Below are 54,813 nucleotides of genomic sequence, written 5' to 3' on the forward strand. Positions count from 1 at the left end.
CTTTGCTGGCACAGCCCTCATGGGCTTTCCTTCCCCCAGGAACAAAGTCTTGCGGCTCTCCGGGGGGCTGGAGGTTCCGGGGGCCCTCAACTGGGAGGTGACCCTGTGTCTGCTGGCCTGCTGGGTGCTGGTCTACTTCTGTGTCTGGAAGGGGGTCAAGTCAACAGGAAAGGTACAGCCGGGGTGACGGCAGGCCTGGGGGCAGCACTGCGTAGGGGGGTGTGGGTGTCTGCCAGCGACCACTGCTGCCACGGGAGGAGACTGCACCAGGGCCAGAGCCCGAGGAGGGGCAGGGACTTCAGTCCGGGCCACTTGATCCCCACCCCCTGGCTGGAGAGTCCTCCCCACCCTGCGCCTCCAGGCCCGGCAGCCTTCCCTCCTTTCCAGTTTCTCTGGGTTCTGGCTCTGAGTCAGTTTTTTGACCTTCTCGGTCTGTCTTCCTCACCTGCCTGTCTGCCCTGGGGCACCCAGCAGGGAGCCTGCACACATCCCTCCCTCAGGGGCTCCCTGTCAGGTTGCGGGGACAACTGTGTGAACAGACACAATAAGACAGCGTGCCGACGGTTGCGGGACACGCGGGACACAGCCAGGTCTCTGGAGGGCGGGAGCATTCCAGCAGGGTCCGCAGAGCAGCCGCTTGGCGCTGCTTGGGTGGGAGGCAGAGGCCTTTGCTGTGGTCTTGATCTTGCCTCTGTCTCTGGCTAGCTGAGTTCTAATCCCCGGCACCGAGGACCCCCGCCTCTCTGCAGACGAGGACCTGGAGTCGGCACGGGAGGCGTGGGACCTGCCTGCGGGCTGCGGCCTCGCTCCCTGCCTCTCCCTCCCTCTGCAGCTGACCTGTACTTCTTGCCGTGGGGCTGCTGGTGCCCCAGCCAAACACCCAGCTTCCTTTGGGAGGAGCCGTGGCTCTGATGAGTAGAAGGGGGTGCCGCTGGGTGGCCTCCCTCCTCAGCACTGAGCACACCGGCCAGCTGTGGGGGGGGGGTGCGGACGGGGACCGTGGCCTTCCTGGCAGCCCTGCGCAGGCTGAGGGCGCCTAAGGGGGAGGTGGGTGCCGCAGGACCCCTCTGAGGGGCCCCGCCCCCCAGGTCGTGTATTTCACCGCTACATTCCCCTACGTGGTCCTGGTTGTGCTGCTCGTGCGGGGAGTGCTGCTGCCTGGAGCCCTGGACGGCATCGTCTACTATCTCAAGCCCGACTGGTCGAAGCTGGCGTCCCCTCAGGTGAGGTAGAGGTCGGGTGGGGGGACACGGTGCGGGAGCAGGCCGGCCTAGCAGGGCTCCTCACACCTGCTCTCCCCTCGCTCACCTCCAGGTATGGATAGATGCCGGGACCCAGATTTTCTTTTCTTACGCCATTGGCCTGGGGGCCCTCACGGCCCTGGGCAGCTACAATCGCTTCAACAACAACTGCTACAAGTAGGCACTACGGCCCTGCCACCCCTGCCCTGCCTGCCCGTGGGCAGCAGGCAGTCTCACCAGCCCATATGGTCCCCTCTGCCCCCAGGGATGCCATCATCCTCGCACTTATCAACAGCGGGACCAGCTTCTTTGCTGGCTTCGTGGTCTTCTCCATCCTGGGCTTCATGGCCACAGAGCAGGGCGTGCACATCTCCAAGGTGGCGGAATCAGGTAAAGACCCCCCAAGCCCCAGCCCGGCCTCCGGAGCAGCAGCAGCCGCTGTCGTAACGTACCATGTACATGAACGCACACAGAATGACGTTCTGAGAAATGAGAACAATTCAAACTCAATTTGTCACATCACTCTGGGCCAGGAGGCCTGGCTGAACAGCTGCAAGGCACAGCTGTTCAGCCATCTCAGGCCAGGCCACGTGGAGCCCCGAGCCCCCATCCATCTGTATCCAGGGGCCTCGGGGTACGTCCTCACACTTGCCTGAGTGTTGTAGAGGGAAAGGTCGGCCTTTTCTGGGTCAGTGGTGATCTGCGACCACAGTAGCTGCTGGAACCCAGGTCCAGAAGGCTGAGCCAGACACGCCACTCCTATGGGTAGAGGTCTACCAAGGGCTTGTGGGAACCTTCCAGCCCCTGGTATGGCACGCAGGCACGCGCGCACGCACACACACACACACACGAGGGCTCAAGTGGCCCGGCAGTGTCTTGACACAAGTGGAAAGGCCCTTGGCCACAGGGTGCCCTGGCATCGTCCATTACTCTGGTACCGTGGTGCAGGGTGGAGGGGGACAGGATGTAGGTGAGGGGCTCCAGGTGTCCACACCCTGCCCCTTCCCCTTCCCCCTCAGGGCCTGGCCTGGCTTTCATCGCCTATCCCCGGGCCGTCACGCTGATGCCTGTGGCCCCGCTCTGGGCTGCCCTGTTCTTCTTCATGCTGCTGCTGCTTGGCCTTGACAGCCAGGTTTGCAAGGGGGGGGACAGAATAGAGGGGGCTGGGAGGTGGGGGGAGGGGGGCTGGCGAGCAGAGGGCACACTGGGCGATGGGAGATGGCAGGTGGGTGGGGAGGGGCACGGCCTGAGTTGCCTGGCCACAGTTTGTAGGTGTGGAAGGCTTCATCACCGGCCTCCTGGACCTCCTCCCGGCCTCCTACTACTTCCGTTTCCAAAGAGAGATCTCCGTGGCCCTCTGCTGCGCCCTCTGCTTTGTCATTGATCTCTCCATGGTGACCGATGTGAGTGGGGGCAGGGTGAGGGATGCCCCTGGCCTCAGGCTGCCGGCAGCCACCTTCCCTGACCTGGCTCCATCCCCAGGGCGGGATGTATGTCTTCCAGCTGTTTGACTACTACTCAGCCAGTGGCACCACCCTGCTCTGGCAGGCCTTCTGGGAGTGCGTGGTGATTGCCTGGGTGTACGGTAGGTCTGGGCCGACAGCAAGCCGGGGGTGCAGCGCGGTCAGGGGTGGTGCGTCTCTAGCTCTGGCCCTCCGGCCTCACGTTACCCCAGGAGCCGACCGCTTCATGGACGATGTGGCCTGCATGATCGGGTACCGACCTTGCCCCTGGATGAAATGGTGCTGGTCTTTCTTCACCCCGCTGGTGTGCATGGTAAGGGCCGGGAGAGGCTGGGCAGGGCAAGGGACACCAAGGGCCTGCAGCGGTGGCTGCTGGCTGAGCGCGAGGTTTCTCACCCGCAGGGCATCTTCATCTTCAACACGGTGTACTACAAGCCGCTGGTCTACAACAACACCTATGTGTACCCGTGGTGGGGCGAGGCCATGGGCTGGGGCTTCGCGCTCTCCTCCATGCTGTGTGTGCCCCTCCACCTCCTGGGCTGCCTCCTCAGGGCCAAGGGGACCGTGGCTGAGGTCAGTTCCCCGAGCCCCGTCTTCCGCACACCATCCCTCCCTCCCGTTGGGTCGAAACATGACCTCCATGACCTCCAGAGCGCCCTGCTCCTCCTCCCACCTGCCGGGACAGACCGTTGTGCCAGAGCCTGTGGGCCAGCTCCGAGGGGGGTGTACGGGAGGAGAGTTGGCCCTCCAGGGCCTCGCTCAGGTGGTGGCGGCAGAGGGGAGGCCTGTCCCTAGCCTCTGTTCTAGCAGCCATTCCGCCCTCCACTGAACCCTATTTCCCTAGCGTGGGAACGGGGCCTGGTCAGGAGGGGCGCGGCCCTGGGCCCCAAGTTGGTGGCAGGTGGCGGGAAGCAGAGAGAGGCCAGGGACAAGCAGGTGCCCCTCCTCAGGGACTCAACGTGTCCCCCTCTCCCGCAGCGCTGGCAGCACCTGACGCAGCCCGTCTGGGGCCTCCACCACTTGGAGTACAGAGCTCAGGACTCGGATGTCAGGGGCCTGACCACCCTGACCCCAGTGTCTGAGAGCAGCAAGGTGGTGGTGGTGGAGAGCGTCATGTGACAGGTGCCCCGGCTCACATCACCAGCTCACCCTCTCGTAGCCATAGCAGCCCCTGCTCTAGCCCCCCACCCCCCCAGGGGGCTTGCCTTTCCCTGACACCTACGGGGTCTGCCGGGGGGGGAGGGGAGGAAGCACCAGAGTGCTTATAACTAAAATAACGTTTTCCATTTTTAATAAAATGCCAAAAATATCACAACCCACCAAAAATAGATGCCTCCCCCACCCCCCTTAACCAAGCTGGTGCACACGCTGCTTCCCAAGCCCTGCCGCCCGCCCTCCAGTGCCCGCTACAGTCAGGTCTCACCTGACCCCACCAGGCCCTGCCTGCCTCTCTCCAGGCTCTGCCCAGCACACCCTTGGGTAGCCCCTCACCCCAGGGGCAGCAGTGGCAGCTCGGGGAACAGGGGGACTGGAGAGCAGAGGGGGCAGGCGAGGGAGGGGCAGCAGAACCAAGGTGAATATTTCAGCTGGGCTAGACCCCTCTCCCCCTCCCTACTCTAGAAGCTTAGAGAGCCAGCCAGCAAGGGAACCTTCAGTTCCTGAGCCAATTGCCACCAATATCAGTTGTGTGAGCTTGAGTGCATGTGTGCGTGAGTACGTAGGGTATAGACGTAGATCTCTATTTCTTAGCCAAGGTGAATACCAGGTGTAAATTGTGCCTGTGGGCAAGTGAGGCTTGTATTTTGCACATTTTATAAAAACTTGAGATTTCTGCTTGTATATTTCTAAGAGAAACACCCCAACGTCCGTCTCCTTGCCACGCCCCATCCCTTTCAGCCCCTCTTACACCTCTGCCCCAGCCAAGGAGTGTGAATTTATAGATCTCATTTTCATAGGCAAAACAGAAGCTTCAAGCTGTCGAGTGTGTGAGTCTGTCGTGTGGGTATGCACGTGTAGTCCCTGGCCCCAGACTGGGGTGGGAAAAGTGCATGGTGGGGACCTCGGTAGGTGTCCGCACACTCCCCGCTCTGCCCACAGGTCGGCAGGGTGAGCCGACGCAGGGCTCTGGGGGGGGGGGTCCGGACCTGGGGTTGCTCACCCGGCATGCTCAGGCTGGCCCACACCCTGCACCCTGGGCCAGGCGCCCCTGCGGCAGGGATCTGACTGAGGTGGGCATCCGTCCCCCGCCCCAGGGATCCTGCACGCGGCTCCCACCTGCAAGCTTAAGGCTGACGCACTTTCCACGTCTCAAGTCCTCTGCGTAGCAGCTTCACTTAAACCCACGTCTGTGTCACGTCCAATCCTGAGACAGCCGAGGGGGCCCTAGAAAGGCTTCCCTCACACCCTGATGTGGGCTGGAGGGGTGGGGGGCGGGTGAGGGTGGCGGTCCAGCGGGGACACCCTTACTGTGCTCAAAAGCCACTGCGAACATAGCAATAAAAACATGTCACTTTCCAAAAGCTGGCTCCTGCCCACCTCTGTTTGTCAGGTGCCGGGGCTGCGGGTGGAGGCCTCCCCACCTCGAGCAGCTTCCTTGGGCAAGTATTCGCCCTGAGGGTCTCTGCACCCGGCACTGTTCTGGGAACTTGGAACGGAACAGGGAAGGAAGCCGGCAGGAAGCCTTTTCCCCACGGAGCTGACATACTTGGGGAGCAAGGATAACGGTGTGCTAAAGAGGAGCACGCCGAGTGGGGAAGGTGGGTGTGAAGTCCGGGCGCTGAGGTTTGCGAAGGCTGCCCAAATGCTGCACTGAACAGGTGCTCTTCCGAGGGCAGGCGAGGTAGAAGGCTGGGGAGGAGGCTCCGGCAGAGCCCCCGGAAGGTGGAGATCACTGGGTGGGACCAGGGCACTCGCAGTGCAGATGAGAAGTCTCTGGGTTAGGGACCTGTTTGCAAGGCAGAGCCAACAGGCTTTTGGATGGCTGGGATGCAAGGGACGATGGCAGTTGCCAGGCCCTGCACCAGGGAGACAAGGAGGTTTGGAGGGTGTCAACCTGAGTAGAAATGTCCAGTAGGCAGGTGGACAAGGAATTTGAAGTTCTGGAAAGAGTCTGGGCTGGAGACAGAATTTTGGAAGTTCTCATTACATAAAGATGGCCCCGAGAGCCCCGAGCCTGGATGACCTCCCCAAGGGGGGGGGGCCACGGGCAGCTGGAGAGGGAGACATGGCCCAAGCACTTGAGTGGCCCTGGGACACTCAAGAGGTGGCAGAGAAGAGGGGGGACCAGCTGCAGAGTCTGAGGAGGCTCGGGAGGGGCCCCCGAGTGCCAGACGGGTCCTGGAACACGTGTGAGGGCCCCCCCACCCCCGCCCTGGGCGTCAGGGAGGAGGGAGCGATGGGCTCTGTCGGGTGCTGCCCACGGTCACGGGAGGTGAGGCCCGAGATCGCGGAGACCTGGGTGAGAGAGGTCTGGGTGGGAGGAAGGGCCAAAGCGTGACTGGAGTGGTATTAGGAGAGTGGAAGCAACCCAAGTGTCCACCGACAGAGGAACAGATGAAAACAATGTGATCCATCCACACGATGGAACAATATTCAGCCTTAAAAAGGAAGGAAATTCTGACACCTGCTACAACACGGATGAACCTCAGACATTACGCTCAGTGGAAGGGAAGAAGCCAATCACAAAAAGACATAGTGTGTGACTCCACTTCTATGACGGCCCTAGAGGAGTCAAATTCAGAGACAGAAAGCAGAACGGTGGGTGCCAGCGGATGGGGGGAGAGGGAAGGGGAGTTAGTGTTTAATGGCGAGAGAGGCCACACACAGTGTAAGTGTACTTAATGTCACTCAACGGTAATCCTAAAAATGGTTAAAGCAGAAGTTTGAGATTACACACACTTTAGCCCAGTGTAAGAGAAGGGGTGGGGAAGACCTGGAGAAAGTGAACCCCTTCAGGTCCTTGGCTCCATCCCGAGTGATAGGAGGAGGGGCATGACGAGGCATGGACACGGGGTGGCCAGGACCAGCCCGGTCATCATCTGAGGCAGGCCTGGGGTGGGGGTCAAGGCTGGGAACCTGCTGCCGACTCTGAATGCCAGCCTGGGCAGAAGGGAGGGGGTGGCCCTTCAGAGAAAAGTGACAACTTGCTCCTCTTCAGTCCCTCCCAGGCCAGTCCCTCTCTTTAGCAAGGCACAGTCCCCTTAGAGAGGAAGGGGCTTTAGCCCTCAACCGTACAGCCGGAGATGGGCTCTGGCTTGTGACACGGCCATCAGCCCATGCTCTGACGATCACCAAGAGGAACCCGGACAGAGCGCAGGTCACCGCAGAGCTTGGGAAGGAACATCGGCCGAGCAGGCCCAACCCCAACTCGACCTGGGCCTTCAGAGCCTTTGCTGGCGCAGAGAGGCGCCTCGGTGGTGAGACGGCGGCCCAGGCCCTGCAGTGCCAACACCTGACGACCGTTCTTCCGACCCAACCGCTGTCCCACCCTTCTCTTAAAAGACTTTTCACCCTACAAACCTCTGCTCTCACCATGCCCACAACTCCAAGAACCCCGTGTGCGGGCAGCTCCCCAAACCTGCAGCCTGGCTCTCCTGAGCAGGCCCCTCACACTGTGCCCAGTGCCCACCCTGCATCCGCTCCTCCATCAACAGTCCCTGCCTCCCCTGCGACTGGGCCTGCTGTCACCCCCAAGCCCTCGCCACTCCCCACCCTGACTCATACCAACTCCTTAACATCTCTGTTCCCCCGACCACCGCCAAGCCTTGGCTCAGGTCCTCATCACCTCTTACCAAATGACCTCCAAGCCACCTGCCACAGGCCAAGACAGACTCAGAAAACATCAACAGCACAAAGGGAACTTAGGGAATTCCCTGGCGGTCCAATGGTTGGGACTCTGTGCTCCACCACAGGGGGGCTGGGTTCAACCCCTGGTCGGGGAACTAGGATCCCATAAGCCATGCGGTACAGCCAGATAAATTAATTTTAAAAAAATTTAAAAAAAACAAAAAAAGGAACTTGACAGAAGTCATGCTGCTTGGCCAGGGCTCTGAGAGCAGTGGGCTGGCCCCATTCACTTGGGAATCTGTCCGTCCAGTAAGGGCTGAGAACCCAGTGACCAGCAGCCTAGCGGGGGAGACCAGCAAGGAAATGGAACAGCCCAGACCCGTGGAGCCCACGGGGTTACCAGAGCTGGAGGCAAGACAGGGGATACTGTTGGGCACAGTCCCACTCAGAATGGAGGCTGCCGGAGGAAAACAGCCCTCAGGATGGGCCAGAGGGGGCCAGTTTCTGCAGGTGGCCCTCCAGTCTAGGCTGGGCGAGCACCTGGCTTTTCACCTGTAAGAGTCTGCTGCCCCTGCCACTGTCTCTTCCCGTCCCCAGCTAGATGGGGCGCTCCAAAAGTGGCCCTATGCAGCTTTTTCCCCTCTGCCCAGCCCGGGGCCTGATGCCAAGGGGGTTCAGGGACCACCTGGGACTGAACAGGGAAGAACCTAAAGGCACACTGTTTGGACTTTGGCCTGTAGAAGTTCAGAGAAGAGCGAGCTCAGGGAGGCCGAGGTAGTCAGGGAACACTTCCTGGAAAAGTGGGACTGGCCCTCAGCCTCGGCAGAGCAACCAGAGGGCGTCACCTGTGGGCTCCCTCCCCAGCAGACACCACCTAGAAGGCTGCCCAGAAAGGGGCAGCATTTCTCATGAGAACGTGGGGAAAGGACAGCCCTGAAGGGAGCCACCAGCCTGAGCCTGGCAGGAGGAGCAGGTGCGCGAGGCTGGGTGTCAGCACCAACATCTTCAGGGGCCCCTTAATTCCAAGAGAAAACACCTCCGACCTTACCCCAATTCCCCTCGCCCAGCCCTCAGGGCCAGCGGAGAATGAGCACTAGGGCCTGCCCAATGGCGGCCACCTGCCAAAGCCAGCCCAGGGGGCCGCCAAAGGGGAAGCCCGCTGCCAGAGCAGGCTGTCCGATCAGGGCGGTGCACCAACATGTTCATGGGCCGCAGGGGAGCACTTTACCCGCCCGGAGGCCCTCCCCACTGCCTTGCTCTGCCCTGGTCGCAGGTCACTGCCAAGGGCAAGTCTCCTCTCTCGCCAGCATTAGTCAGAGGTCATCCTGCAAACCTTTGGGAGGGGGTGGGGCAGGGAGTGACTGGTGGCACTCTGCCATGCTCTGTCCTAAATGTGATGAACAGGACCCAGAGGAGGCAGGCGAGTCTGCCACCCGGAAGCCCCAGCGGTTTACCTTGCCTCCCAAGCTTCCCCGGGCCCAGCAGCCAACCCCCAGGAAGACCGACAGGATGGACACGCTCCACGTGGCCATAAAGCAGGGCCTGGCCTGGGGAGCAGGAGGCAGAGGGGCAGAGAGGGCAAGTGTGAGCCTGCGCCCAGCCTGGGATGAGGGAGCCTTTAGGGGTTTGAACAAATGGAGACAAAATGTCTGGAAGGCCTCCAGGGCAAAGACTGGAGCGGGGGTCTCTGTCCACACTGCCTGCCGCCACCTTCCCAGCCACTCCAGGGAGAGGGATCAGAGCAGGTCTCCCTGCGGCCTCAGTTATACGCAGGCACCACGGACACAACACAACAACGTTTATTTTGCCCCAAGAAAAACCCTAGTCTTCCTGCTCCACCTGCCCTCCTGCAGGACCAGAGAAAAGGGGCCTTGGAGCCCAGAGCATCAACACGCAACATGAAGGGGCTTAACCAGCGGGAAGCAAAACCTGCCACAGCCTTACTCATCCTGGGTGGGAACTGAGTCCCCTACAGAATGCTGGGAGAGCGTGGAACTGGGAGAGCATGGAACTGGGAGAGCGTGGAACTAGGAGAGCGTGGAACTGCAAGCGGCGTGAGGGAACAGAAGCGGAAGGGAGCGAGCCGAAGTACCGAGGGAGGCTGGGCTCTCGGGAAGCAGCCAGCCACGGGCGGGGAGCAGGGGCCCTCACTCCTCCTTCTTGTCCTTGGGGCCATCTACCTCCGCCTGCAAAGGGGACAGAAATTGCAAAGCAGTGGGTTGGCAGGCACACTCCTCCCCTTCGCCTTCCAGCCCCTCCACCCCAGAGGCCCGGTGGGGTGCCCCTTTCCCCAGATGCCAGGCGGTCAGATGAGCAAGGGACCCCCCACCAGTAGCACCTCACAGTCTGCCAGGGTGGGAGTGGCCCCACTCCACGAGGGCTGTAACCCTAACTCCAGCCGGGCGGGGGCGTGGGGCGAGGGGGCGAGGGGAGACAAGCCTCTGCTGTCGCTCTTTTCTCAGAGCCCCAACCCCGCAGCACCACCTTCTCCGGGGCCTCACTCACACCCACCCTCGTGCCCACGGCAGCCTCCGAACTTGAGTCCCTTCCACGTCCCAATTCAGGCTCTTCCCAACTCTGCACACCTTCCACCGGTCCTGCCAGTGAGCCCGCCCTGCACTGAAGCTGTTGGTCCCCCTTTGGGGGCTGGGCCCTCCTTCTCCACCTTCCACGGTGCCCAAACTCAGGCCGCCAAGCACTGAATCAAATCATCAGAACTTAGGGGTGTTTACCTAGCCCTCATGCCCAATTTCCAGGCCACTTGAGCTTCCAGACACAGGTAGCCTGGGGACTCAGACGAGGCCTGCGGGCGGGGGTGGTAGCAGTGACTCGGACCTACTGGGTGGGGGCTGGCTGTGATGTCTCCAGCTCTCGGCCTCACATCACCCCGCAGCCCCTACAGAAGGCAGGCCAGCAGCCAGCAATGGAATTTCCCCTGCACATCTCTGGCCGGTACTTGATGCGGCCCTTCAGTAAACCTGGATGAGAGTCAGGGGCCCTACACCATGGACCAGGGGTACACGTAAGGGAAGCTCTTCTCAAGGGCACCGATGCTGGGCACGAGGCTGGGCAGGCCCACAGTGCAGAGGGCTGACCTGACTGCCAAAGGCGACCTTAGTTAAGTGGCTGCCATCTGCCAGGCCACACCCCTCCTGCTCCAGAAGTGGTTCCGGCTGTTGGGCCCACGCTGGCCCCAGACTCAGCAGCAACAAAGGAAAAAAGGGGGACTGGAAGAGAAAGCAGCCAGCTTGCTGCCGAGGCCTCTCGAAGGGGACACGTTGGCCCTGAGGCTAAGGCAGTGGGAGGCCTGCTCTGCGCCTGCGCGGGGTGGGGGGGGCTCGGTTCCAACAGAGCAAGCTGAGCATGCTGACCTGCAACTTCGCGTGCTCCTCCAACAGGCGGTCATACTCCTTGGTCAGGCCCTCAGACTGCTTCCGCATGGCCAGAGCCTCATTTTCAGCTTTTTCCAGTTCTGGGGATGATGCAAGTGGTGAAGGAAGGAAAATTAAAAGATGAGGATTAGGGAGAAAAACGCCATTTGCTGTAGACAGCAGATGCAGCTGCCCCAAATCTGTCCCCAGTGAGGATGTCTGGGAGACCACTCCTCTCAAAAAGCTCCTCTGCCAGCTGCCTCAAAAGCCTCCAAAAGTGGGGAAGGGCTGGCCAACAAAGTTGGGACAAGTAGAACACCAAGGATCGCCCCCCAGCCCCTTTAATGGAGGGACCCTGCATGGCTCTCAGCAGGGGTGACCGCAGGGAGGCTGACAGCATGGGACAAACATTTTGAAAAGGTTGGGGGTGAGAGCAGGAGGCAGGCAGCAGAACCCCAGCCTCAAAGCTGAGAATGAGAGGTGTGTCGAGAGAGGCCTTCAGGAAGGGAGCAAATGGGAACATCTCAAGCAACTCTGATGCAGCCTTTCCTTCCCCACCCACCAGGCCGCTGGTGACAAGGCACAGAGCGCCACTCCCCATGCCTGGCACTGGATGAGATGCTCTGGAGTTAGCCCATGGACCTCTGGGGTTCCTGGGCCCTCCTTGGTGGGACCCTGAGTGCACTGCTAAACCACTAAGCCCCACTGGCTGGGGCCGAGCCCGGCTGTGTTTGGGCTGGACGAGCAGGGAGCCATTTGTTTTCACGCAGCTCCTGAGCCTGTGTGTGCGTTTGTTATTAATACTTTGGCAAGAGAGGTGTGGCAGCCACCAGCAGAGGCTCCCGAGTTCTGGGGGCCGCGGGCAACCCGACGACAGTGCTCACTTTGCTTGTTGACAGCCAGCTCATCCTTCAGCCTCTGCAGATCAGCCTTCAGGCTCCTCTTCTCTTCCTCCACCTTCGCTTCAGCGTCCCCGCCATCCAACTTGACTCCACCGGCAGCTTCCTAGGAACAGTGCCAAGGGCCTGGGTTACTCAGGAGGGAGGAGGGAGGAGGGAGGGAGGGAAGGAGTCCAGCTCCGTCCTCCCCACTGAGCTGTGATTCCTCAAGCTGCCCTGGGCACTTGCCCCTTCGGAAATGTCAGCACAGAACTGGGCCACTGCTTGTTCCCAGCCACCAGGCAAAGCCCGGGCCAGCAGGGCCACCTGCTACAGCTCCCAGGCCACACGCCCTGCCTGCCCTGGCCCCCAGCCCTGCCTCCTTTCTCGGCAGCTCCTCCAAGTTGACCAGTCCATCCAACGACTCCATTTGCTGTCATCTGGGGATTGCTGCCAGTGACCCCTAACTGACCAATGCCATCGCTTCCTCTCTCCAAGCTCCACAGCTCACTCCAGCTGAGGAGCCCCCAGCTCACCCCTGCCCGTCCAACTCTATCCTGCCTATGAATCCAAGTCCATCCGTCTCCTTCCCAGCTTGGCTCACACCTCACCCCCTCTGACAAGCCTTCTAGGACTGCCCCGCCTCGTCCCCAGATGATAGCAATCCTCAGGGGACCAAGATTGGTCCTATCCTATCTTGTGTTCTTCTGTGCTAACTTGCCCAATGTTCACAGCACAGGGCTCGGCTCCTTAGGGAGTCAGTTTATCAGGGAAGTCTGGCCTGGATGCACAGCAGGTAGAGGCAAGAGAGCAGCAAGGGCGCTCCCCTTCCCATCGCATCCCCCAGACCCCTCCAGTACCCACCCCCTTCGTCCCTCCACCCAGCTCCTCCGCTTTTCACACAACAGCAGTGTCGCACGTTTCCCAGCCTGATAGGCTAAAGGCAGCTGCTGTGGCCCATAAAGAATGTCACATGGGGGGGGGGGGTCGGGAAGGCCGAACTCACCTTCTTTAGCTGCTCATTCTCTTCCATGTACTTCTTGGCCGCTTCACTAGCGCTCTCTGCCTGCTTTTTAAAGGCTTCATTGGAGGCCAGCAGCGTGGCCTGCTGGGAGATAAGAGTCACCAGGCGTCTAAGCAGGCTGTAATTGTTTACAAAAAGAAGGGAGAAGTGAGCAAAAGAAGGAGGGAAAGATGGCTAGCATGAACTTCTTTTGTTTGCTCCCACCCCACACCTGCCTGCAGCCTAGACCTGTCCTTCTGGATTGCCAGGGAGGCAAAGCAAAACACACCGGCAACGTGAGGGGAAAGACAGAGGCAGGAGCTGTCCTCTGCCACCAGAATGATTACTAGTGCCCCCAAAAGGCTGCTCACAGCCCTGGGGCTCTCCTCCAGCCCAGAAGGCACAGGAAGCAGGAGCCTGACAGGACACAAGGGGCCACACCTAGATACAGCCTAAAGGCCTAGAACCCGGCACTTTACAGGGCAGGGCCTAGATGTGCCAAAGCAGCCACGCTGCCACTTTCCTTGCTGCAAGGCTGGGCTCGCCTTGATAAACAAGAGCAGCCCAGGACTTCCCTGGTGGTCCAGTGGTTAAGACTCTGTGCTTCCAATGCAGGGGGCGTGGATTTGATCCCTGGTTGGGGAACTAAGATCCCACATGCCATGCAGCAAAACAAAACAAACAAACAAACACACCACACAAGAGCAGCCAGTGCTGCGGGGGCTTCCAAAGGGCCGGCCGAATCCTCCAGCCCACCTTGTGAGACAGTTGCTACTACTGCCCGTTTCACAGAGGGGATATGGAGGCTCAGCATACTGAAGCAATTGGTCAAGAGCCAGAAACGAAATGTGGCTGGAATCCGCACTCCTGCCTGTCTGACCCCAAGGCCTGAGCTGCCAACCAGTACATGTTCTCGATTTCCAGGGAACCACTAGCCGGGCCAAATGAGAGAGATGGAAACAACTCTTCTTTCCTCACCCCCTTCCCAAATGCAGTCTACAGGCAGCTGCCAGACCACACCTGTTAGAAAACATCACCACCTTGAGGTTTCCCCGGGCGAAGGGGACACAAAATGAAAAATCAGGGCCCAGGCACACATCTCAGGTTCAGACCAGCCACGAGAGGCAAGCACGTGGCAGCTGAGCACACGCTACTCTGTTTCCCGACAGCCACCCTGCCCTGAGATGTTAGCTGGCAGGAGAGAGGACGGGAAGACTCAGAGTCGGGGGCGGCGGGGGCACTTCCCACATGCCTGGGATGGGCGTGGCCAGCCACTGCCCCGAGGAGGGTGCAGAATGGGCAGGCCCCAGGGACGAGGGGAGGGGAGGACTTGGCATGTCCAGGGTGTTTCCACAACAAAGTGCTCGCTCAGAGCAGACAAAGCCGAAGCCGCCTGCTCTGAGCCATCTTCTCTGGCCTTTGCAGGGCTCTTGTGGACACCTGCTGCTTATCAGGCCCCTTGTGGACACCTGCTGCTCATCAGGCCCAAGGGGACGAGGGGACTAGGGAGGGATGGGAGAGCAAACAAGGCGCCCAGCTCTCCCTGGCCAGGCCCTGGCAGAGCCCCTGCTGGGAATGAGCCCTGAGGGGGAGCGGCTCGCAGGGGCTGTGAGGCACCCATCACGCTTCCTGGTTTAGGGAGCGGCTCCAGGGGCCCCTGTCAGGACGGGGAGAGCCAGGCTACTGGTTCCTGGCAGGAAGGGAGAGTTTCCAGTGACATGTGCTCTCTAAAATTAGCGACCGAGACCTCGTGGCCCAGGGCTCAGGTTTCCCTGTCTCAGCCACAACTGCCCACCATCCTGCCCCCCACCGGGCTGAAGCCATGGAGGTGGAGGGAGCTCCCGAGTGCCCCAGGAGCCAGAGAGAAGCAACATGCCTGAGTCACACAGGCAGAGTGGCAGTCACTGGGGGAGCCCAGAAAGAAAGGCAAGTCTGACTAAGCCCCAAGCTCGCAAGCACAGGGCGCTCAGGCAGCTCTGAGCAGATCCTGGTTACATGGAGGAGGCTGCTCCTCCCAGCCGGAGACTGGGTTGGGGGGGAGGGCACATGTGCCACCTGGCAGACCCAGCCAGCAAAGATGGATGGAGCAGGCAAGCCCAAAGGTGACGCTCCCCCTTCGCCTGCCCCCCTCGACGAGGCTGGGCAGGCCGCTGACACGCGGCGGGACTCCAGCAGCACTGTGAGCGACCACAGCTGTTGCCCCAGTTACCCAGGGAAGCCAAGCCCAGGATAGTGGTGGCAGTGAAGACCACAGCAGTACAGCAGGGGCCAAGCTCTCCTCAGTGCCGTCCCAGCCCATCCCCACTTATAGAGAACCAGGGTTGCCAAAAAGAGCCCGGGCAAACACACGGTACCCAGCGCAAGAGCTGTCCAGGGGGCCTCCCGCCACCTCAACCTGCTCAGCCCCCCACCCGCCCTCAGGGTCTCCCCCTCAGTGCAGAGCAAGAGCCTCCAGGGTAGATGCCCCTGGCCAGGCCCTGGGACACGTGTCTTTCACACCATCCATCCACGCTATTTACCCCCCACCCCGTCCTCTCCCTTCCTGTTAGACCTGTTCCTCCAACCCAGCCCCAGACGATTCTGGGTAATTCCTCCCTCCAGGAACCTCACCCCTCAAGCCTCTGCCTCCCACCAGCCCAAGCCCCTCCCCTCTTTCTCCATTCCTCAACCAACACCAACCTATATATCCTGCCCTGGCCACGCCACCAGCATGATCACCGGTGCCCTAACCACCCAATCCAAGGAGCACCCTGGAGTCCTTGGTGCACCCGCTCTGTAGCACTTGGCACAGCTGACGGGTCACCCCCTTGGAACTCTCCCTTACCCTTGCCTCAAGCAACCCTCACCACCCACCAATCCCACCCCCGGCAGGGATTTATCTCAGCCAGATCCTGACACCCAGCTGCCTACTCACCGGTGGCTCCTGCGTGTCCCTGAGACATGCCCGACTCAGCCCATCCATGACAGACCAACTCTCCTGCACCGCGCTGTGGTGGATGCCGTCACTGAGCTACCCAAGCTCTTGGGCCTGCACGCCACCTTGGGCCCCAGTCATCCCTGTGGCCTCACTGCTTCTTTCCTGGGTGACTTTAATAGCTCCTAAGCGGCCTCCTCCCTACCCTCCACCATACAGCTTTGCAATCCATGCCCCCAAGGAAAGCCAGTGATCTTTCTCCAGGACAATCTGATCATGTCACTCTGCTTCCATCCCTCTGACGCCCGCCCACTGTTCTGGCTGGCACACAGCCCTCTGCTGGCTCTTGTCCCCTCACCACCCGCGTGGCCCTCTGCTCTACTAACGCCAAACCACTGGCTGCTCTTGAACACGCCAGTCCTCACTTGCCTCGTCTCCTGTCACTGCACGTCAGCCCACCAGTCTGCAGGGGTGTCTCCCCTTCTCTTAGAGAACTCTCGCTGATGACTCAAGACCCAGCTCCAGGGGACTTCCCTGGTGGCGCAATGGTTAAGGATCCACCTGCCAATGCAGGGGACACGGGTTCGAGCCCTGGTCCGGGAAGAGCCCACATACCGTGGAGCAACTGAGCCTGTGCGCCACAACTACTGAGCCTGTGCTCTAGAGCCCATGAGCCACAACTACTGAGCCCGCGTGCTACAACTACTGAAGCCCACGCGCCTAGAGCCTGTGCTCCACAACGAGAAGCCACCGCAATGAGAAGCCCGCGCACCATAACAAAAAGGAGTGCCCGCTCACCGCAACTAGAGAAAGCCCGCCTGCAACAATGAAGACCCAATGCAGCCAAAAATAAATTAAAAATAAATAAAATTTAAAAATAAAAAAGGAGACATTAAAAAAAAATCTGCCTGCCAGTGCAGGGGACGTGGGTTCGATCCCTGGTCCAGGAAGATCCCACGTGCCGCGGAGCAACTAAGCCCGTGCGCCACAACTACTGAAGCCCACGAGCCACAACTACTGAAGCCCGCGAGACACAACTACTGAAGCCCGCGAGACACAACTACTGAAGCCCGCGCGCCTAGGGCCCGTGCCCTGCAACAAGAGAAGCCACCTCAATAAGAAGCCTGTGCACTGCAACAAAGAGTAGCCCCCCGCTCGCTGCAACTAGAGAAAAGCCCATGTGCGGCAACAATAGACTCAATGCAGCCAAAATAAATAATTTAAAAAAAAAAAGACCTAGCTCCATTACCACTCTCCCCTCAAAGCCTCTCCTGAACCTCCCAGGTCCCCCTTCCACATGTTCCCGCAGCAGCCCCTGTGCCCCCTCATCTGGTTGCACAGTTCTTGCTCTCTTCTCCCCCCAATCATCTCCCCGCATCACACTGTCACTTGCTCCTCAACTGGCTGCCCAGCCACAAACGCCTTCAGACCAGGGAATGCACCTTCAATCTCTACCCCCCCCAGCCTGGTCCACTGGGAAGGGACCCTGCAGGTGACTCCCCCCCGTCCCCCATGTGTGTGGTGCCACACCTCAGGCCAGGACAGAATGTGAGTCTGGGGCCCTGGCTCTCCCCGAACTCAGCCTTCCCTAGGCCCAGCCACACAGAGGGGGACACAGGCAGACATGGGCAGGGCTTGCCAGTCAGTTGAGCAACAGGGTGACGAGAAACAGCAGCAGGAAGGCGCCATGTCAGACCCGTGTTGATGAGCCAGCCAGGCTTGTGACTGCAGCGGTAGCTGAATAGGCACTTGGGAAAACACTCATCACCAAAGCTGGGGGCAAAGCCCAGTGCCCCGGCCCAAGTCCAAAGGGCGCCCCTGCAGGGCCCCTGGCTAAGCCAAGAGCAGCATTCCCTAGCACGGCCGACAGGGCCTGCCCAGGAGCTGGCCTTCTAGAACTTCTTGGTGCCCCTCACACATTAGGCCCCATGCTCTTGTGCCTGCCCCCGATTCACCCAAGATCCAGCTCCAACGCTCCCCGAGAGCCTCCACCCTCTCCCAGGCACATCAATGTGCCCTTTTTGTGTCTGTCCCCTCAGTGTTCTGAGCCTCCACCAAGACCCAGGACAGAGCAGGGCAGACGGTGGAAGGTGCTGAGCTTCAGCATCTCCAAATCTCAACAGCCCAGAGACGTCAGCCTAGAGAGAAGTCTGACGGACTGCTGTCCCCACTCCTGCTGGCCATCCTCCACCGAGCTCGGCTTGACTGCCCAAGTACTGTTATGCAGGTAACTATTCCAAGCCATTTCTGGACAACAGGTGAGAAGCCACAAGCCGAAGGGATTTCCCAAAGGTTCAGGGCTGATAGAAGGTCCAGGGTCTAGGTTAAATGCACCCAGCGAATGAGAGAGAAGTCAGTGCACGAACCATAAGAGAATCCAGATGTGTCCTTGGCAGACAAATGTCATCCCCAAATACCTCAATTCAACTGGGTTTTCTCGGTAAGATGTTTCTGGATGCTGAGTGGGGCTTTCATGCTTTTATAAAAGGTTGAGTAAACAAGGATCGGCAGGAGAAACAGAGCCAACCATATCAAGCTATGGAGACGTGGTTTCACATGTTCTTTACACTGATCCTGTCTCCCTCCTGTGGGCGAACGGGGTGGGCAGACTTGGACTTAACAGGAAGTGGGACGAGAGCAAGGAGGAGGGTCCTCCCAAGTCCCAAAAGGAATATTCTATGCTTGTGGCCCCCCCTTGCCAATCCTGCCCACTAGCATTTACCAGGCATCTCCCAGGTGGCATGCCCTCGGGTCACTCAGCCCTCAGGGCCCCGGCGAGATAGGTGGACAGGCAACTCCCCTCACCCTGCTGCCCTGGGGAAGCGGGAAGCTGGTGTCACAGCGCCACCTGTTGACTCTCCAGGCCGACTACAGCTCTGCCTCTGGCGCCGCTCCACAGGGTGGCAGGTGGACTCCGGGTGAACTCGGCCCAGCTCGCCAGCAAAAAACACTGAGGAGGCGGCGGCGCGGCGGCGTGGGGAGGTGGCCACCGTGGCGAGGAGCCAAAAGCCAGGTGCTGCCCCAGCAAAAACGTCGGACAAAGCAGACTGGTAATAACAGGGTGGAAGCTGCCACAGGAAACTCTCACCCTACAGAGTCTGGAGTCATGAAAATAAGGAGGCAGCAGAATGGGAAGAAGGAGAGTTTACTCAGAAAGGTCCAGGGAAAATCTTCCAAGGGCTGCCCCCGTCCATCTCAGGAGTACATCTCAGCACACGTGCTCGGTCTTCCTCTTAACCCTTGAGGTCGGACAAAATGGGAGGGGGCCAGGGTCGAGGAAAGGCCAAGGCCCTGCAGCAACTCCAGCTTAAGCCCAGGTGGTGCCTGTCTACCCTGGGGACAGAAAGGCCAGCTAGAGGGAGCGGGGGCGGGGGGTCCTCTGGAGCTGAAGAGAACCAGCGAACAGGAGCGAGCCTGTCACGTTGCCTTCTTGAGACCAGGGAGCAGAGGGATTCTGTATAAACTGGGGGACAGAGAGCAACCAAAAGAGGCCAGACAACCTAGGCAAATGTTCCAGCGCTAAAATATGCTGGTGGCCCCCTGGCTACTTCGAGGGAATGGGAAGGAGGGAGCTGTCGACCCCCAGGTGTGCCCCACGCGGTACTCCAGTCCAAAGGCAACAAGGCAGTGTCTCTAGCAGGCGATGGCGATGTGCTGTGGAAAAAGCCCAGGAAATAGGCCTGGCCCGGGCTGGGGAACCAACAAAGCAAAGAATGAGAGGTGGCATTGGCTATGCCGTCCAAATAACAGAGGCCACCAGAGGCCCTTTCAGTTCAAATAAATTAAAATTACGTTAAATGAAAAATCCAGCTCCTCAGTCACACCAGCCCCATTTGTTCACAGCGAGAGTGTCTCTAGCCTGCAGGCAATTGGTCACACGGCGCTGGGCTGGAGGAGCCAATCACCCTTCCCATCTCCAGCCCTGCTCTCCGCTTCCCCTACCCTCTGCCTTCAGAGGAAGGGGCCCTCCTGGAACATCAGGCTTCCGATGACCTTGGAATCAGGAAGACTGAACCCCTGTAGTTTGGCACCCTGCCCCCAAAGAGGTCATTCACCATTTGCCTTTAGAGTATGAAGAGAATTCTTAGGCCAAAATCCAGTAGCTGAGCAAACAATCCATACTTTAAAAGAAGCCGATGCGTGTCAGATGGTCTTCCGTGGCCTCTTCGTAGCAACTCCCCCCGCATTAACACGGTCCCCCCTTTATCAGAGCCCCCTCCTGGGCCCAGCACCCACAAGACACCAGCACACCAGTAGCTGGGGTGAGTTTGGCTGGGGGAGGGGGGGACTAGAAATCAACGGACTTATCAAAAAGGCTCTTACCCAGTGCTGAGCTGTGAAGCACTACTGTATTTGTAGTCTTAGAAAATGATGGCAGGGCTTCCCTGGTGGCGCAGTGGTTAAGAATCCGCCTGCCAATGCAGGGGACACAGGTTCGAGCCCTGGTCCGGGAAGATCCCACAGGCCACGGAGCAACGAAGCCCGTGCGCCACAACTACTGAGCCTGCGCTCTAGAGCCCGCGAGCCACAACTACTGAAGCCCGCGCGCCTAGAGCCCGTGCTCTGCAACAAGAGAAGCCCGGGAACTGCAACGAAGAGTAGCCCCGGCTCGATGCAACTAGAGAAAGCCCGCGTGCAGCAACGAAGACCCAACGCAGCCAAAAATAAATAAATTAATTAATTTTAGAAAAAAAGAAAGAAAGAAAATGATGGCAGCTGATGGATGGACCCTTGGATTAAGAGGAAATAAAGGTCAAAAATCCCTTTACCTGGCCTTCTAAGGTCAGTCCTCCACTTAAATCACTTTATCTTTGGGTAGGCCCCAAGCACCAGATTTTAAAAACCCCTTAGGTTCCCTTATCTAGACACGGATTTAAACAAACAGTAAAAAACAAAACCTGCGAAGTAATCTGGGAAACGTGAGCAATCACTACTGAGTTGGTTACTAAGGAGTTACTGTAAGGTTCTCGTAATGAGCAAGATGCTAGTGTGCTTATGATTTTTTAATAAAGTCCCTCTCTTTTCAAAGCGATAATCCAAAATATTATTTTGCCTGTAAACATAATATTTGGGATTGGTTTCAAAATAATCCAGAGAATAATGGGGAAGGGGGCAATCAAACGAGACTGGCCAGGGAGACACTCACTGTTGAAGCTGAGTGACACCACAGGGGGTTGGCTCTTCTATGCTGCCTCCAGTGCTGAGAACCGGATGCCCAGGGCCCTGAGGATTCCTCGGCTTGGCCGCCTCCAACCCTTATTTGGCCTCTCCCTGGGGCAGCCCTCCCCACACCCTCTGCTCTGGCTGCAGTACCTGTTCTCTCTGTCCTTCTGTCCCACTCTGCTCTCCCGCGCCCACTCTCCCTACCCTGTGCCCAGCCTGGAATGTTAAGACCCCTGAAGGCCAACACCAGCTTTCTCTTCAACTCCCTACCTAGGCCCAGCACAGCCTACCACACGAGTGGGAAAAATCGCACAAAACTCTCTCACTACTTGGGGTGATACCGGTAACAACTACCGTTTATTAAGCACTCCCCACGTGCCAGGCATGATGCTGAGAACATAACCCAAGTCACCTCCACCCTCACACCAAGTGTTCGAAAGAGGCATCCTCAACCCCTGCGCAACAGGTAAGGAAAAAGGCTCCGGAGAGTGAAGTGACTTACCCGAGATCACACAGCTAGACAGTAACAGACCCAGAATCCAAACCCAGCCAATTCCAAAGTCCACTCTCACTACGCCCATCTGTCTCTCAGGACCACCATGGGCTGTTATACCCCCTTGGCAAGGGAAGAAAGCGCCCCGTGGCCACTGCAGGCGGCAGAGCCCAGGCTGGACATTCATCCCCGCCTGCTGGGCCCACATGGCCTCCGTGGACACGGTGGCTCTGGCTTGTCTCGCCATTGACACAAGCCCCAGCAGCCGCCTGGGCACCAACTATCTGCAGAGCTGAACACTGGCAGGAAGCAGGGCTGACCCAAAAGCAAAGAAAGCAGAGCAGAACGTCCTGCTCACCCCAGAGGGTCTGGATGGATTCTGCCCCACCAGCAGTTTAAAGGGCACGATCACCTTCCAAGGGCACAATCACCAGCCCCCAAGTCACTGGCCGTTAAGCAGAGGAACTTTGTAGCAAAGCACGGGCAGTTCCATCTGGACTGACTGTAGTGACACAACCCAGCCCCAGAGAGGTAGGCAGAAAACAAGAGGTAACTGTGGACCAAGTTCAGGTCACTACAGATCGAGGGGCCTCACGCACAAGGGTGGACCTTCCTGGGTCTGGATGACGACCACTACTTGGGTCCTGACCAGTAACATTTTAACAAAGGCGGAGAAAACAGAGCACTGCTCTCAGAACATGCAAAACTCAGCCCAGCAAGAGCTGCTGTGCAGCCACACCTGTAGCTCCAGAGGGATGCCGACCAGAGGTGGTCCCAGAGCAGGGAAGTAGGCACTAAGGCAACGGATGAGCAAGAGCATGCGAGACAGAGCCCGTGCTGCCCAGGTCCACACTAAATGGTGCCCTGCACCACACCCATCACAGACCAGAGGCCCGCTACACAGTGCTGGGACCAACGGCATCCACATCCACATCCTCGGGGTGCCCAGACATGTGTGTCTTCACGAGCACCACCCCCACCCCCCGGCATTCCTGCTGTCAGAGCTCAGGAGACCTGAAGAGCTGGGCATCCAACCTAAAACACTCGACACAGCAGTTCGATGAGTTCAACCTGGACATGGGCCTGAAGCTGTCCCTGTCTGCCCAGGACACTCCATTCAGTCCCTAAGGTGAAAGTGGCACAGAGCCAACCAGACTAAAGGAGGTGAGCCCAGGTCCCCATGCTGCCCCTCACACGCTGCTGGGGCCCTTGGAGGACAGCTCTGTAGGCCAGCCCACAGCACAGCACGGGCCTTGCATGGCAGAATCAGGAGGCAAGGCCCAAATAAGCATGAAGAGGAGGTCTTGGCTAGACCGGCAAGCAAGAGTTGGGGGGTTCCAGGCAGAGGCCACAGAAATACTCAGGGAAGGGGACCCACGAGGCTGGTTCACGACATGGGGAGGCCGAAGAAGAGACTACAGAGGGCTGCAGGATGTAGGTTTCAAGCCTTGATGCCAAAGGTGCTCTGAAGGCACTGGAAGCAGGGGGTGGTGGAGTCGGTTTTACATGCCAGAAAGGTCACTTGGCTGGGGCAGGGTGGACAGGCTGGGAGACCAAAGCCAGCAGCAGGAAGCCTACTTGGGATGATGCAGCCCCACTGTGGCAGCACTTCCCCGGGTAACGAGGAAGAGAGGCTCAGGAGGTGAGATCTCTGGCTGTGGAGTGGGGACAGAGTTTCAGTTTTGAAGATGAAGAGTTCTGGAGGCTGCCTGTACAACAGTGCACACGGGCCCAACACTACTGAGCCTTACACTTAAAAATGGTTCACATGGCCAGTTTGATGTTAATGCATTTTACCGCAATTAAAAAAAAAACACAGGAGCAAGGGATCACATGGGACCAAAAAAAAGAGGCAGAGCATCCCCAGGCTTCTGAGTAGAGACAGCTGTTCTCAGACTTTGGGGCCCAGCCCATAGAGAAAGGAGCATGAGGACCTGGGAAGGTAGCAAGCTGCCCCACGTCAGAGCAACCACGAAGCAGATGCAAGACAAAAGCCCAGACCCTGCCCCCTGCCCCCCGCCAGCAGACTGTTGCAGGGAAATGCAGACTTGTTTAAGGACGTGATGCGTCCTTTAAGCCTGGGGCCCCTGTTTTCAATTACGAGGGCTGCTCAAGGCTCCCCCCAGGTGTTTTTTTGGCCGCCCCACACAGCCTGTGGGATCTTAGTTCCCCAATCAGTGATTGAACCCGGGCCCTCAGCAGCGAAAGCGCAGAGTCCTAACCACTGGACAGCTAGGGAATTCTCCCCCAACGTGCTCTTGACCCCAGCCCCATGAGGAACCAATGCCACCCCCAGCCTCTCTTCTGAGCATTGCTCTCTCTCTCTGTGGTCCCCTCACCCACTAACCTGCTGTCTCTTCCCCAGTCTTGCCTCTCCCTGCATCTGCTTTCATTCCCCTCCATCACTTCCAGGCAGTGGCCAGCACCTCCGAGTTGCCCATTCCTCGACCCCTCGGTGAAGTCATCCCCCTCCTCTCCCCCGGCTTCCTCGTTCCTTCCAACAGGCCTCACCGGCTCCCTTCCTTCCACGCGGGTGGGTGTGCAGCCTTCCTCTGGGTTCTGCCACAGCTGCCACTCTGTGGGCGCCCACAGGAGAACCACCACCACCTCAACCTCAGAGGCTTGGCATCCCCACTAGTTCCTCCCCTTTCTTCCACCAGCACCTCTGAAACCTGGTTCAGGCCACCAGCATCTCTCAGTTCAGCGACCTCTGACTTGGTCCCCCTGCTTGCAGGCTCTCCTGCTCTACTCCATCCCAGGCACCAAGTATGAACACGTAACTCTGACCACGGCGCAGCACCACTGGAAAAACTCAGTGCTCTGCCACACAGAGGTCAGGTACAAACTCTGAAACTGGCATTCAAAACCCTCCACCCTGTCTCTGGCCACTCCTGACCCATCCACCCTGATCCACGTGCTCTTTCCCAAACAGCCTACGGGGGTTCAGGGACTGAGCCAGTACCTGCAAGTGAGACTTGCACAAATACGGATGAGAAAGAGACAGCCAGTAAGGGGGCAGAGACACTTTGAAGAGTACCAGGCAGTCCAGCTGAGAGGCACACAAAGTGACAATTGAGAGGGGTTTTCCCTGTTTATGATATCAGAAAAATGGGGAGATCGGTCTGATGTTCACCAGTGGGGAATTGGTAGACACCTAAGAATGCTGGCAACAGATGGGTTGTCCTAGAACAATGTTAATGACAAACTCAGTGGAAGACCCATGTTCCCACGTGGTAGTTACAACCTGACCCTGTTTTGAAGAAGCATGTGGCTGCTGAGGTCCCCTCACTTTAAGTCTGAATTCTCAGCTCTGCTGATGACTAGTTCTGGGAACTGGGGTCTCTGAACCTCAGTTGTTTCCTTGCAGAGCTACTATAAAAATTAATGTGTGCTTGGCACACTGAACACTTAACAAGTGGTAGCTGCTATTAGGCATAGAAAAGTCTAGAAAAATATTTAACAAACGTTGTGTGTCAACAGTGGTTATGATAGCATTTTAGAGGATGTATTTTCTTATTTATTTAAAGCCTCAACTTCCTCCAAAGGTTTTATACTAACATTACTTAATAATCTTCAGATGTACAAATGGAACTAAGAGATTAAAGTCGTTGGACTCCTAAAACTTAGACTAATAAGGCTGATGTACAGATCGTGTACTTGATCCAGGCACCTTCCTACCAAAATCCAGGGGAAAAAAGCAGCCCACTATCCAGTCTACGGTCAGAGGCAGGCTATACACCAACAATCTGGCACTAATTGCTCACTCTAATGCAAACTAGCTGGCATCTGAACAGAGGGTCAGAACTAGGCGTGAGCTCGGGCTGGCCACTTACAACCTGTGCAACTCAGGCTGCTCCATCTCTCTTGGGCTGCCCTTTTCCATTTATAAAGGCCCACTGAATTATGAAGGATTATTAAAGTCCTTACTGACTTCAAGCAGAACCAGAACCCAAACACCTCACACGCACACAGGCAAGGCCACCAGGCCATCCAGTCTTCAAGATAAGCTTTTGGGTTTTTTTCTTTCTTTTTTTTTTTTTTTTTTGGCCATGCTGCGCAGCTTGTGGGAATCTTAGTTCCCTGACCAGGGATTGAACCCAGGCCCTCGGCAGTGAAAGCGCAGAGTCCTAACCACTGGACAGCCAGAGAATTCACAGGTAATCTTTTTTTCTTGGATGGTTAATGTAATGCAAATAGAGAAGTTCCTCAAGGGCCACAGCCGCCATACAGGATCTGACCCCTAGACTAGGGAGGAGTATATCATCTCAGAAAATTCTAGAAACAATTAAACAGCTCATTTGTGGGCAACCGATGAATCCACACTGATCCTTGGGGTCACTGTTTCCTTTTCTAAGAAGTCACACAAGACCAACCTCACGTCCTTTTTTTGATCAGCTACCGGCCAGGGACACGGGAGGGTATGGCAGGCACAGCAAGCTAAGATGGACGGGCAACAGATGTATGGCTGCTGGAACAACCAGGCCCAAGAAGTTACTATGTCCGACATGTTTTAACGGGAATTTGATGAAGCCTTCCTTACACGCCTGTCAAATGGAGAGGTCAGAGCGAAGTGAGAGAGGCAGCTGACACGACAGAGCACAGAGCGGGATTGCGAGGGAGCACGGGACCTGTGGGCCCAAATCTCTCTCTCCTCTCTCAGCCTCCATGCGTCCCCTCGGGAACAGCAGAGTTATGAGGACTGTTCTTCTTTGAATTCACCTGTTTGGGTTAGGAGACTGCCAACTGCTCTGTACCCTGACGGTGGTGGTGTTATTCTACTCTGCATTTGTCAAACACTCACAGAATCAGATGCCGATTTGTGCTATATGTCAATTTTTTAAAGTCAACTGCAGGAATTAAGCTGGAACACCTCGCTTCACAGTGTCGCAGAGAGGACAGAGCTGAGCACACACTCGTCTGGTACACCTGGCTACCCACTGTCCCCTGGCCTGGTCAGATAATACCTGCCCTGGAGATCTCCTTCTGGAAGAGATCACAAAAGCAGAGCAGTCAGGAGAGTCTCAGTCCACAAGATCATACTTCTTTTTTGGAGTTTCCTGAAACCCTAAAACCCTAAGGTATGTGTCCAACTCCTCCCAGCCTTCTCAGTTCCTGACTCTCAGAAGTTGGAAGACAGCAGCCTTGCAGATCACTCCTGTGATCAAATGTATCCCCCTAAAAAGCCCTTTCCAGCTCCACCACCCGCCACTTTCCAAGTTTGACCCAGAGAGGCCAGGCTCAGCTGAGCAACTGACTTTTTTTTCTGAAAAACTGAAACCCAGACAGTCATTCCAATGCCCAAGAATCCATACACTCACCCTACTTCTCAGTAACCTCACTGTAGGCTCTTCCCAATAACTCCGGAAGCCCTTGGCCCCCAGGCTCCAATAGGTCTCAAGCTCCTGTGACAGACAGGTCTACATCTGGGAAGGCCCTAGGGACAGGGTCGGTCTCAGCCCCTTCGTGCCATTTCTGCCCACTCTTCTCAGGACAGGACCCCATACACAAAAAGCCCCTGTTCAACTGGTCCCTTTTTTTTTTTTGCGGTACACGGGCCTCTTACCATTGTGGCCTCTCCCGTAGCAGAGCACAGGCTCCGGACGCACAGGCTCAGCGGCCATGGCTCACGGGCCCAGCAGCTCCGCGGCATGTGGGATCTTCCCAGACCGGGTCACGAACCCGTGTCCCCTGCATCGGCAGGCGGACTCTCAACCACTGAGCCACCAGGGAAGCCCTCAACTGGTCCCTTTTAAGCTGGGCTCCAAAGAGCCTCTCCCAGAGGAGGGTAACGCCTGTCATTTACTTCACTGTGTACAGAAATCGACCTGGTGATAAGACATTTGTCCTAAAAGAACGTGTTGCAGGTTACGGCAGAGCCAGAACGTGGTCTTCTGACCTTCTAGTCAGCCCTCTCCCACCCTCCATGCTGCTTCCGGAGGTCAGGAGAAAAATCAGAGGCTTCTGGGGAAACTGTGTGGTTCCCCTAACACAGAAAGGGCCTCCAGTTCAAGGCCACAGACTGAGGAGGCAAAGTTATGGGCTAGCCCACAGGTCCCTTCACAGTCCCTCACCCCTCCCCACTCACAAGGACAGCAGCAAGGAAAAGCCAGCAATGTAGAGGTTCCTCTGGGCACGGAAAAGCTTCATGTGGAAGTGTTCCACAGCCCCGGGGTTGTTCTGGAGGTTCACCTTCTCCGTCACGTCATCATACTTTCGAATCTCGCGAACAGCATCTGTGGCGGAGCAGAGAAGAAATACGGGCATTTAGCTCCCGCTCAGACTAGGCTGGCCTGTCCAGGTAAGACAGGCGGCATGAGCTAGGGCAGCCTTGCTTCCCTCAAATCTGTCTCCCCTGCTATCCCCCTTCTATACACACCTTGAGAGATGCCTTGTCAGAAGTGCTGCCCTTGGACCTACTCTCTCCTTCAGCTTTTCTCACGTCACCCCCTGGACCCATTCTACCCAGGCCACGAGCTTGCTCTCCGTGTCAAGATGCTCACCGAATCTGAGACATCGCCAGCAACAGAGGCAGCTCCCCTTTCCCATGGTGCCCCCAATGTTTGGTTCTGTTTATCTCAAACTGGGCTGGCCATGGGCCATCCAACTGATAAGCCGGGGTACTCCTGTTTATGGAAATGCCCGCTAGGGAGGCATGAGCTGCCTAGGAGTCAAGACCCAAAGCATGCCTGCTAAAGATTCAAGGGTTTTCATTTTTAAGCTTTATAACCCATTTTATTATTTAAACTGTTTTATTCTGATTACAAAAGAAATCCACACTCATCAAAGGTTCAAACACAGCAGAAATGTAGGAGTAAGAATCCCGTAACATAATCACCTCCAGCAGGACCTGCTACATGTGGCCAGCTTAGCTAAAAAGCAGTCATTTTCAGTCCCATTACCTGATGTCATTCTCTTTGCAATACACACATCTGAAATTACCCCAATTACAGGTTTATTGTCCACCTCCCCCAAATTAGACTACAAAACGCCACGAGAGCAGAAATCTTTTCTATTACACCCCTAGGGCCTAGCACAGTGCTAGGCGCACAGGGGGCACACAAACACCTGCTGAATGGTGCAGCCTCTGCTCTGGAGAGCTGCTGCTGGCCACACAGCGCTCTGGGTCATCCGTATATTCATATCTATGCGTTTGTGGAATAGAAATGGAACCATCACACAGGGAGGAGGAAGGGTAAGCTGGGACGAAGTGAGAGAGTGGCATGGACATATACACACTAACCAAAGTAAAACAGACAGCTAGTGGGAAGCAGCGGCGTAGCACAGGGAGACCAGCTCGGTGCTTTGTGACCACCTGGGGGGGGGATAGCGGGGGAGTGATAGGGAGGGTGGGAGGGAGACGCAAGAGGGAGGGGATATGGGGATATGTGTACGTATAGCTGATTCACTTTGTTATACGGCAGAAACTAACATAACAATGTAAAGCAATTATACTCCAATAAAGATGTTAAAAAAATAAGAAAAAAAAAAAAAAGAACTGGAACCATCCCATACCTACCACTTTTCTCCCTCAACCCTGAAATCTTTTTTCTTGAGGTACACTGATTTGTAACATTATATAAGTTTCATGTGTACAACATTTTATTTGTACTTCTGTATACCCTACAATGTGCTAAAAAACATGGAATGCTTCATGAATCTGTGTGCCATCCTTGTGCAGGGGGCATGCTAATCACCTCTCTCTCTTTCCAATTTTAGGATATGTGCTGCCAAAGTGAACATGTGAGACATCTTTTTAAGTCAGTACGTAAAGATCTACCTAAAGAGGGCTCTTACTGGACCCCCATGGGAGAGGGTCAAAGTATCACTGTATGGCTATTGTCTGGTTCTTAATTTCTGGTTTGAGACTGCTTGTTTTTTAAGCTGATCTTACATTATAAAAATCTGTATCCCTTTACTGGTGTTTTTGTGTTACATCTGTACCATGAAGCAAGCCCTCTTTCAACACTGTTAGCAGGGATATAAACCAGGACAACAATGTTTTTTATGGACTGCGTGTTCCTGGCCCCCAAAATTCCTAAGTTGGCATCCTAACCCCCAACCAGATGATATTAGGAAGACGGGCCCTTGGGAAGTGAGCGCGAGGCCCTCGTGAATGGGATTAGTGCCCTTATAAAATAGACCCCAGAGAGCTCCCTTGTCCCTTCTTCCATGTGAGGACATGGCAAGAAGACAGCCACCTATGAACCAGGAAGAGAGCCCTCAGCAGACACTGAATCTGCCAGCACCTTAATCTTGGACTTGCTGCCTCCAGAACTTTGAGAAATAAATGTCTTTTGTTTAAGCCACTTGGTCTATGGTCTACAGCAGCCCAAACTAAGACATAAAATTTTAAATGTTCATGCCCTTGGGTTTATCCATTCCACCTCTATGAATTTACCCTACAGAAAGATTTACATATATGTGCAATGATATGAGAATGCCTATAAAGAAGGAATTACAGTATAACGACATGATAAAATACTACCCAATCTTTAAGAAGAATGAGACTGCTATAAGAAAAAAAGCCTAAGATACAGTAAGTGGAAAAAGCACAATCCAAAACAATGTGTACTGTGATCTGAATCCAAGCCAAAATGGTAATGTACTAGTTTAATAAAGACGGCAACATAGAAAATGCCTGTGGAAGCATACCATAAACTTTTAACAATACTTACCTGTGAGACATGGGATTATGGGGAACTTTAACTTTCTAGGCTGAATTTGTGAATTTTTAAAGATGTGTTATTTTTGTGATTTAAACTAACAAAAACCGTGTTTTCCTACACTGTGTTCTGCATCCAGAAACCCCAGCACCTCCACCACCTCTGGCTGATGGCAGAGAGCAGACCGGGGATGGGGGCATTGGGCCAAACTAGCCCAAGTCACGCAGCAGAGTGCTGCCCTCTATCTCAGGTCTCCAGCCCAGGGCAGTTGACCCTGGACCCTCATTAAGCCCACTCTCCCAGTGAGATGTGCCCTAGGCCCCTCCCAGTGATGGCTAGGGGCCAGCCAGGCCTGCAGCTTCTAGCTGGTTATGTTATGTCATCAGTATTTGCTACTAGCTAACAACTTATTTAGGTAGGCCTCTCTAGATTATGCTTCTTACCCTTAGGATAGAAAGCAGCCTATCATCATAACAGGATATCTCTCTAGAACATCCAAGCAGTTCCCTGATGCCCAAAAAAGAAGAATGGCACCTTTGCCAACTACTGCCTTCTGCAAAGGGCCCCCCCGGCCCACTCTGCCATACTAGGAGAGTTCGTGGAGTCTGGTTTGCAGAGGGGCAAGGCCCCAAGTGAACACCCTCAGGACGGTCCCTCCCCACCCCAATTCTTGCCCCCAGCCCACACCCAAAAGCAAAAGCACACACACCCAATTCCAAAACCCTGCAGACTGGCTTCTCCTGCTCAGGGGAAGACACGCATAATCCCTACCTGTTCTGTACTCATAGGCCGCTCAGGGAGAGAACCCTGATTGGAAAGAGCTGCCTCCTGGGGCTTTACCAAGTATTTCAAGAACAGTGAGGTCTGTGTGCAGCTGGCACCCACCCTCCACGGCTGGGAATGGATAGGCTGCACCTCACCTGTTCAGAGGCAGTCCTGCCTGAACCTATCCCATCAGGCCCCGAGACATCAGGAAGGAGACACGCCTAATGCTGCTGCTGGTGGGTGGAGCCCTGCACATTCCCCTGAACTATGGCCCCCTTGGCCTCCCACCCCCTGCCACATTTCTGCTGGGGACTCAGGGAGACAGAAGTGCTCTGAGTCTAAGCAGGCATCGCACCTTGGAGACAGGACCACTGTCTACGGCAGAGGTGAGCCAATACTTTGGAGACCAAGCAGGGGGATGTATTGATCACTTACCGCAGCAAAAGGCACATTTAACAGACAGATGAGAGCTATACTGATTCCTCTGGTCTCCAAACAATCACGCCACCACCTGGCCTCAGGCCCCACCCCTGTTCATCTTTCAAGCCCCTGCTGGTGTGTACCTCAATGCAGGGTTTATAGAACTTCAGAACTGGAAGGACTTCGAGGAACCTGAAGTCTGACCCAGATCCAGAGAGGTCTGGGATTTGCCCCCTAGATATGCCATCAGACCTCTTGCCCCCCGTATACTTCAGGACATGGCAGCTTCTTTCCCAGCTTGGCTCCCTATCTACTTGGTAGCTCAGTCCCCTATTTGAGGCCTGTTTCAGGCACTGAGGGAGAGACTGACACTGCTAAGTGCCCAAGGAGCAGCGCTACTTAGACCAAGGTCGGCATGAGCCAGTTAGCTTCTCTTGGTTTCAGCTCTGGAAGGACGTGAGGAGCTGCCTGAGACACGAGGTCGTCATCACCGGGTACACAGAGGCTGCTGGTCAAAGTGAGGGCCCTGCCAGCAGTCAGCATCACCGTCTTTGTGGATGAAAGGAGCCTCTTCCCCCAAGAGAAAGACAGGCGCGCTTCAGTGGTTTGTCTCTGAGAAGCCAAAGCTGTACACTGCTCATGGAACATGGCACAGGGCTTTGCAGCAGAGGGTACGTCAAAGGGTCTAGGTCAGGTAGCTGCCCTCAGCCTAAGCTCACTCACCAATGACCAGCAGCACAAGGATGACAATGAGAACCACAAAGAAGGTGTTGCCATAGCTCACGACCAACTCCACGAGGCGGGACTTGAAAATCTTCTGCCATCTGTGAAGAAAACAAAAAGGCTAAGGCCTGAAGAGAAAGAACGCACGCCTGGGATCCAGGGCCCTGAGAACAGAAAAACAGTTTTGCACTCGTCTCCAACGGCTGAATATCCCATACAGATTCAGCCTCAGCTGCTTGCAATTCTCCAATTTATGACATCCACTCAAGAGTGTTAAAAAGAAAAAAAAAATACGTGTCCGTGTATAGAAATTTCTAGAAAACCAATCTTAAACACTGGTAGGCTCTGGGTAGGGAAATGGGAACCTGACTTTCCCCTCTGTAGCATCAAAATGCTTGCCACGTACACATTTCTTTAAACTGTTTTCCCCCGTGACCAATCGTGGTTCACCTAGACTCCCAGCACCCTACATTACCATGAAGCAGACCCCAGACCTCTCTTCGTTTCCCTCCATAAATACTTCAGGATACAGCTCTATCAGAGAAGAGCCTTCCAAAATACTAATCATGATGCCATCACCAGACCTCAAAAATATCAACAAGAGTCTCTCATCATCAGAACTCCAGAGCCAGAACTCCAAAGTCCAACTGAGACAATTATTTTTAGTTGGTTCGTTTGAATCCTGACAAGATTCTGATTCTGCATTTAATTGATAAGTATCTTAAGTCTCTCTTATTCTATAAGCTCCCTCTTCCCTTGCCCTCTTTTCTTTCCCAGTTTACTGTCTGCAGAAACCAGGTTGTTTGTCCTACAAAGCTTCCCAGATTGCAGCTCCAAGGGGGCCTGTGTTCTGCATTTCCTGTGAACTGTACGAGGTGACTCAGATCTCGCTTTTGTCAAGAATATTCCTTAAGCAATGTTGTACACTTTCCATCACATCACAACAGGGCCTACACTTTTTCATTAAAAAAAGAGCTTTAAAAAAATATCCGTAAAAAGACAGCCTTATCTGTAATGTCCCAATTTAAGTGCAAACGTGCTCACATAATAAATGTAATTAAAATTTATTTCAAGTTAACTTTTTACAGGTCCTCTGTTCATTGAAAAGAAACATGGCTCCAGCCTTCATAGGCTGAGTAATGCTCATGAGGGCACTACGCAACGCCAGTGAGACTAGTTAAGAGGACAGAAGTCACCGAATCAACGGCAACGTGACCCTGTGATGCAAGTTTTGCAGATCCCACAACGCCATCCCCTGAACGGCAGGGCCCCCGGGGGGTGGCAGGAGGGCATCATTCCCAGAACCATAACTAGGTCTTCTCCCCTCTAGGACATTCTGAGGACCAGAAGGCAGGGCGCACAGGAAAGGAACTCAGCAAGATGTGACAGAGCAGAACTGTGGGGAAGGTTGGCGATAATCAACACAACCCTTGCCACCCCTACCCCAGACAGGTTCTACCTGTTTCCATCTGGCCTCAATACCAGGGCCCACCAACTCTGCAGGCATAAGCTGCGGAGCAACTCTCCCTGGCTCGCCTGCCCGCTCCACGGACCATACCTTTTGGGAGAAATGAAAGGAATGCAGAGAAGCAGCACAACGAAGACCTCGGCGTAGAGGAAGGTGGCGACTGCAGTCCACTGCAGACTCATCGTGCTGCTAGCAGCTTGCCAACGGGGAGATGTGAGCCTGTTCCTGACGGAGCACAGAAAAAACAGGAGTCGTGACAGCTGGGCGGCCCCCGCACCCGACCTCAGAGCCTTCCAAGGCCCGGCTGACACGGGCTCGAGCCCCGGCAGTCTGGGCGCTAACACACCCAGAGCCGCCTTTTCGGACAATTCCTTCCCGGTGGAGTCCGGGAGGCTCCTCACGCCTGCAGAACCGGGGCAGCGTCTGGAACCGGAAACTCGTGGAGCCCGGAGACCGTCCTCGCAGCCCCGCGGGCCCGGGCCCGCGCCCGCCACGCCGAGGGGCGTGCTGCGCCAGACGCTCCCGCCCCCCACACGCCAGCCCCCGTCTCCGTAACGCCCTCGCGCTCTCTCCCGAAGCTGCGGCGCCCCCGTCCCCCGGGGAAGCCAAGCGGCCCTGGAGCCCGCGGCCCTCCCATCGGGGCCCACAGAGAACCAGCGGCCCCTGCCGGGGTAGGAGCGGGGCTCCAAGGTCTCCCGACCACCGCGTCCGCCTCCGAAGGGGCGGAAGTGCTCGGGTTACCTCAGAAAGCCCCGGAGAGCGACTTCTAGAGAACGGGAGTTGGGGCCAAGGGCAAACGCGGGTCTCGACCCCGCACCTCACGGCCCCATCCAGAGAAACTTCTAGAAGACTGTCTCCTCATAAAGCCGGAGGGGCCCCTCCCGGCCGCCCGGGTCGGCCACGGCGTCCACCCCGCTCCAGAGGCACCCCGACGTGGCCCCGACCCGGCACGCCCTCCCAAGCCCCACCCCGGCGGCTCCTCCGGATGGACTTGGCCGTCGCCCCCCGCCCCCGCAGACGGCTCCACCCGCCGCCGCCCAGACTTCCCTCTACCCGGCCCTGCCCTCGCACTCCCGGCACGGCACTGGCCCCGCGCCCCGGGCCTCGCCGCGCTGCCCGCCGCTCCCCCCTCGTCGAGGAGCCGGAGCACCTCGGCGACCCCGGAGCCCGGCCAGGAGCGCGGGCGGGCTCGCTCACCGAGTTCCCCACAGTCAGCCGGCACGCCGCGTCGCCGCCAAACTCTCCCACCTCAGCCTCGGCCCCGCCCCTTCCCCGCAGCCGGAACCGGAAACGCCCGCCGGGTCCCGCCCCCGCCCCCAACCGCCGCGAGGCCCCGGAGGCCCCTCCCAAGGCGGTTTTCCGCCCCGCCCCCGAGCCGAGGCTCCGACGCCCAGGACTGGGGAAGAAGCTGCGCCTCGGGCGCACGGGGAGTCGGGGCGAGGCCTTGGCGGGAAGGCGAGGTGCAGCTTCTCTAGCCCGCGCGGTCCTCCCACGTCTCTGTGGTCCGGGGAGGGGGCGGGGCCCAACCGTGGGGCGAGAACGGGGTGGGGCGCCCCGCGCCCTGGCTCCGCCTCCCACTCCTCCTCCGCCTCCCACCCCTCCTCCGCCTCCTCCCCTTCCCCCGAGTCCCCCCTGGGGAAGAGTGGGTGGGTAGGTGGGGATTCTGGGCGGGTGGCGGAGTCACAGTCGCTTCAGCCAGGCTGCCGAGCGGACGGACGCGCCCGGTGCCCCGGGGGAGGAGGAGGTGGAGAGGAAAAGACGCCCTCTCTGCCCGAGACCTCTGGAGGCTCTGACCCCAGGGGCCAGGGGACTGACAAGTTCCTCCACCTCGGCTGCCTGAAGAGGCCGCGACCCTGGAGGCCCCTGAGCCCACCGCACCAGGGGGCCCAGCACCACCCGGGTGGCCTAAAGCGACAGTCTCAGGGACCACTGCGAGGTTTCCAGTTGCCTAGACAACGAGCCTGGGGTCAGAGCCACCACCCTTCCAGCCACCTGCCTCCTCTGCTGCCTCAGGCACCAGTCCTAGCCCCGTGAGTCCAGCCCAGGTGACATGACCGTGCTCTCGACCCCCCGGCCCTCGCGGGTGACCACGCTGAAGCGCACAGCTGTGGTCCTAGCCCTCACGGCCTATGGAGCCCACAAAATCTACCCCCTGGTGCGGCAGTGCCTGGCTCCGGCCAGGGGCCCTCAGACGCCGGCTGGGGAGTCCGCGCAGGAGGCCTCCGGGGCCACGGTGGGCGCAGCGGCCAAGGCTGGTGTCAACCGGGTGTTCTTCCAGCGACTCCTGTGGCTCCTGCGGCTGCTCTTCCCCAGGATCCTGTGCCGGGAGACGGGGCTGCTGGCGCTGCACTCAGCCGCCCTGGTGAGCCGGACTTTCCTGTCGGTGTACGTGGCCCGCCTGGACGGCCGGCTGGCCCGCTGCATCGTACGAAAGGACCCCCGGGCCTTCGGCTGGCAGCTCCTGCAGTGGCTCCTCATCGCGCTCCCCGCCACCTTCGTCAACAGTGCCATCCGCTACCTAGAGGGCCGACTGGCCCTGGCGTTCCGCAGCCGGCTGGTGGCCCACGCCTACAGCCTCTACTTCTCCCAGCAGACCTACTACCGGGTCAGCAACATGGACGGGCGGCTCCGCAACCCGGACCAGTCCCTAACGGAGGATGTGGTGGCCTTCGCCGCCTCCGTAGCCCACCTCTACTCCAACCTGACCAAGCCGCTCCTGGACGTGGCTGTGACCACCTACACCCTGGTTCGAGTGGCCCGCTCCCGCGGGGCCGGCACAGCCTGGCCCTCGGCCATCGCTGGCCTTGTGGTGTTCCTCACGGCCAACGTGCTGCGAGCCTTCTCGCCCAAGTTCGGGGAGCTGGTGGCAGAGGAGGCGCGACGGAAGGGGGAGTTGCGCTACATGCACTCCCGGGTGGTGGCCAACTCGGAGGAGATTGCCTTCTATGGGGGCCACGAGGTGGGGCAGGTTCGGGCGCCGGAAAGCGTGTAGCTGGGGGCTCAGGGGCAGGAGAGCCAGGGCTGCCTACGGCTGATGCCAGAGGTGTGGGCCAACCAGGGCCTTGGGCAGTTCAGATGGCACAGTAATGGAGAAGCAGGAAGGCTGGGTGGGGACTGCCCTGGGCCACTTCTGCTTCCTCTCCGCCTCACTTGTCTTGGCCTTAAGGCTGTGGACCCCAGCGATTTGAGACCAGAGTTCCCTGGTTGCCCCATGCCTCTAGCCAACAGAGAGGAGGCTCCTGCCATCTGGGCACGCGGCCTGCTGCCTGGCCCCTCCTGGGCCCCCAGACCCTTTGAAGGCTGGCCTCTGGCCCAGCTGGCCGGCCGGGCAGGCGGGCATTATGGGCATGACTCAGCCCAAGCGGAGGTTAACAAGCAGTGCGCAGCGTGCCGGCCGCAGCGGTAGTGGAGCTCAGCGCTCCAGGTCAAGGCTTCCCCCATCCGGAGCCCGAAGGCCCGCCTGGCTGTGGGCTTGGCCGCCTCCCCGAGGCCCTGGCCCAGGATGCCGGGCCCAGGCTGCCACTGCGGCAGGACGCACTTCCTGCCCGCCCAGCGGCCACCCTGCCCCCAGCGTGGCCGCCCTTCCGCCCGGGTCCCAGTTGTGCAGCTTCCCGGCAGGCCGGGTTGGGGGGGGGGGCCGGGCCAGCTACGGCCAGTAGCCCGGGCCTAGGAAAGGTTACTCCAGGCCAATGCTCCCTTTATCTCGCCTCGGCCCCTCCCCTTCCTCGTGCCTGGGGTTGCGGCTGCCTCTGGCTAGGCTCTCTGCAACTCTGGTTTCAGTTCCCCAGTGTTTCTCGGGGGAGGGGCACAATGGCATCCATCTCGTGAAGGCCCATGTGTCCTCCCCGGGTCAGGTGGCCTTGTGCCCCAGACCTTGTCTCACTGGCTGCGCATCACATCAGGCAGAGAGGCAGGCTTGTCTCTGATTTTTAAAAAGGGTTTATTCCTGAGCAGATAGGGGGCATCCCGGGCGTGGGCTGGGCTCCAGATTTGGAGAAAAAGCGCCTGGTCTGCAGCTGCAACCCCCTCTCCTCCTCTCCTGTCCTCCGGGCCGCAGGGCCTTGGCAGGCAGCCGTGGCCTTGGGTGAGGCACTTGGCACGTTCCCCGTAGCTACATTGTCAGCCCCAGCCAGCACTCCTGCCAGCTCCCAGCACGAGCCTGGATTGCCCGGGTGCTCATTTCAGGAACAGGAGATGGGCTTGAGGCAAAGCCACTGAGCGGTGCCGCAGACCTGGGTGGTGGGGGGTAGAAGAGAGATCACTGGCTCCTCGAAGGACTTCTTCTGGGCTGGTTTCAGCAAATCGCATGCTCACCGCGAGGATTCACCGGCCAGGGCTGGAGGAACCTTGTGAGCGTCCACAGCCTGTCTGTTTAGGCCTCAGCCAAAGGCCTGAAAGCAGTGTGGAGTGATGGGCCTTCATGGGTGGGTTGATTGCCCTTACTGTATAGGCAGGTGGCTCACCCCAGTCCCATTGGCGGATGTCCCCATGCCCAGGCTCAGATCAACAGGCTAGGGCAGAGGTGACTGGCTGGAGGGCAGACAGCAGGGTATTCTGCTGTTACTGGGATCTCGAGGAGGCTTATTTAGACACGCGCATACCAACACACACAACCTCTTACTGGCTTGTGCCTAGGTAGACCTTTCTGCATAAGTGGAAGCATGAAGCATCGTTTACAAAAATTTGGTCCTCCTAATGGCTCAGCCAATGTGATCCAAATTCCATACCTCTTGCTACCTCCAGGCTGTGTGAGCTGGGGCAGGTCACTTTGCCTATCTGGGCTGCGTTGGACATGAGAATACACACACAGTGGGACATGGTGAGAATCAAATGGAGAGTCAGCTGTGAAACCACTTGACAAAGGAAACGGTTCCAGGCTGGGCAGCTATTGTCAGTCAGGAGTGGGAAGGCGGGGCTAGGGCATGTGCCCCCCGAGCAAGAAATCTATGCCCCAATGGCCACCTTGCTGTGACTGCTTCCTGACCACTCCAGCCCCCCGCCCGTCTAACTGCTGCTGTCACAGGGAGCCTCTTTCTCTCGCACTCCCTCTCCTCCTCTCTCTTCTCCAGGCCCTGCACAGGTCCCTCTCCTGAGATGGCAGGTAGTGGCCAGTGCAGGAAGGGGAGGGCAGGGGAGGCCCACTCACTGCTGAGTGGGTGGGCCAGAGTCCTCAGCTGGCTTGGGTGTGGGGCTGTCCACTGAGGGCGATTCCTGCACGAGCTGGCTTGGGAGTGTGCCCTGCAGGTTCTGGTGGGAGAATGCAGTGAAAGTTTCTCACCCAGAGGAACTATGGGAAAGTAGAGGGAGGCGGGGCCTAAGCAGGTAGAGATTATTGAACCAAGTTCTTCAAAACCAACAACCGCCTTTTGCTTTCCTGTGCTGTCCTTCGCTTAGTTCAGGGTAGCCCCCCAGCAGTTGCCCAAAGAAACGGGCAAGGTGGCTGCCCTCGGCCTATGTTGAGAAGCTGTCCAGGGCAAAGAGAGGGGTGTGGTGAGCACTCCAACTGAAGAGGTAGCGGAAAGGGGATGAGCGTGGGCCTCAGGAGGTGGGGGGGTGAGCCCCTTCACTGCCGCCATACCCCAATGCTGCGATGTCGATCCCATACCTCCCCCAAGTTTGAGACCTGTCCCCTGTAAACGTGGCCCAGTCCTAACCCCCGGCTCTCAACCTTGTCGTGGTCATCAAACAGCATGGCCTGTGTGAGCGACACTTGGGGACTCTCGCTGTCGCCCCTGTGGGACTGACCGCCAGGCCTCTGGGTCTCCGGTGCCCCATATCTGCAGGTGGAGCTGGCCCTGCTGCAGCACTCCTACCAGGACCTGGCTTCGCAGATCAACCTCATTCTGCTGGAACGCCTGTGGTATGTCATGCTGGAGCAGTTCCTCATGAAGTACGTGTGGAGCGCCTCGGGACTGCTCATGGTGGCTGTCCCCATCATCACCGCCACCGGGTACTCGGAGTCAGGTGAGCGGGGGCCTGTCCTCCTGCACCACTGGGCTAGGCTTGGGGGGGCCCCAGTGCTCAGCCGGCCCACCTGACTTTTCTACTTCCGGGGTCGGGGGGCACCCGGCAGGTCACACTCTCCCAGAGCTCCCCTTTACAGCATCTCACGCTTCTTGGTCCCACTTGGCCAAGCCCAGGGACTGCAACTCAGGAACAGCCTTCAGCAGGCGCGTGCACCCTTGCGCATCGGGCCCTGCCCTCGGCTCATCTTGGAAGTGGGAGGGTGGGGAAGCACGTCGAGGGAGCCCCTTCCTGGCCTGGGCTTTGGCTTTCCCACCCGCGCCTACAATAGCTCTGGCAGGTTGTGGAGGGCAGAGCCCCCTTCCCCAAGGCCTTGGGGGGACTGGGAAGGATTCACATTTTGTTCCTCTACTGGTTTGCAAGGAATTCATTCTGCTTGCAGCCTTTTCGTGGTTGCCCTTCCAAGGTTAATGTGAGAACAGTGTGGGTTAATCAATAGCTCCTCCTCCTCTGGGCCCTTAGAGCATGTGGACTGGAGGACCAGCCCGCCTGACGTGCTGATGTCCCCAGCAACAGGTTTGCCGTTGCTTTATCCGGTTGGTGCGTGTTCAGATTCACCTGTGAGTTTCTGCTTTCTTGGCTTCCCAGCCCTTCCCCGCGGCCCAGTGACCCTCCTTCAGACAGCCGTCCTTCAGAAGTCCTTACTGTGAGGCTTTCATCATGGAGCTTCGAGATGATTTTCTTGTCTGAAAATGTCTTTATTTTATCCTCCCCCTACCCCCGAACTGAAGTTCAGTTGGGTGAGGGAGTTGAGACGGACGGTCGGTTTCTCTCAGCCCACTGACAACATCCTGTTGCCTCCGTTGGAAAATCTGTTACCAGCTTAACTGCTCTCAGCAGCCTGCGTGGTCCCCCTGGTTAGACTTTTCTCTTTTTCTGCAGTTTCTTTAGGAAGCGTTTGCCTGTGCGTTTCTGTCTATTCTGCTTGAGACTTGTTGTATGGCCATTGAATACTCAGATTGTTCCATCGTTCTGGAAAGTTCTCAGCTGTTATCTTTTCAAATATTGCCTCTCTCATTCTTTTTACTCTTTCCTTCTGGAATTCTCATTGCGTGTTGGGCTTCTCACTCCTTTGTGACTGTCCGTCTCTCTTCACTTTTCCCCATCTAGCACTGTCTATTTTGGGAGTTTTCCTCAGATTTTCCTGCTCATACATTTGCTAGTTTTCTCTTCTGCTGCATCTAATTTGAATTTTCTTTTTTTTGGCCACACCACGCTGCTTGAGGGATCTTAGCTCCCCGACCAGGGATCGAACCCGTGCCCCCTGCATTGGAAGCACAGAGCCTTAACTACTGGACCACCAGGGAAGTCCCTAATTTGCATTGTTTTTTATTTCAATGCCTTTTTCTGTAAAGTTCTGCCGGCGACCATATTAATCATGTTCATTCCATGGTCTCTGTGCAGCTATTCGGTTGTCTGAATTCTTGGGGGTCTAAGCCAGCTTTATCTTCCATCTGCCGGTCTTCTTTGCTCGTGGTCGTTGGGTCTAGCCTAACTAGAGGGTAGGATTCCCCTGCGCACATTTGCTTTAGTTTTAGCCAAGTGGCTGCCCGGTAATGAACCAGTTGGAGGCCACTTTCATGTTAACTTCTCTGCTTGGGGGAGGAGGGGTCCCCGCACTTGCAGGTGATATTAATTTGCAGCCCAGACACATAATTACAAATTCTTAGAGGAGACCTTTTGGTCCTTGCACCTAGAGCCCTATCTTCTCCGGCTCTGGGGATGTCACAGGAGCACCTGGCTACTGGGTTCTCTTCTCACTCCTGGGAATTTCCCTTGCTTTCCTGCAAGCACAGCTCTGATTTAAAAGGTGTTATATTTTATGCAGTTTGGTAGTAAGAGGGTTTTCAGATATATGTAAAGAGAGAGCCTGACGTGCGTGTTTCAGAACCAGAAGTCTCTCTGATTCTCTCCCTATTGGTGTCTCTCCCTTGGGGCTTCCGTACCCTCAGCTGTCTGTCCCTCTCTGGGTGACCCCCAAGAGGAAAGGTTTAATTGGAGGGGGTAGTTGCTTCCACCAATGGACCTACACTAAGGGTGGCCTTGATTTAGGCCAGGAGCATGGGAACGGACCCAGGAGGAAACCAAGCCGTGGTTTCTGTGAGGAAGTGCCTGTGGCCGCTTCCCTCTGAAGCTGGCACTGGGCACTGGGCACAGCTCAGCCTGTCTAGTCCCCGAGGCCTCTCCCTCCTCTGAAGGCCTAGGACTTTTTGGCGCCTCTGCTGTGTCGGGCTTTGTGGGCGATTCAGAGTCCTGAGCTCCTGTCCCCACGCTCATGGCCCTTATAGCCAGTCACCTGTGAACGTGTGGACGGCTCCCATCCCCCTGGCTCACTCCGCTCGTCTCACTGGCCTCCCCCGGAACACCAGGCCTGCTTCCGCCTCAGGCCCTTTGCTCCTCCTCGCTCTGCCAGGAACGTTCTTCATTCTGCCATCCCGCGGCCCCTCCCTCCCTCTGTGGGAGCTTTGCTCACAGGCACCCTCTAGGTGAGACCACCGCTCCACCTTTCTCTCCCCCTCCCCTGCCTCGCTGCTGAACAGCCCGTCTGCTCCCCGTCTGCGGCTGCCTTATAGAGGCTCTGCCACTTTAAACTCAAGGAGGCCAGAGGTTTGTCTGTTTTGTCCCTGCTGTGTCCCCAGTAACTGGAGACAGAGAGCGCTGGGAAGCAGGTGAGGAGGCCAGCGATTATCCACAGGGGAAGATGTAGCTACCTTTGCCTTTCTGGCATGGCGGCCTGGCCAGGAAGAGCTGTCAGGTAGGTGTCTGGCTCTAGGGCACTCATCTTAGCCCCCAAGGCTCCGAGGAAAGCTGCAGAGGGTTATGCTGTCTCCAGGCAGGGGCCCACTGTTGCCAGGGCCCCCACGCAGACCCTTTCCCTTTGTGTGCAGTCCCTTTCCAGCTCTCAGGATGTCCGGCGAGGAGGGTTTGTGTCCCCCCTGCCTAGGGACCTTAGACTGTCAGAATCACCACTCCCCTCCCCCGCCCAGTTCCCTGGACTCCTGGTGCTCCAGCCAGCTGTCTGGCCCTATCCACCCCACACTGCACCTGCCCTGACCTGACTCCCTGGCCCTTCCCAGCCCACCCCCACCATCACATCCTTGAGGCTCCAACCTCAGATCCATTTATGCCCCTGGATAGAGTTAGCCCTCAGACTTGGCCTCCCCCTTGCTCCCCATCACCATTTCCAGAACATTCCTTGTGTAAAAACCTTGCCCCTCTAGGGGGTCCAACGGTCAAGGGAGTCAAGGCCATTGACAAGAGAGGGTTGAAGTGAGCGACCATGGGGTCTCAACTGAGACAGAAAAGAAAAAACCAAGTAAAGACAGGAGCAGGCTCTCAGGGAGAGATAGTAGCATCGAGGATAGCCGCAGAATACGGCAGCAAGGGGAGAGATGAGGGCGGCACGGGGCACACTGGAGGTCTGAAGGGAGTATTCCTGTTTGAGAGGCTCGGCAGGGGCTGCCGTTGTCGTGCAGGACGCAATATCTGCGTTATTGAGACGTAATTAACATACCATACAATTCGGCCTTTTTAACGGGTACAATTCAGTGGGTTTTGATATAGTCACAAAGTTGTGCAACCATCACCACTATCTAAGTCTAGAACATTGTCACCACCCCAACAAGAAAGCCCGGACCCATTAGTGGTCACTCCCCACCCCACCTGGCAGCCCTCAGCGACCACTCATCTTCCAGTCGCTATGGGTTTGCGTCTTCCGGACATTTCATATAAATGGAATCACACAATATGTGGCCTTCTGTATCTGGCTTCTTTTACTTAGCATTGTGTTTTTACGATTCATCCACGCTGTAGGATTAATCAGTACTTTATTCCTTCTTATGGCTGAATAATGTTCCATTGTATGTATATAGCTACCACATTGTGTTTATCCACTCATCCATTGGTAGACATTTGGGTTGTTTCCATCTTTCGGCTCTTACGGATAACTGCTACGCACATTCATGTATCATTTTTTGTGTGGGCCTCTGTCTTCACTCCTCTTGGATATATGCACACCTAGGAGTGGAATTGCTGGGTCATTTGGTAACCCTCTGTTTAACATTTGGAAGAACTGCCAAACTTGTCTTGCACAGTAGCTGCACCATTGTTCATCCCCACCAGCAGTGTCCCATGGGGCCAACTGCTCCGCTTCCTCACCAACACTTTTACTGTCTTTTCACTTATAGCCATCCTAGTGAGTGTGAAGTGGTGTGTCATCGCAGTTTTGATTTTGTATTTCCCTGGTGACCAATAAACATCTTTTCGTATGCTTCTCGGCCATTTGTATATCTTACAGAGGAAATGTTTATTCAGATCCTTTGCCCATTGTTTAATTGAGTCGTTTGTCTCTTTATTGTTGAATTGAAAAAGTTCTTTATGTATTCTGGGACCTGGGCCCTTAGCAGATATATGATCTGCAGATATTTTCTTCCAGTCTGTAGGTTGTGTTTTCACCTTCTGGATGACTTACTTTGGTGCCCAGAACTTTTTACTTTTGTCAAAGCTCCCTTACCTGTTTTGCTTTTGTCACTTGTGCTTTTTGGTGTCGTATTTAAGGAGCCATACCTAATCCCAGGGCACGAAGGTTTACCCCTGCTTTCTTCTAAGAGTTGTGTAGTCTTAGCTCTTCCGTGCAGGCCGGTGCTCCACTCTGAGTTAGTTTTTTGTGTGTGGTGTGCGGTAGGGGTCCTTCTTCTGCATGTGGATACCCGGTTGTCCAAGCACCATTGGCTGGACAGACTTGCTCTCTCCCCCAGTGGGTCAGTTATGATTTTCCACTGTCCTTGCCACTCCCCGCCCCACTGTGCTCTGCAGACTCGGAGGTGGCGAAGAAGGTGGCCCTGGAGGCGAGGGAGGAGGAGCTGGTGAGCGAGCGCACGGAAGCCTTCACCATCGCCCGCAACCTCCTCACAGCTGCCGCGGACGCCATCGAGCGGGTCATGGTGTCCTACAAGGAGGTAACCCCCCGCCCAGCCCCCACCCCTACCATCTCCCCTCCCCCCCCACCCCCACTGGCAGGGGCTGAGCCACGGTCGCCCTCCCTGCAGGTGACAGAGTTGGCTGGCTACACAGCCCGGGTCCACGAGATGTTCCAGGTATTTGAAGACGTCCGGCACTGCCGTTTCAAGAGGCCCGGGGAGCCAGAGGACGCTCAGGCAGGGTCCGGGGCCGTGGTGAGGTCCGGTGTCCGTGTGGAGGGGTCCCTGCAGATCCGAGGTAAGGGTGCCCTCCCCAGAGAGGCCGCCCTGGTCCCGGCCCTCCCACGGCAGGCTGCCCAGCGCCCCACAGAGGGCTTCCTGGGCACGTTGCGGCCCCCGCAGCCCTCCCTCTCAGAGCGGTCGCCGCTGGCCACTGTGCTCACGTGCCCAGTCCCTTCCAGGTGCCCTGGCCAGGGTTTCCCTTTGCGAGAGAGGGGGGCGTGGTCCCTGAGCGGAGGGGATCACTCACCCACGCGGGCAGCGAGAGAAGTTCGCAGCTCCAGTAGGGGCTGGGGCGCTGTGGAAGAGGCCCCAGGCGTCGGAGCCACCTTGCAGGTGGTGTGGCGTTGAGGGGCTACAGGAGCAGACGCCACACTCGGGCTCCAGAGGCCAGGGAACCGGCTTTGCCCCTCCGCCGCCCAGAGCACAGCAAGGGGGCTGTAGTCAGTTGGTGGGCAGCTGCACTGTATTCCCAAGGGCCCCTGGGCCACACACTGGCATGCTGTCGTGGGTTGGGGGTAGATGGCGCCCACCGGAAGGTGGAGGGAGAGCTCTGCTCCTTCTCTCTCCTCCTCGCGTTCTCTCTCCAGGCCAAGTGGTGGATGTGGAGCAGGGGATCGTGTGTGAGAACATCCCCATCGTCACGCCCACGGGGGAGGTAGTGGTGGCCAGCCTCAACATCAGGGTAGGTCGAAGGGCGGAGGGGACCCCCAACCTGGAAGCACGGGCGGGGCCGAGCCCAGCTCTGGGGCCCGGGGCCTGGCCTTCTGCACCCACCTCAGCCCTCAGCATCCAGCCTGCCCGCACTGCCAGTAGCCATGGACCCCAGGTCTACGTGGCAGGCAGGCTAAGCTCAAGGCGAAAGACCAACGTGTCTCTGAGTGACTGTTAGTTCTGGGGCAGTGGAGTCAGAGCTGATTAAGGGAGACCAGTGATTACCTGCACTGGGCTGGAGTCACCCAAAGGTTCCTGGTCCTATCGTTGCCAGCACCCCATGCCTGCCCCTATCCCTGAGTAGCCCAGGACTTGGGGACTCTGGTCCAACTCCAGCTGTGATGAAAGAGATTCTCTTCCACCGACCCGGGCTTGAGGTCCCACAGATCTGCTGTGAGAGGCCCCCAGGGCGGGTGTGTGCCGGGTGCAGCCTGGCCCACTGGGAGGGCTCTCAGCCATTATGCAAGCTGTCTGTGGAGAGGATGCCCTGGGGGCAGACATTCACCAGTGACATGTGTTCCCAGCCAGAGCTCTGGACAGGGTCAGGGAGTGATAGAGTGAAAGGGAGTCCTGGGTGCAGGAGTCATTCATTCATTCAACTAATGTTCCCTGAGCTCCAGGCTGGACCCTGTAAACCACAGGTAAATCAGGGGAACCCCAAAGGGTTACAGAGATCCCAGATTTGGGACTTCCCTGGTGGTCCAGCGGTTAAGACTCCACGCTTCCACTGCCAAGGGCGCGGGTTTGATCCCTGGTCAGGGAACTAAGATCCCACATGCCGCCCAGTGTGGCCAAATTAAACTTTAAAAAAAAAAGAAAAGATCCATGGTTAGATGGCTGTCCCGGGTCCAGCGAGGGCCACAGGAAAGGTAGACTAGAGGTCTGCATCCCTGGGGGAGTAGAGGTCACATGAAGCTTCACCCAGGAGCCTCCGGGCGGGCAGGCGGGCAGCGTGGTGAAGAAGAGGGCAGGGACGAGGAGCCAAGGGGCTTCGGGCCCAGGTCCTGCAGGGGCCACGTGTGCCCCGCTGAGGAGCCAGGGCAGCGGAAGCCACGGCCAGGCAGGGAATAGGCAGGAAGGGCCAGCGCCTAGAACTCCTTTCCTTGATCTGCTGAGAGGGGGCCTGAGAGCCAGTTGGAGGCTGGATGCAGGCCAGTGGTGCGATCCCCATCGCCCCTGGCAGTAGTCACCCTTGGGGTGTGGGGCTGCCACTGACGGCCAGTTTATGCAGGGTGAATGGCTTCCAGGCAGGCCCAGTGGAAGCCCCGCTGGGCAAAGCTCAGAGGCCATGGTGAGCAGGGGCGTGGCTGGTTAAGGAGCGAGGTCAGCCGAGGAACGGGTGACCAGGGGCTGAGCAAGGGCTCTGTCCTGGCAGAGCCGCTGGTGGAGCTGGGCTCCGGGGCTGGGAGATGTTGGGGGTGGGGAGCAGTTCCTGGCCCTGATCAGCCAGGTGATAGGGTCAGAAGGGCGGTCGGAGAGATGCACGGAAGGAGACGAGGGAGGCAGCCGTGGAGCTGGCTGGGGCCACGCCGCTCCCCCCGGAGCCAGGCACACAGAGGAGCCGGGGCCTGACCAACCAGCCCTCCCACACCTGCACAGAGGGGGGCCTGGGCCCTGCCCGAGGGAGTTTATAGTCTAACGAAGGAGGAACAGCAAACGAGGGGCTCAACCAACAGAATTTCAGATCAGGGTGTCTAGGCCTCTCCCAGCTTCTGGTGTTTTGCCTTCATCTTTTTTTTTTGGCTGCGTTGGGTCTTTGTTGCTGCGCGCGGGCTTTCTCTAGTTGTGGCGAGCAGGGGCTACTCTTCATTGCCATGCGCGGGCTTCTCATTGCGGTGGCTTCTCTTGTTGTGGAGCACCAACTCTAGGCGTGCGGGCGCAGTAGTTACGGCACTTAGGCTCAGTAGTTGTGGCTTGCGGGTTCAGTAGTTGTGGCGCACGGGCTTAGTTGCTCCGCGGCATGTGGCATCTTCCCGACCAGGGCTCGAACCCCTGTTCCCTTCATTGGCAGGCGGATTCTTAACCACTGCGCCACCAGGGAAGTCCCTGCCTTCATCTTCACATGGCACTCTCCCTGTGCACGTGTCTCTGTGTCCAAATGTCTCCTATTTATAAGGACACCAGGTCACACTGGATTAGGGGCCCACCCCACTCCTCATCTAAATTTCATTATATCCGCAAAGACTCTATTTCCAAGTAAGGTCACATTCTGAGGTCCTGGGAGTTAGGACTCCAACCCAGGACTCTTTGAGGGGACACAGTTCAACCCATGGCACTGACCGGGATAAACCAGATGGACGCGCGTATCCGACACACTCTGGGATCTCGCGAGGACTGCACTGGCTGGAAGGCCCTTAGTGTTGCTGTGATGTCACACATGGCGGTGGGCAGCGGAAGCTGTACCCCACGTGCCTTGACTCCGTGCCTCATGCTCTCCCCCACCCCGAGGACGGCGGGCTCCCTGCCATCTGCACGATCCCCGCCTGCTCGGGCCTTTTTCCTATAGCAGGTGTTTCCAGAACACCAGGGGACATGATGTAGTTGGCTCATGGGGGGCCTCAGGTGCTTGACGCTTGGCTTCCAGGTGAAGTGGGATGGCTGGGCTGCAGGCTGACGTTGACCGTCTGGGGTGCGTACCCGTTTGTTGGACTGTAGCAGAACAGGCCCTCCTCCTACTGGCCCCCTGCTCTCTGGTGCATGTCGGGGCCCTAGGGGACAAGGCAGTGCCTGAAACAGGCAGCCGGTTAGGGCTCTGGATACCAGAGCTCACCGTCGGGGCCCTGCCATTCCTCACCAAGAGATGGAGGACGGCATGTGCTGGGTGCGGGGCCTCTCCGAGGCTGTCAGGCAGCCCGTGGGTAAGGAGAGGGAGGCCCGGGCCGGGCTCCACGGCCGCTGCCTCTACAGGTGGAAGAGGGCATGCACCTGCTCATCACCGGCCCCAACGGCTGCGGCAAGAGCTCTCTGTTCCGTATCCTGGGCGGCCTCTGGCCCACCTATGGTGGCGTGCTCTACAAGCCCCCACCCCAGCGCATGTTCTACGTCCCCCAGAGGTGAGTGGTGCGGTGATGGGGCCACCGGCGGCGGGGGGGGGGGGGGGGGGAGGGAGCCAGCGTCCCCAGGTCCGCCCCCACCCCTTCTGACCTGCGGAACCTGACGTCCCGGAGATGGCAGGGCCCGAGGCCTGGGCAGAGGATGGCAGGGTGCTGCCACTCCGCCCCGACCCGCTCGCCCAGCAGCTTCACAGCTGGGGGTGCGTGTGCATGCATGAGTGCGTGTGCCCGAGTACCTGCACGTGTGCCATGATGCGTGTGTGCAACCCAAGTGTGCGTGCGTGTGTGAGTGGGTGGGCGAGGCACGCTGCGCGGCGGCGTCTGCGGCCTTCTGGTCGGCCCCCCTCGGGCAGGCAGGGCCCGTGCGGAGCCCGCTCAGGCACAGGGCATCGGCAGGGCAGCCGGGCCGCCCTTCCCTCGGCGGACACGTGGCTCTCCCGCAGGCCCTACATGTCTGTGGGCTCCTTGCGCGACCAAGTGATCTACCCGGACTCGGTGGAGGACATGCGAAGGAAGGGCTTTTCAGAGCCTCACCTGGAAGCCATTCTGGACATCGTGCACCTGAACCACATCCTGCAGCGGGAAGGAGGTAGGGGAAGAGGCATCCCACTCATCAGTGCCACAGGGGAAGCCGTCAATCGATCGTCCTTTGTCCCAAGGCTCAGCCGGGGAACCTGCTGCTGCGCCTGCCCGTGCCTCCCTCCTGGCCCCCGAGGGATGAAGACTACCCCAACCAAAGTTCGCAAGTCCGAAGCGCTATGTGGCCTGGAGAGCCCCGCCCCCTGGGGAGGACCGGCAGGAAGCGGGCGGCCGCAGATGGCCTGAGTGCACTCCACTCGGGAAGGGAGCCAAGTCTGGCGGGGGCCACCCAGCGGGGCACGCTCTCCAGGCTCTGCGCTCCGTGGCAGGCAGGGCCTCTTGGGCCAGGCAGGGAAGCGACAGGTCAGTTATGCATTTCAGCGAGAGGGCAGAGCATGGGTGTGGGCAGGGCAGCCTGCAGCGTGCACAGTGGGAGCAGAGGTGGAGGGGACGCCTGCCCACCCACGTGTCTGGCTCGAGCCTGGGAGGTGTGTCCCCTGGGAAGAGACCGCAGGAGGGAGAGACAGGCCGATGGCCAGAGAACGCATCGCTTGGGGACTTCTCAGGTTGGTCTTTAATTGCCTGTCGTGCCCAGAGGGGCAGAAGAGGAGTGCGGTCCAGCTGCCAGAGTTTGGATTTTTATACTGAAAGCTGAGTGGCAGAGGTCCGAGTCCTACCTAGGCTACGAAGGGGCAGCTTGACCTTGAGCGAAACCTGACCTCTTGAGATGCTTTCCACCTGTAGAAGGGGCCAGGTACCAGTCTCAACCTCAGTGCCAGCAGTAAATGAAAGAGTGCCTGTGAGGACCCATGGGGGCTCCGCAGGACGTGGCAGGTGACTCATGAGAGTCCTTCCCAGGTGTTGTCACCTGTGCAGAAGGGGGGCCACAGGTGGCGGATTCAGTGGGGCTGTTCCTCCCGGGCCTGCCCTGGTTGCCATGATCCCTGCAAAGCTTTATCCCCAGCTTCGCCCTGGCCTGGTCGGGCCTCTTTCGCTCGCCCTGGGAGTGTACCCCTCCTCCTGGACTCCACACACCCCTGAGTGCCTGGGGCCCCTGAGGCCGGCCATTACACCCATTAGCATCGAGTTCAGCTGTGAGTAATAGAACCATCCACCAACTGTGGCTGAAATAATTTGCACGTTCATCTTAACCGTGACATAGAAGTCCCGAGGAAGGCAGGCTGCAGTTGGTGGGGGCAGCCCCACTCCACGAAGGCCCCCAGGTCACTCTGTTATATGTGGCTTCCTTTCCCAAGGTCACCTCACGGTCCAAGGTGTCTCCTCCAGCATCACATCATATCCCAGGCCATAGGATGGAGAAAGTGGCGGGGTGGGGGTGGGGGGGGAGGTGCAAATCATAGAGTGAATGTCGCCTGTCCTTTAAAGAAAGTTCCAGAAGCTGCCACGTGTGTTAACACTTACACTTATACCCCACTGGCCAGAATTCAGTCCTGTGGTTAAACCTCTCATCAAGGCAAGCTGGGGGATTTTGTCTTTTTTGTGTGTGGCCACGTGCCCTGCCAAAATCTCTAGTTTTCTGGAAAGGCAGTGGAGGGAGCAGGCAAGGAGGCGTTTCTGATGAGACGCACAGGCCTGGCGCTTGTGGGTGAGAAGCCTTCTGGAGAGCCCATCGCAGCCATCCTTGGGGCTCTGCCGTGACTGTTTGATGCCCACTGGCACTTCATTAGCACCCCATCAGGTCCTGTGTGAGTTCGCTGGCACCACAGATTGGGTGGGGCAAACGACAGAGACGTATCGTCTCCCAGTTGTGCAGGCCGGGAGGCCAAGATCCAGGGGTGTGGGCAGGGGCATTTCCTTCTGGGGACCGTGAGGGAGGGTCTGTTCCAGGCCTCTCTCCTGGGCTTGCAGTTGCCGTCTGCTCCTTGTCTCTTCATGTTGTCTCTCCTCTGTGCGTATCTGCATCTCCAAATGTCCCCTTTTTATAAGGACACGAGTCCCATTGGATGAGGACCCACCCCAGTGACCTCACTTTAACTCGATCACCTCTGTAAAGACCCTGTCTCCAAATGCAGTGGCATTCTCATGTCCTGTGGGTGAGGACTCCCATGTATCCTTTCTTGGAGGGGATGTAATTCTGGTCCCAGCTCTGTTGAGCTATTCCGGTGTCCCCACAGACAGACAGGTACCCAGAGCACACGTCCCCAGTGGACAGCCTTTCCCCGAGTCATGTGCGCTGCTGTGTTCCGCTATTGTTGGTGGCCCGGCCCCTCCCACCACAGCCACCGTGCCTGGGCCCGGGCCCTCTGCCCGTGCTGCCCGGCCCTTGTTGAACTGAACAGCAACCTTTGTCTCCTGCCAGGTTGGGAGGCCGTGTGTGACTGGAAGGACGTTCTGTCCGGGGGCGAGAAGCAGAGAGTTGGCATGGCCCGCATGTTCTACCACAGGTGAGCCATGCTGTCCTGAGTGGTTGGGCTCCCTCGGGCACTGGAAGTCCTCCGGGCCAGGGGCAGAGACAAGGGTGCTGCCTGGGTGCTCCCAGGAGCCTGCTCGGCATCTGTGCTCCCTGGGAGCCCCTTAAGCGGGGAGGGCAGTGCCATCAGGAGGCCTTGCCCTGCCCGCCAGGGCCCAGCAGGGATGGGACCGCAAGGACAGGGGGTCAGCATGCAGATCAGGCTTCCCGCCCCCACTGGGGGCTGGGGCCAGCCCGGGCTGTTGGCCTTGGAGGGTCCACAGGCTCACGCACTCAGCCCCCACCCCCAAGGCCCAAGTACGCCCTCCTGGATGAGTGTACCAGTGCCGTGAGCATCGACGTGGAAGGCAAGATCTTCCAGGCGGCCAAGGATGCAGGCATTGCCCTGCTTTCCATCACCCACCGGCCCTCCCTGTGGTAGGTGCCCTCCGTTCCGGCGAGCGACGCGCCCGTGGCTTTGCAGCTGGGGAGGGGGCGGTGCTGCCAAACGACCTCCGCTCCCTCTCCTGGGACAGGAAGTACCACACACACTTACTACACTTCGACGGGGAGGGTGGCTGGAAGTTTGAGAAGCTGGACTCGGCCGCCCGCCTGAGCCTGACTGAGGAAAAGCAGCGGCTTGAGCAGCAGCTGGCGGGCATCCCCAAGATGCAGCGGCGCCTCCAGGAGCTCTGCCAGATCCTGGGCCAAGGCCCCGGAGTCCTCCAGACCGCTGCCACCTGACAGACGGCCCTGGCTCTTAGCCCTTGGCCCACGCCCCACACCAAGCCCTCGGATCACGTGAAGGAAACGGAGCGCCTGCCCACCAAGCCTTCCCCTCCACCGCCCCGCTGCGGGCCCACCCTGCATGCTTTGCCGTCCTCCCAGGCCTCCCAGAGGACAGCCAGCGAAACCCATGCCCACTTCCCAGCCCCACCAGACTGGGACCTGGGCGAGTGGAAGGGGAGAGGGGCCAGAGGCGCGGCCCCGCTCACAGCACCAGCCTGTGCCCAGGAGCCTTGGTGTTTGCGGGGCAGCGCCTCCTGAGTCTGGTGTCCCCCCATTCCCTCCTCTGCGGTCCCTTGGAGACATCACGGATGGTCCATCTCTCTATTGCCATCATCCCAGCGGCCCGCCGAGGCTCCCATCCCCCAGAACACCCTTACTGCCATAAAAATGGCCAAGTGGGCCCCGCGATGAGGCAGGGCCCCTCATCTGTGCCCCTTCTCCCCACCAGTCATCCCAAAGAGCCCTCGGGAGGAAGAATTGCACAACATTTCCTACCGAGCAATGACAAGAATGTAGACCCCATCCCCCTCCGTCCCCAGCCCTCTCCCCTTCAGGCTAATTTATTGGATTCCTCCATCGCCAACATGAGCACCCTGCCAGCGGGGGAGGTGGCCTGGGCCCCCAGCCAGCCCGCTACCCCACCAGCCTACACTGCCAACCGCCAGGGCGTGGGTGGGGGCGGGGATGCTGGGGCTGCCGGGCATGAGGGCACCGCTGTCCCAGTTCAGTGCCAAAGAGGGGTCAGTGGGGAAGCTGTCTCTGCAAAGACTGCCCCCACCCAAGGGGGAGACCCCGCCGCCGCGCCGCCGTGTGCCTTTCAGGCCCTCAGCCCTCGGGTCAGGGAACCTCCCTCAGTTCCTCAGTAAAAACCTCCTGTGGAAAGTGCAGTCCTGCCTCCCAGCCTCTTTGTCGGTTGGGGCTTGGGGGAGAGGCTTGGGGGAGAGGCGGGAGGGGCAACAGTGGCCTGCGTGGGGAGGAGGAGCCTTGAGCCCTACCCCCAGCCGAAGATGCTGCCCTGCACGTTCTCTGGCAGACACAGCCGTGGGCAGGTGGCATCAGCAACATCTCACAAAAAGGATGGCTGAGCCGGACGAGGACTCTGGACCCAGCCCCACCTTGTGCCAGGGTGGAGAGGAGAGGACCGAGGTCCAGTCCACCCGTGACGAGCTCCAAGAGAGATGCTGAGAGAAAACCAGTGAGCTGCCAAATGGGCTGGCAGGGGACACGGAGGAAGAGTCCTGAGCCAGCCAGGCAAGGAGCAGTGGGGACACAGTGCTTCTAGACCTTCTAGGAGGGGGGAACGCTTGTGCAGAGGCCCAGGGGTGAATCAGGAGTAAGACGCAGGATATCAATGCCAAGTGCAGGGGGGAGGGAGGGACCTCACTTCCAGAGCCTGGCCTTCAGAAGCAGTGAGAAGCCACTGAAGGGTTTTCAGCAGGATGGAAACAACACGGGATTCATGCTTAACGGAGGCTGCGTGGAGGGTTTCTTGGAGGGAGGCAAGAGCACTGCGCTTGGCCCTCACCCACTGCTGGTGGGACAGAGGTGGGGCAGCCATCATGGGGAACAGTGTGGCAGGTCCTGGAAAGCTAGGCAGAGTTCCCATGTGACCCGGCACTTCCACTCGGAGATATAGACCCAAGAGAATGGAAAATAGATGTTCAATCAAAACCTTATATGTGGGGCTTCCCTGGGGCTTCCCTGGTGGCGCAGTGGTTAAGAATCTGCCTGCCGATACAGGGGACACGGGTTCGAGCCCCGGTCCGGGAAGATCCCACAAGCCGCGGAGCAGCTAAGCAGCTAAGCCCATGCACCACAACTACTGAGCCTGCGCTCTAGAGCCCATGAGCCACAACTACTGAGCCCACGCGCCTAGAGCCCATGCTCCGCAATGAGAGAAGCCACCGCAATGAGAAGCCTGCGCACCACGATGAAGAGCAGCCCCCACTTGCCATAACTAGAGAAAGCCCGTGCACAGCAACGAAGACCCAATGCAGCCCAAAATAATAAATAGATAAATAAAATTTTTTAAAAACCCTCATACATGAACATTCTTAACAGTACTATTGATGGTAACCAAAAGTGGAAACAACTCGAGTGTCCATCAACAGATGAATGGACAAGCAAAATGTGGTCTGTCCGTACAATGGAGTATTATTCAGCTTGACAAAGAAAGCAGACCAATGGGTGCCAGGGGCTGGGTAGTGACTGCTGAATGAGGTCAAGGTTTCCTTTCGGGGTAATGAGAATGTTCTGGAACTATAGAGGTGATGGTTGCACAATACTGTCAGTATGCTAAATACCAACAAATTGTGCACTTTAAAAGGGTTAATTTTGTGTTATGTGAATTTCGCCTCAAAAAATAAATAATAGATGATGGATACATTGATCATAAAGAGGTAGAAGTGATCGATGACTGATAGATAATAAAGAGAGGTGATAGACTGGTGATGATAGTAGATGGATGGATGGATCACAGGTAAAGAGATAGATAGACAGAGATGAAGGAGCACACCGCTTGACGCAACCCAGGCCAGACGTGCTGAGGCCTGAAATCCCAGATGCACTAGAGAGAATAGAAGAAAGCCATGCGGGGGGTACCTCAGACTCTGGGGGAGGGGACGGGTGGAGTGAGAGTCAAGGTGACCCCTGAGTTCTGGCTTGGGTGGCTGGTTGGGCGATGGCATCCATTGCGG

The 54,813-nt window shown here is 57.8% G+C and overlaps 3 protein-coding genes across 8 annotated transcripts in view; 2 read left to right on the forward strand and 1 right to left on the reverse strand.

Moving 5' to 3' along the window:
* SLC6A8 (solute carrier family 6 member 8) overlaps positions 1–5,209 on the forward strand; it is a 9,093-nt gene extending 3,884 nt beyond the window's left edge. Inside the window, exons 4-14 of one of the 3 annotated variants that reach the window (XM_082608974.1) lie at positions 40–172; positions 1,089–1,223; positions 1,315–1,418; positions 1,507–1,631; positions 2,261–2,373; positions 2,507–2,644; positions 2,724–2,826; positions 2,917–3,017; positions 3,107–3,277; positions 3,683–3,826; positions 4,660–5,209. In XM_082608974.1, the coding sequence (XP_082465100.1) occupies positions 40–172; positions 1,089–1,223; positions 1,315–1,418; positions 1,507–1,631; positions 2,261–2,373; positions 2,507–2,644; positions 2,724–2,826; positions 2,917–3,017; positions 3,107–3,277; positions 3,683–3,823 (1,264 nt within the window). In that variant the 3' untranslated portion in view covers positions 3,824–3,826; positions 4,660–5,209. Of the gene's footprint in view, positions 1–39; positions 173–1,088; positions 1,224–1,314; positions 1,419–1,506; positions 1,632–2,260; positions 2,374–2,506; positions 2,645–2,723; positions 2,827–2,916; positions 3,018–3,106; positions 3,278–3,682; positions 4,014–4,659 lie in introns of those variants that run through there. The other 2 variants (XM_082608975.1, XM_082608973.1) reach the window with 2 other exon arrangements.
* Positions 5,210–9,272: 4,063 nt separating this feature from the next.
* On the reverse strand, positions 9,273–34,649 carry BCAP31 (B cell receptor associated protein 31). 4 transcript variants are annotated; one of them, XM_082610887.1, is made up of 8 exons: positions 34,548–34,649; positions 33,441–33,575; positions 31,883–31,983; positions 27,397–27,544; positions 12,745–12,880; positions 11,745–11,865; positions 10,861–10,961; positions 9,273–9,675 (listed from the first exon to the last, which is right to left on the reverse strand). In XM_082610887.1, the coding sequence occupies exons 2-8, from the start codon at positions 33,530–33,532 to the stop codon at positions 9,637–9,639; spliced, it is 738 nt and encodes a 245-aa protein (XP_082467013.1). In that variant the 5' UTR covers positions 33,533–33,575; positions 34,548–34,649; the 3' UTR covers positions 9,273–9,636. The 4 variants fall into 4 exon arrangements, with proteins under 4 accessions (XP_082467013.1, XP_082467012.1, XP_082467015.1 ...); XM_082610886.1 differs by lacking the exon at positions 34,548–34,649 and adding an exon at positions 34,092–34,288; XM_082610889.1 differs by lacking the exon at positions 34,548–34,649 and adding an exon at positions 34,168–34,287.
* A 68-nt stretch (positions 34,650–34,717) lies between these two features.
* Positions 34,718–53,004, forward strand: ABCD1 (ATP binding cassette subfamily D member 1). The gene is made up of 10 exons (XM_082610884.1): positions 34,718–36,309; positions 39,134–39,314; positions 44,190–44,332; positions 44,423–44,591; positions 45,163–45,257; positions 48,194–48,339; positions 48,783–48,928; positions 51,239–51,323; positions 51,641–51,766; positions 51,865–53,004. Exons 1-10 carry the CDS (start codon positions 35,401–35,403, stop codon positions 52,070–52,072), a joined length of 2,208 nt encoding a protein of 735 aa, XP_082467010.1. The 5' UTR covers positions 34,718–35,400; the 3' UTR covers positions 52,073–53,004.
* The last annotated feature ends 1,809 nt before the right edge of the window (positions 53,005–54,813 follow it).

The sequence above is a fragment of the Mesoplodon mirus genome (genome assembly GCF_964341445.2).
Source record: "Mesoplodon mirus genome assembly, chromosome: X".
NCBI classification, from domain to species: domain Eukaryota; kingdom Metazoa; phylum Chordata; class Mammalia; order Artiodactyla; family Ziphiidae; genus Mesoplodon; species Mesoplodon mirus.

Excerpts from the sequence above, each read along its gene's own strand:
- BCAP31 (XM_082610887.1), bottom strand. The coding sequence starts at position 33,532 with ATGAGTCTGCAGTGGACTGCAGTCGCCACCTTCCTCTACGCCGAGGTC. Across the intron at positions 11,866-12,744 it reads AGAATGAGCAGCTAAAGAAG|GAAGCTGCCGGTGGAGTCAA; the intron begins GTGAGTTCGGCC and ends CACTGTTCCTAG. Across the intron at positions 9,676-10,860 it reads AGGAGCACGCGAAGTTGCAG|GCGGAGGTAGATGGCCCCAA; the intron begins GTCAGCATGCTC and ends TCCCCTTTGCAG.
- ABCD1 (XM_082610884.1), top strand. The coding sequence starts at position 35,401 with ATGACCGTGCTCTCGACCCCCCGGCCCTCGCGGGTGACCACGCTGAAG. Across the intron at positions 39,315-44,189 it reads CACCGGGTACTCGGAGTCAG|ACTCGGAGGTGGCGAAGAAG; the intron begins GTGAGCGGGGGC and ends TGTGCTCTGCAG. Across the intron at positions 44,592-45,162 it reads GGGGTCCCTGCAGATCCGAG|GCCAAGTGGTGGATGTGGAG; the intron begins GTAAGGGTGCCC and ends TTCTCTCTCCAG.